The sequence below is a fragment of the Pteronotus mesoamericanus genome, unplaced genomic scaffold (genome assembly GCF_021234165.1).
Source record: "Pteronotus mesoamericanus isolate MK-2021 breed Mesoamerican mustached bat unplaced genomic scaffold, CSHL_Meso_final contig_178, whole genome shotgun sequence".
Lineage (NCBI taxonomy): Eukaryota > Metazoa > Chordata > Mammalia > Chiroptera > Mormoopidae > Pteronotus > Pteronotus mesoamericanus.
Window position 1 is genome coordinate 85,258 of NW_026555074.1, and position 72,089 is coordinate 157,346.

Consider the following 72,089-nt stretch of genomic DNA (forward strand, 5'->3'; position numbering starts at 1 on the left):
AAGAACCAAAGAAAGCCTCTTCCTCCCCTATACTAGGACTTGTTGAACAAATCCATGTTTACCTCACCCACACATGTACAGTTTTATGAGAAACAAGATAGATTAAGAACTGGAGTTATACTGTATTTCCTTGCTGAATAATACTTTTTAAATTTCCTGTCTCTCTCCCTAGACAGTGAGCTACATGGAAGCAAGGACCATAACTGAACAACCTCTAGTCTTAGGGCAGGCATAGGGCCTCCCATAAAGTAGGTGTTTAAAAAATGTTAGGATCTCTAGGGGTTGGTGGAGCCCAGGGATAGATGTTTTATACCAAACTCCATAGATTATAACAGGCAGTCAGAGATAAGAAGTAATATCTAGCTAAACAAACAAATATGCAAAGGGGAAGAAGGAAAGTTCACAATAGGGGAGGGCAGATTCAGGACAGGAGTGATATCAATGTTCTATTACCTTTTGTGCCTTAGAGAGAGTTCTGTGTCTACATTATCCTCTAGATTGCATGGTAGGGAATCCATAATTTGCACTACTGTGTTTGAAAAGTGCTACTGTTGAATCCCTATGGGTGACTGGGGCTTTACCTATTTACATGGCTGCTCCACAAATCTTTGGAGCCCCAGACACCTTCAGGAGTCTGACAGAAAATTCAATTGACAATACGAATTACCTGGAGGTGCTTATTTGTTTAGATGAGACAACTGTATTTGGCAATGCTTTGGAGGAGAGGAATGATGACTTCTTGTATTACTGGATCACCTGGGAACCCAGTCTAAATTGTCCCTTGACAAATGCCAGTTCCTCCAGAGCTCAAAATATGTTGCACAGCCCTGACTGGTGTGGCTCAGTGGGTCGGGCATCGTCCCACAAGCCAAAAGGTTGAGGGTTCGGTTCCCAGTCAGGGAACATGCCTGGGTTTCAGTCCAGGTCCTCAGTTGGGAGCGTGTGAGAGGCAATCAATTGATGTTTCTCTCCCACATCAATGTTGCTCTCCCTCTCTATCTCCCTCCCCCTCTCTCTAAAAATAAAAATAAATAAAATCTTTAAAAAATATATTGGACATATAAAATCACAACAGGTGCTGGGCACAGAATCTGGAAAGATCAATGAATGGCCAGGGCCCAACTTGTTTAAATATTTGGGGGATTCAGAAGACACTACACAGTTGGTTGAAGGGCTGTTCAAAAATTATAAAACACTTCACTGAGTTGGCTTAGGGTGACCAGATCAGAGTTGTGGCACACATGAGCTGAAGAGGGAGGGGAAGGCAGGCACAAAATGCCAGGGTCTGGGGAGATCAGAAGAACTTGTGTTGGGGGCACAACTATATTGCATATCAAAATAAACCTGCTCTGGGATTCGTGGGGGCAAAAACAATCGCACAAAGGAATTTTCACCTGGCCATACTTCTCTCACGTGCCTTGCCTCTTCCTTGAAATTTTTCAGATTGGCAGGCTGCCTGCCTCAGGATTCTGTTCTAACGTGTGCTGTCCACCACTACCATTGCCTTTGATAATTGATGTCTGTTTTGAAGACTTGGGATCTGCACTATGTCATGAAAACACAGAAGCAAAAGATAACCACTGCTTTTTGCCAAGTGGAGTCTATCAGATTGTGAGACCTAGAATCCAATTCAAAAATTCAAATTTGTACCATAAAGTGGACATTTACAGACAAAATCCTCAGGTACCTGGTGCCCTGGAAGGCAGGGGCCATAGGCCTAGACTGATTGTCTGAGGAAAGGGTGGATCACCCCTTTATGGCGGAGGGGTGAACTGTATTGGCTGAGTAGGGAGAGTGGAGAGCAAGGAATAACAGAAGTGCAGGCTCAGTCTCTGGAATTTGGAAGACAGCTGAAAAATGCTTTCCCTGAGCTTGCTTGGAATCAAGTAAACTAATTCAAGAAAGTAAGCCCTGCCTCTTTTTCACAGGCCCCCAAAATGCTTGTTTCAGCCTCCACCTGCCCTATGGACAGATGCAAGCTGAAATCTCAGTTCTCCTCCAAGCTCAGAACTGACATTATCCTGGTGTGTGCCTTGCATTCTACCTTTCTCAAAGAAAAAGGGGCCATGGTAGCCCAGGTGCTGGCAACCATATTTGACATCAATGAAATAGCTGAGAAAGGTAGTAGTGCTGCCAAAAGCAGGATTGGTGAGAGCAAGGAAGGAAGGGCATGATTGCTTTAAAGCATGTTAATGCTGTGGGCCTTCAGGGGCAACCCTAATTATGGTCCAGAAGAGGCCATAAATTTCCTTGACTGGTCACATTCAGGCCTCCCCGCTATTAGGAACACCACAGTTTTGTAGTCAAGGTCAAGAAAGAATTTTTTTCCTGATTTCCGTTTCCAATATTTCATTGTTGGTGTACAAAAATGCCTTCAATTTCTGAATATTGACTTTGTATCCCACTGTTTTGCCAAATTCACTTATTAGTTCTAGCAGTTTTTTGGTGGAGTCTACAGGGTTTTCTATGTACACTATCATGTCATCGGCAAACAGTGACAGTTTTACTTCCTTCTTTCCCATTTGGATGCCTTTTATCTCTTTTTCTTGTGTCATTGCTTTGGCTAGCACTTCCAATACTATGTTGAATAGGAGAGAATCAAGATGGCGGAGGAATGAGTGGAAGTCACACTGGCCACCTCCCGGGACCAATCTGGAATTACAACTGAATTGTGGAGAAATCACCTGGAACAAACGACTGAACAATAGCAAGAGAGGAACCTTGAAACCTCGGAGACAGAAGAATCAGCTTTAGTGCAATCTAACTGGTAAGGAGTGTGGTAGAGATGCTAGAAGGCAGGCAGGGCGCCCACAGGCGGCAGCACCAGAAAGATATTGAAACGGCCAGTTGGATCCCACTGAGAAGAGTGGGATCTAAACCAAAACCAGGGATCTCCGGCCTACAGCCCCAGAGCCCAAAAAGTACACAGAAAACAGCCAGCTGAGAAAACTGGCAGGGTTGCTCTCTGCCAGAGACAGGTGGCTGGAGATGCAAAGAGCTGTTAAAAGACTCAACACGTAAATTTTTATTTGCAGCCACTTACCCTGGTCTCCAGCAAAGGCAAGGGCAGAGTGGGCTGGAGACACCTGAGGAGAGAGTGGGGAAGGCAGCTTTGGGGAGAGAACTGAGAGAGTAGCCGGCGGGATCCCGGTGCTGACTCCTCGCCCATATGGCAACAGCCATCATGCTCAGGCAGAGACCACTCCCCTGGAAGCAGCAGTGTGAAAGGAACCCATAACCCCGCCTCCCAGAAGGGACTCATCCATGCGCTGAGCTGTCTAAGCCAGCATGCTGAGTGCAGAGTGACTAGATTAACAGCTGAAGGAGACAGTCACAGAGAGCAGATTCCTGGAAGTCTTGAACAGACTGACTACGGTCAGACACGGTGAACATCTGACATCATCAGAGGCAGGTCGACAAAGTAAAAACAACTGTCTCCTACCATGGAAGTTCACACCACAACGTCAGGAAATCAAGACAGATCAATTTAAGAAGCAGAAGCAAAACAGACAAGTCTCACAAATAATGGGAAGACAAAGAAATACCCCCCCATTCAAAGGGAAAGGACGAATTCCCACAAAGAGAACTAAATGAAATAGAGGCAAATAAACTATCAAATATTGAGTTCAAAACAATAGTTCTAAGCAAGCTCAATGACCTCAGTGAGTTCAAAGAGAATTACCAAATCTACAGAGAAATTACAAGTAACTTACTGCAAACTCTATCACCATGAAAAAGGACATAGAAACTAAATGAGAGACAAGAGGAAGTGAAGAATACAATTTCTGAACTGAAGAACACAGTAGAAGGAATCAAAAGCAGACTAGATGAAGCTGAGGATCGAATCAGTGAACTGGAGGACAATATAGGAAAAAGCTCCCAGAAAGAGCAAGAAAATGAAAAAAGACTCAACAAGAATGAAGAGGCATTAGGGAAATGCAGGACAACCAGAAATGTAATAATATCCATATAATAGGGATACCAGAAAGAGAAGAAGAGGAGCAAGGGATAGAGAACTTATTTAAAAAAGTAATGATGGAAAACTTCCTTAATTGAGAGAAAAAGTCACACAAGTCCAGGAAGCACAGAGTCCCATTCAACAGAAACCCAATGAGGCCCACTCCAAGACACATCATCATTAAAATGGCAAATATCAAAGACAAACAGAGAATCCTAAAGCAAGCAAGGGAGAAAGAGGTAGTAACATATAAGGGAGCCCCAATATGGCTAGCACCTGAATTCCCAACAGAAACCCTGCAAGCCAGTAGGGACTGGCAAGAAATACTCCAAGGAATGAAAAGCAAAGGCCTGCAACCAAGACTGCTCTACCCAGCAAGGCTCTCAATTAAAATGGAAGGTGAAATAAGGAATTTCCCAGACAAAAGAAGGCTAAAAGAATAAACCTCCACCAAACCAGCACTGCAAAATATGCTAAACGGACTGCTTTAAGATTAAGAAAAAGAGTCTATGAATACCCACTTCCTTTCACAGTTGTCGATTCTTGATATTACCAATATTTTTAATACTTATTAATCTGATTGTGACAATGATGTGTTATTTTAATTGTTCCTTTATTATTTGTTGAAATTAAACCTGTTTTTGTAGATTTCTTGCCTATTTATATTATTTTTAAAAAGCTTTAAATGACTTTTTGGTATTCATTATCCATTTATTGATTAAAGGTTTGTAGAATTTTTTTCCCTAAAAAAAAAAACAAAAACAAAAACTATTAGCCCTTTTTTTAGATGTATTGCAAATACTTTCCTATTCTATTACTTGTCCTTTAACTTTTTCATATTGTATAATGTGTGAAATAGAGCTCTATATTTGTTTTATTTCAAGTAATAGGGGTCCATGCACCTTATTTGTTGAATAAGCCTTATTTTACCCATTGATTTGAATTATCAATTTAATCATATATTCCATTTTTAGACAGATACGTACTTTTGTTTCTCGAATGCTCATTATATTTTATTGATCTACTTGATTATTTCTGTGCTGGTGTCATGCTCTTTTAATTGCTAAGAGTTTATAATTGTTTTAAATTATTTAATATTTATAATTGACATTTAAGAAAATAAATAAAATCAATCTGCACTTAGAAAGAAAGAGAGAATGAAAGAAGATGATAGAAAGACAAAGAAAGAAAGAGAAAGAAAGAAGAAAAGAGAAAGGAAAGAAAGAGAAAGAAAGGGAACGGAGGGGAGGGGGAGGGGCCTGGAAGGGGGAGGGAAGGAGGAGGGGAGGAAGAAAGAACTCCTACCTTTTGTAACGACATGGATTGAACTGGAGAATATTATGCTAAGTGAAAGAAGCCAGTTGGTGAAAGACAAATACCATACAATCTCAGCTGTAAGTAGAATCTATTCAACAAAATAAACTAACGAAGAAAATAAACCACAGGCAAGGAATCATGGAGCAGACTGAAAGTGACCAGAGGGGAGGAGGAAAGAGGACAATGGTGGAAAGAAGGGGAAGGGACTAGACAAAGAACATGTATGAATGACCCATGGACATGGACAACAGAGTGGGAATTGACTGTGGGAGCGGGGGGTGGGGGTGGGATGGGTGGAGGGGGGTAAAGGGGGAAAATTGAGACAACTGTAATAGAATAAACATGACTTAAAAATTTTTTTAAAAAACAGTGAAAAATAAATAAATAAATTCCACCCCCAAAAAGAAAGAAATACTATGTTGAATAGAATGGTGAAAGCAAACATCCTTGTCTTATTCCTGATCTTAGTGGGAAAGCTTTTAATTTTTGCCCATTCAGTGTGATGCTGGCTGAAGGTTTCTCATATGTGGCCTTTATTATGTTGAGGTATGCTCCCTCTACTCCCACTTACCTCATCAAAATAAAAAGCTTCTGCATAGCTAAAGAAAACAGCAGCAAAATGAAAAGGGAATCAACTGTATAAGAAATATATTTGCCAATGATACCTCGGACAATGGTTTCATCTCCAAAATATATAAAGAACTCACACATCTCCACTCCCAGAAGACAAACAGTCCAAATAAAAAAAAAGGCAAAGGACCTAAACAGACACTTCTCCAAGGAGGATATACAAAGGGCCCAGAGACATATGAAAGGATGCTCATCATCACTAGCCATCAGAGAAATGCAAATTAAAACCACAATGAGATACCAGTTCACACCGGTCAGAATGGCCATCATAAACAGATCCACAAACAACAGGTGCTAGAGAAGTTGTGGAGAAAAGGGAGCTCTAGTACACTGTCGGTGGGAATGCAGACTTGTGCAGCCCCTGTGGAAAACAGTTTGGAATTTCATCAAAAAATTAAAAATGGAACTGCCTTTTGACCCAGCAATTCCACTGCTGGGATTATACCCTAAGAACACCAAAACACCAATTCAAAAGAACCTATGTGCCGAAATGTTCAGAGCAGCGTTATTTACAATAGCCAAGTGTCCTAAGTGTCCATCAGCAACCTAAGTGTCCATCAGTAAATGAGTGGATCAAGAAACTGTGGTACATTTACACAATGGAATACTACGCAGCAGGAAGAAAGAAAGAGCTACTACCCTTGGCAACAACATGGGTGGAAGTGGAGAGTATAATGCTAAGTGAAATAAGCCAGGCGGTAAAAGACAAATACCATATGATCTCACCTATAAGTGGAACCTAATCAACAAAACAAATAAGCAAGTAAAATATAACCAGAGACATTGAAATAAAGAACAAACTGACAGTAGCCAGAGGAGAGGGCGGAGAGGGATAATAGGGGAAAATAGGGGAAGGTTGTCAAGGAACATGTATAAAGGACACATGGACAAAGCCAAAGGGGTGGAATCGAGGGTGGGAGGCGGGAGGTCAGGGGGAGTGGAGGGTGAAAATGGAAATAACAGTATTTGAACAACAATTAAAAAAAGATCAGAAAAGGAGAGGAGAGTGGTTAAAGGCAATGACAGAACACTGTGTAGGATTTGCAAAAGGAGGTATCTGGGGCATTTTGGTGTTATGCCAAAATTTGTGGTAGGAGGACTTGACCCTCTGTTCACATCTGGATTGGAGAAGGCACTGTCCGTCCACTTCTGTACTCACCTGGAGGTTGCTGGAAGGAATGGGTAAGTGGGTTTTCCTTTGTAATAACTCCAGAGTTTTCTCCCCAGCCAGTATATAATAGTTGAGGCTTTAGACTTGTTTAAACATGGATTCAAATCTTGGCTTTACTGCTTATTAGCTGTGTGAGCCTAGGCAATTTAATTCATTTCTCTGAATCTCAGTATTCTCATCTGTAAAATGAGAATAATAATACTTACACAATAATACTTTAACAATTGTGCAGTTCCAATGAAATAATATATATCAATGCCCTGATACGTAAGATAATTTTAGAGAGTGAAAAAACCATAAACATTGAAGCAAGACAGACTTAGGGTTGGGCAAACCAGTGTTATCTATAACATGAAATACTCCAAATGATCATCAATATTTACCCCACAAGCAGTGGCAGACCCAGGTATTGTGGGACCTGAAGCTTATACCATCTAAGTTAAGTAATTTTTTAAGTGAAAAACTAGGGACAATTCTTAACATTTACTTAGAATCAGAGAATAAATCACAAGAAATTACATGTTTTAAAAGCTTACAAATACCATGTACATCACAAAATTGAAAAAAAAAACAATGTTTTCCATTAAATTAACACACTTCTATGCTTCCCTTTTTTTATTTTGGGGCTGCATATCTTTGATCACCTCCACCTGATACCACTTTTTGAGGTGTAATTTCTAGAGCAATAATAGAAAAGCAATTTAGTTTTTTCTGAGTTTAGGAAAGTATTTTTCACCTTCGCTACCACTCATCACTGGTTAATGCCATATAAATTTTCTGGACTGTCAAATTTGGAAAAACCTCTATCATTCCTTTTATATATCACCTGCAATATTTTAGGATATGCCATCTTTTTTATATAATGACTAATCTTAACTAAGCTTTGGGTTTACTACTTTAGAAGTGTTCCTACAAGTCATTCCCACACTGGTATAGCCAGCAATAACTTAACTATATGCAGAAGTGATATCAAACCACATAACTATACCCACTAACCCCAATTCAATTCCTGTTTGGTTGGATCTCCCAAAAGAATAGCTCTGGTAAAGACAGAACTCTCCCTAGCAAGCAAAGAAAAGCAGAAAATACGGAAAGAGCATAATTGTTTCCTGGGTTAGAAGATAGACAACATATTTTTAATACATCTTGTGTCTTCACATGTAGATTCAAGGTTAATATATGTATTCCCTTCCCATATACATGCATGGGTGTCCACCTTGTGGCACATGGGCCACATGTGTCCCAGGATGGCTATGAATGTGGCTCAACACAAAATTGCAAATTTACTTAAAACCTTTATTTTTTGTTCATCAGTTTTCATTAGTGTTTGTGTATTTAATGTGTGACCCAAGACAACTCTTATTCTTCCAGTGTGGCCCAGAGTTGCCAAAAGGTTGGACACTCCTGATAATGTTGTGAAATCTGTTGACAGAACTTAGAAAACGACACCCCAGGAGAGTGAGGCCTGAGAAGAAAACTGGTGGAGCCAACCTACAGCAGGAAAGGCTTTACCACCACTGAACTCTAGACTTGTTCTGTGGCAAAAGACTTTCTAAATGGCAGCAAAGACAGAAATCCTAATGTAAAAGATGGACAGATTTAACTGCACTGTATTAAACTTTAAAACATCTGTGTAGTTAAAGCAAAAAAAATCAAACACCAAACAAAAAATAGGGAAAATAAGCACTTGTTATTCATATTACAAAGGATTGGTAAACCCAATACAAAAATCAATTACAATTATGAAAGCATGAGGAATCCAATAGGAGAACCATCAAAGTACATGAACAGGTCATTAACAGAGGAAGAAATACAAAAGGAAAAATTGAAAGAATTAGCAAGGATTTAGGATAACTAAGCCCTGTTGAAAATGTAAATCAATTCACGTTCACATGGGACAACTGGACAATATAAAAGTAACACTAACATTTATAATGAGCTTGCTATTTGCCAAGTACTCTGTGAAGTGCTCTACACTGCTTGACTTATTCGATCCTCGTTCAACTTAATTAATAGTCAATATGCACCATTTGTAATAATGAAAGACTCAAGACTCCTCTGACACACAACAATAGGGTTTGGTTATATGCAATAGTGAGGGAGAGCAGGCTTTGCCACCTCAAAATATGCCTCTTTTGGATATTATTTTAAGCTGGTTATTTTTAAAAAACAAGACTCAGGTAAAAACTCTGAACCTTCCCCTTTACATACCTAAAGGAATGTACACAGAAAAACCTGCTTAAAGGAAGGGAGTTGTCACGTTAGCATCATAATATAACCTAAGTGTGGCAGACAGGGAGAAGCCCAGCAAAATGTGTCTGTTAGATTTCCCTTTGTGTCCCACTGTTTCTGGGAGACCTAGCAAGAATTTACCAAATGTTTGTTCTTTCTGGCCTATCTGTCAATTGTCTACTTTCACGCTGAAGTCCCAGACCCCTGCCTTCCTCTCCTTAGTCCAGAATGGCATGTAAGCCTCAACTGCCCAGTATGTCCTCTGGTCTCATATTCTTATGAAACACCTGTGTATATATAAATATATCCATAATAAATTTGGTCAGTTAATCTGGCTCATGTTAACTTGATTATTAGACCACCCAGGATAACCTAGAACGTTATATGGAAAATGACTTTTCCTCCCCCCACAATAGGATTGAGATGATTTATATCTAACATGGAAAACTGTCCAAAATGTAATAAGTTCTTTTAAGGGCCAAAATGATAACAACGGTTGTTTCTAGGTGGTGAAATTTTATATGAGCTTGGTTTTCTGCATTATACCCTTCTACTACACCTTCTGATTTTTTGCTATTACTAGCCTTGCTGCCCAGGAGTGATAGGCATACAACTTATGCTGTCACACAGAGTCCCAAGCTTAGAAGAGCCTGTGTTTAATATTTTGCTGTCACTATGTTGAAATTTTGAATAATTCATGAGCAAGGGGCCTCACATTTTCATTTTGCACTGGGCCCTGCAAATTATGTAGCTGGTCCTGTCAGCAGTACAGCTTGCCTGAAGTATGTTGATCTACAACCATCACCACTGTGAGAACTTACTACTCTCATCTTCCTTCCTTCAAGTAGAAGGGGAAAACCTCTCAGCAAAGTGGCTTTTGACTCATTTTTTCCACTGTCAGCAGGCCTAGCAACTCTCTCTCTAGAAGAGGAGGGGAAACCCCTGAGACCACACTACTTTTCTCCCCCAGTAGATTTTAGTTTTACACTCTTTCACGGCCCTTGACAGGATGGATTGTGGGTGTCCATATTAGAGTGTCTGCCCATACCTTCGAAAATGCCAATCCCAGCAGAAGAAAAGTCTGCTCTGAGTTTTACAATCAATCCCAGCCACCCACCTTAAGATCAAATGCACATGTGTACGTTTACATATGTAAATTATCTTTAGGTCTTTCAATAATGAGCCCATACCCATACCCCTGAGATCTCCTTATACTTTATTCCCAGGAAGAATTGTCAGGAAGAATTTCATGTAATTGTCCTCTTGAAGATTTCACTGCAAGTCCTTCCTTCAGATCTTTTGTAAAGATTTATTTTTTAAAAACTACCCCCTCCCCTATCCCTAAAAAAATCATGCTTTGGAAATGTCTGAATAATGTCCTTAACCTTCTTTATCTCTATCTTTGCTTCCCATTTCTAAGGTAATATATACTGAAAGGAAGGAGGGTCACAGTACTATGGTGACTCAATTCCCTTGAAAATAGTGGCTGTAACATCTTGTCAAAAGCTTTTCGAAATCAATTTATATTATATTCACCAAATGTTTTATCTGCATGCACCTCAGTCCTTCAAATAAATCCAATTAACTAGATAAGCATCATAGAAATCATCACATTTCATCTACAGAATTCTTTCGGTTCAAACATCCTCTACTAGTTTTACTGACATGACAGTCAAACTTCCCAGGTATTGATCTACAATAGGACCTCCATGGTCCCATAATTGTCATACAAAAACTTCTACTTATGAATATGTTTAAACACACACAAAAGTATAGACAATAGTGCAATCAAGGTCCAGGTATCCATTCCTCAGCTTTGGCAATTACATTCTGCCAATCTCAATCATCACTTTTTAATTTTGTTTCTTGAATTAGAAGAAATTTTGAGCATTAGATTCTAACTTTCTAGAGCCAAATTCATATTCTCACTTGAAATATACCGGTCACCTAAGTAGCAGTTATCTAGTTAAAATCTAAAAGCATCCCCATTCCCAGAGCTTCTATCTCTAACCAACCTATTCCCCTGCTCCCTCCCCTGGCTCCTGAGCTGCAACCGGCATTTGTCCCAGCTAAGTGGACTAATCTTTTTAACTACGTAAATGTAGGACAGGAGGACTTTGAGAATAGATTTGGTTAGCATAATGCAGAAGAGGCAAAAATGCCTTCTGATTAGTATATTCCAGAGCAATTTCATTTCAATTCTTATCTTCTGAAGAAGTGAACAAATAACAGCAGTAGAACAAAACTTATTTTTTAGACCTTTTTTTCAAAGATCTGTTTAAAAGCATGCTCATGTCTATGGATGACAGGCAAAGAAAGCAAGAAGAACAAAGCTCGCAGGGGATATGATAGAGGATTAAATTATGGATCATGGGAAAGGAAACAATAGTTCTAGGCTCCCTCCGGGAGACTTTAATTCTTTTCATCTTACCAACAACTTCAGGGATCATCTAATTCACATTTTCTAAATGAGGAAACTCAAAATAAATAAATGAATGAGAAAACTCAAACCTCAGAATTCCTGAAGTTCAAGGCACCCAGTTTGTGAATCTTGGAGGAGGAATTAAATCTATCTCACTGCTAAACTGTGCTCTTTCTCCCCAAGTTGTAGGGTCAGGAGCACTGGGCACTGGCATAGGAAATTGGTTGGGGTCCCCAGGACAAACCCTTTTGAGGCCTGAACCTGCAAACAAATGTCACTTTGTAATAAGACTTCCTCTTTTTCTCACCAGATGGTCCCTTAAATTAGTTGAAGCCTATGGGCCTTACATATAAAACAGGCAGATGCATCTTGATTATAATACAGCAGTTTGGTTCTAGTTGCAACTGTCATGCTTAAAATGAAGAACGTGACTGATATAAGTCACTGACATAGGCGGTTGTTTGCGCTTGGTCAGCCTAGTCCCTGGCTGCCTGGCAGCTCTCCATAACAGAACTACACCCAGACAGACCACCAAAAACAAGTGTCCTACAGCCATTTCTCTGGGACAGCCCTGGGCTACAGGACCTTTGCCCAATCCATAGTGCCGATATTACCCCTGAGATCCACTGGAGGCAGTTCTTGCTCTTCCTCCCTTGCCAGACTAGGCAAGATGGATTTCCTCAAGAAGCCCCCAGCTTGCCAGAATAATATCCATCAAGCTCCTTCTTTACCACCAGCATTTACCCTACCCTGCCTGGATCTAGAAGCTGATCTCTCCAGAGTAAAGATCCTCCCTTTTCTTCTTCACTGAGTTGGGGAGACAAGAAGTAGCTTTAAAACTTGCTTCTAGTGGCTTTGCGTGTGGAGTAGCCTACTTTCCGTCTTACTGCTTCCCTGATAAATACACTTTCACTTTAAACTCTTTAAAAAAATCAAAAAGCCTTGCTTCCCTTTTATTCACATTTAGTATACCTGTTTTGTCTGTAAGTAAAGGCTCCCCTCAACTTACATCTAACTTTGGAACTAAGAAATCAGTCTTTATTCAGTCGCACATGCTTCCTCCACAAAGCATGGCAATTAGAGTGGAGTGGAGGCAGTAGTGAGGTTACAGGATCCAGAAAGGATTGGTAGGAGGGCATTCTGAAGGGGAGCCAGGAGCACTCTCTCTCAGGGAAGGGGGATGATACATCATCTGAGGGTTAAGCAGGCAGCAGTAAGGAAGATAAATTCACAAGTCAGGAGAAAGGGAAAAGGGACTAAGTACCAAGCACTATGTTAGATGCTTTACATACACCAAGTAAGGACAGACTGGAAGTGGGGAGAAATTTATGAATGTAATTATACTGGTCCAGGCATGAAGTAATGAGAGGTTTAATAGAAGGGAGCCAGTTTTGTTTTGTTTGTTTTTTAATTCTCACCTGAAACCTGAAGATATGTTTATGGATGAGAGAGAGAGAGAGAGAGAGAGAGAGAGAGACATCAATCATTTGCCCCCTGTACGCACCCCAACTGGGGATCAAACCTGCAACCTAGGTATGTGCCATGACCAGGAATCGAACCCAAGACCTTTGGTATACGGTACAATACTCCAACTGACTGAGCCACCCAGCCAGGGTGGAAGGGTGGCAGTTTGGATGGAAAAGAAAGGACAGAATCAGGATGCACTGTGAAGGGAGTCTCAGACTGACTTAGCAACTGATTGGGTGTATAGGTCAGGGAGAAAAAGCAAACCAAAAGAGCTTTGGGTTTTCTTAAGTGACTGAGTAGATAAGGGGACATTAACAGAAAAATGATTGTCAGGAGATGAATGTAGGCAAGATTAATCAATTTAGTTTTGGATTTATTTAAGTTTTTAAGATTTTTATTATGCAGATTTCCAAACATAAACAAAAGTAGAGAGAATAGGATATTGAACACCCACATATGCATTACCTAGCTCAAAAGTTATCAACCCATTGATAACTGAGTTATTGTAAATTTTGTTTCAATACCTTTACCCAGTCTCCTTTTCCCAAATCGATTATTTTGAAGTAAATCCCAGACATCATATGATATTGTCCATAAAGACTCCACTATGTATTTCTGAAAGATAGTATTAACATAGCCACATATAATTATCTCACCTAAAAAATTAACATTAAGCCTTTAATGTCATCAAATACTAAATGTCATCAGTAAGTAGGCAAATTTTCTCAATTTGCTCCTTGTTTGTTTGTTTACAGTTGATTGGTTAAAATCTGGATCCAGATAAACTAACCTAATGAATGTAAGATTCTCTCTGAGGCAGCTATATGGAGATATCAAACAGGTTATTGAAATTTAGGTCCCAAACTCAAAGAAGAGGTAGTGGCCAGAAAGAGAGATTTGGAAATTATCTTCCTAGAGGGAATGGCTGAAGCTGTTTGAATAGACGAAGCTACTGAGTAGATATCAAAGTTAAGAACAGAACAAAAAAAAATGACCCAAGAATAGAACTTTGGGGAAAAAAGTATATTCAGAAGAGAAAGAGACACCAAGAATGGGGACAGAGAAGGCGTAGTTTGAAGGGGGAAAAAGGAAGTTGAAAAAGAAAACAAGACAGAGTTATCACTGGAACCAAGAAATGAAGGCATTGCACAGAAGGAGGACCACACAATTTTGCTCATTTTATGTTTTCCATCAAAAGAGCGTTAGGATAGGACCCAGTCCCTGGCCAATTGTGTGACTTTCTAGCCACGTTACACACAGCAAGAACAAGTTACCTCCTGAAGACCAAGATTCTCTAGATGTAAAAAATGGATGTAACCAGTCCTTCCTGTGAAAAGGCTACTATGAGGACCAAATGAGAATGGATGCACATGAGGAAAGCCTTTGTCAACTGCAAAACACTGGGCTAATATGAGAGGCTGTTCATTCAGTAAATATTTATTGCTTTTCATTAATAACGTGAAACTATACCTTAACTGTAGAATGTAGGATTTAAGGTTTTTAATATTGGAAAATGATAAATTTGAAAGGCCCTAATTCAAGAGTGTCATTAGATCTAATAGCTAGCTCTTATCAGCATCTGCTGTATGCTAGGCACTGTTCTAAATCTTCCACATACTCATTTGATCCTCAAAAAGTCTTAGGACATAGGTACTCTTATTTACCTACTTTTACAGAGGAGGAAGCGAAGGCTGCAAGAAGGAAACTAACTTGCCCCTGGACACATAGCTAGTAAGCCACTGGAGCCAGAGCTCAAACCAAGTCTGTCCTATGCCAGAGCCTGACCTCTTAACCTCTCCATCACAACAACAAACTCCCTCTTAAAATATGCATTAGGAGATCCAAGATGGCAGAGGAGTAAGTGGAAGCTACACTAACGTCCTCCCAGGACCAATCTGGAATTACAGCTAAATTGTAGAGAAAGAATCTGAATAACCAACTAAACAATAGCTGGAAAAAAGCCTTATAACCGAGGACAGACAGAAGAAAACACTTCACCACAACAAGACTGGTAGGGAGTGCAGAGGAGGTGCAGGAGGGCTGGCTGGGCTCCCACTGGTGGCAGCTGAAGTGCTGGAAGGATATTTCAGTGACTGGGGGCCCCCTGAGAAGTGCGAGGTCTAAATCCCAAGCTGGGATCCCCAGCTTACAGCACCAGAGCTGGGAAAGGAGCTCAGATAACATCAAGCTGGGAAAAGCAGTAAGGTTTCTGTCCACCAGGGAGAGATGCCTGTAGACACAGAGCTTCTTAAAGGGCCAATGCACAAAATTTCGTTTGCAGCCACTAAACCTGGGCTCTGGTAGAGGGAGGGCAGAGTGGACTAGAGACACTTGAGGACAGTCTGGGGCTGGTGGCTCTGGGGAAAGAACTGAAGTGTCAGCCACCAGGATCCCTGTGCTCAGTCATTTCCCATAATGCAGAAGCCATCGTTCTCAGGCAGAACATGCCCCTCCAAGTGGCATCAGCCTGAGCTCAAGGAAAAGCCCTGCTCTCAGGAATTACTCTGCCCCACCCTGTGGAGCTTAAGCCAGGATGATGATTACAGCTTGAGGCTGTATCACTCACTGACTGTTTAACACCTAAGGCATAAATATACAAAGCAGCAGCCAAAGTAGAAAAACAAAGAAACAGACCCCAAATGAAAGAACAAGAGAATTCTCCGGAAGAAGAACTAGATGAAATAGAGGCAAGCAATTTATCAGATAGAGAGTTTTGACTAATGACAATAAGGATACTCAACAGCATGAAAAAAAAGACATAAAAACCATGGAATAGGACCACTCAGAAATAAAGAATGCAATATCTGAAATAAATAATATACCGGAAGGAATTAACAGTAGGTTAGATGAAGCAGAGAATCGAATCAGCAATTTGGAAGACAAGTTAGAAACACCCAAGCAGAGCAGCAAAATGGAAAAAGAATTTTAAAAACTGAGGACTGCTTAAGAAATATTTTGGACAACATGAAGCATAATAACATCCGCATCATGGGAATACCAGAAGGAGTGAGTGAGCAAGGGATGGAGAATTTATTTGAAGAAATAATGACCAAAAACTTCTTTAATCTGGTGAAGGATAAAGGCACACAAGTCCTGGAAGCTCAGAGAGTCCCAAACAAGTTGGACCCTAAGTGGCCTACACTGAGACACATCATAATTAAAATGTCAAGGCTTAAAGACATAAAGGAGGGAATCCTAGAAGCCACAAGAGAAAAGCAGGGAGTTACACACAAGGGAGCACCAATTAGACTGTCATCTGACTTCTCAACAGAAACAGTTCAGGCCAGAAGGGAGTGGTGTGAAATATTCAAGGTGATGAAAAGCGAGGACGTAAACCAAGGCTACTTTACCCAACAAGGCTATCCTTTAAAACTGAAGGAGAAATAAGGAGCTTCTCAGACAAGAAAAAGCAAAAGGAATTTGTTAATATGAAATCAGTACTGCAACAAATGTTCAAGGGCTTGCTTTAAGAAGGAAAATGTGAGAGGAAAAAAGAAAAGAGGACAGTGACTAACAATAAAATGGCACTAAATACTTATCAATAATCACCTTAAATGCAAATGGCATAAATGCTCCAACCAAAACACACAGGGTAGCTAAACGGATATGAAAACAAGACCCATATATATTCAACCTCCAAGAGACACATCTCAGATCGAAATATATAGACTAAAAGGAAAGGGATGGAAAACAATATTTCATGCAAATGGAAAGGGGAAAAAAGCTGAGATAGCAGTACTTATATCTGACAAAATAGACTTTAAAACCAATACGCTGGCTGGTGTGGCTCAGTGGATTGAGCACCGCCCTACAAACCAAAGGGTCACCAGTTCAATTTCTGGTCAGGGCACAAGCCTGGGTGGCAGGCACATGAGAGGCAACCACACATTGATGTCTCTGTCCCTCTCTTCCCCTCTCCCTTCCCCTCCTTCTAAAAATTAATAAATAAATCTTTAAAAAAAAAAAACAAAAAGCAAGGCTATAGTAAGTGACAAAGAAGGACACTACATAATGATAAAGGGAACAATCCAACAATAGGATATAACCATAATAAACGTTTACACACCCAACATAGGAGCACCTAAATATGTGAAGCAAATCTTGAAGGAATAAATGGAGAGATCAACAGAAATACCGTCATATTTTGGGATTTTAACAACCCTGTGGCTTCAATGGATAGATCTTCCAGAAAGAAAATCAACACAGAGACAGTGGTCTTAAATGACACACTGGATCAATGGATTTAATTGATATCTTCAGAGCATTTCACCCCAAAGCAGCAAAATATACATACTTTTCAAGTGCACATGGAATGTTTTCTATGATTGGCCAAATGTTAGGATACAAAACAAGTCTCAATAAATCTCAGAAGATTGAAATCATGTCAAGCATCCTCACTGACCACAATGCTATGAAACTACAAATCAATCACAAGAACACTGAAGAACACTCAAAGGCATGGAAACTAAATAACATGTTATTAAACAATGAATGGATCAACAACAAGACCAAGGAAGAAATCAAAAGATAACTCGAAGCAAATCAAAATCAAAACACAACAACCCAAAATCTGTGGGACACTGGGAAAGCAATCTTAAGAGGGAAATTCATAGCATTACAGGACTACCTCAAAAAAATAAAAAAACAAGAAAAAGCTCAAATAAACTAACTTCACACTTAAAGGAACTTGAAAAAGAACAACAAACAAAGCCCAGCATGAGTAGAAGGAAGGAAATAATAAAGATCAGAACAGATATAAACAAAATAGAGTCTAAACAAGAACACAAAAGATCAATGAATCCAAGAGCTAATTCTTTGAAAAGATAAGCAAGATTGTCAAACCTTTAACCAGACTTATCAGGAAAAAAAAAATGAATCCAAATAAACAAAACCAGAAATGAAAGGAGAGAAATAACAACTGACACCAAAGAAATGCAAAGGATTGTAAGAAAATATTATGAACTATATGCCAAGAAATTTAAAAACCTGTGTGATATGGACAAATTTCTAGAAACATATAATCTTCTAAAACTGAATCAAGAAGAAGCAAAAAGCCTGAATAGACCAATCACAACTAGTAAAATTGAAGCATTAATCAAAAAATTCCTGGCACACAAAAGCCCTGGACTGAATGGCTTCTCAGAAAAATTTTACAAAACATTTAGGGACAAGCTAACCCCGATCCTTCTCAAATTAGTCCAAAATATTAAGAATAGGGAAAATTCCCCAATTCTTTTTATGAGGCCAGCATTATCCTAATTCCAAAACCTAATTCCAAAGACACAAGAACTTTTGGGAAAATTGGATAGATAGGTGCAAAAAAATGAAAGTAGACCACCTTCCTACACCACACACAAGTATAAATTCAAAATGGATCAAAGACTTAAATGTTAGACCTGAAACCATAAAAATCATAGAAGAAACCATAGGCAGCAAAATCTCAGATATTGCTCATAGCAATATTTTATCAGATATATCTCCTCGAGCAAGGAAAACAAAAGAAAAAATAAACAAACAGGACTACATCAAACTAAAAAGTTTTTGCACAGCAAAGGTAATCCTCAACAAAATAAAAAGACAACCCACAAAATGGAAGAATATATTCATTAATACCTCTGATAAGAGGTTAATATCCAAAATTTATAAAGAATTTATAAAACTCAACACCAAAAAAAAATCCAATTAAAAAATGGACAAGGGACCTGAACAGACACTTCTCCAAAGAGGACATACAGAGGACCCATAGACATATGAAAAGATGCTCAATGTCACTAATCATCAGAGAAATGCAAATTAAAACCACAATGAGATACCACTTCACATTGGTCAGAATGGCCATCATAAACAGATCAACAAACAGCGGTGCAGGCAAGGTTGTGGAGAAAAGGGAACCATAGTCCACTGTTGGTAGGAATGCAGACTGGTGCAGCCACTGTGGAAAGCAGTGTGGAATTTTATCAAAAAACTAAAATTGAAGCTGCCTTTTGATCCAATGATTCCACTGCTGGGATCATACCCTATGAATCCTGAAATACCAATTCAAAAGAACCTATGCACCCCAATGTTCATAGCAGCACAACTTACAATGGCCAAGTGCTGGAAACAGCTTAAGTGCCTATCAGTAAATGAGTGGATCAAAAAACTGGTACATTTATAAAAGGGACTACTATGCAGCAGTAAGGAGGAACTACTCTTCACGACAGCATGGATGGAACTGGAGAGTATTATGCTAAGTGCAATAAACCTGGCGGTGAAAGACAAATACCATGTGAACTCACCTGTAAGTGAAACCTAATTAACAAAACACACAAACAAGCAAAACAGAACCAGAGACAGGGAAATAAAGAACAAACTGACAGTGACCAGAGGAGAATGGGGAGGGGAATAATGGGGGAAAGAAGGGGAAGGGGCAAGTCAAGGAACATGTATAAAAGGGCACATGGGCAGGGAAAACCAGGTGGGGATTGACTAGGGGGAGCGGGCGGGGCAGCGGAGAGCGACAGGGAAAAATGTGAGACAACTGTAATTGAACAACAATAAAAAAAATCGAGACAGATTTGGGATGAGCGGCAAAAGAGAGAAACTATAGACTAAGAAGAGACTCAATAGACACAAAAACCAACATGATGTGTAGACTATTTGGATTTTGATTCAGATTATTTAAAAATCAGCCCTGGCTGGTGTGGTTCAGAGAACTGAGTGCTAGCCTGTGAATCAAAGGGTCCCTGGTTCCCAGTCAGGGCACATGCCTGGGTTGTGGACCAGGGACCCAGAAAGAGGCGCGCGAGAGGCAACCGCACATTGGTGTTGCTCTCCCTCTCTTTCTCCCTCCCTTCCCCTCTCTAAAAATAAATAAATAAAATCTTTTTTAAAAAATTATATTTATGATATTATCGATAATTTGAACACTGACTATTTGATTATACTAAGAGAATTACTTATTTTTTAGTTGTCTAGTGGTATTGTGGGGAGATTTTAAGAAGCCCTTATCTCTTATAGAGATATTTGAAATGTTTGTGGATGAAATGACATGACGTCCTGAAGATGCTTCACAGTAATCTGGAAGGTAAGGAAGTGGATGGGGTAGAGAAGTAACAAGACTGGCTGTGAATTGATGTTAAAGCTTCCTGAAAAGTACATGTGGTTTTGTTATACTTTTCTATTTTTGTATATGTTTGAAATTCCCCATAATAAAGTTTTTCTTAAAAAAAAAAACAATACCTAGCACAGTGTCTGATCTACTGTAAACACTTAATACAAATTTGGTGGCAGGTAAACAAGTTTGTTAATTTTTTAAAAAACAAAGGTTTCAGATGGCCATCAAATGGAAAAAAAAACATTTTTGAAATGAGATTGTAAGCATAAATATGTCTGAACACACAAATGAGGTTCATTTAGTGACCACACTATACTCAAATGGAAACAATAATCAATGTGCTCAGACAAGGGAATATGTTTACTGAAGATGAACAGTTGTGAAACTCTGGGCAGATTTGGCACACATACTACAGGGACTTAATGTTAGCAAACACTGAAGGCATTTTCAACCCTCCAAAAAGATGTTATGCAGAAAACAACCCACCTTCGATTTTCTTCAACATTCATTATTCCACTGCACTCTTGTAGAAAGCCATGTTCATTTGCTAAAGTCCTTTGCAGTGACTTCGAAAATTTGAGTGCTCATATGCAAGTCAGTCGCCAATTAGTAGAAATAAATGACTTTTCATGGTGAATAATACATGTACTTGGCAGGAGGGCTTTACCAAAAATGCAGTGTTGTCATTTGTGAATGCTTTACCTACTGGGTACATTAAGGCAAGCAAACTCAAAAGCAACACTCCCCCACAAAGTGCAGGTTAGTGTGTTTAGTGAAGTGTTTAGTGCCAGGTTACTGAAATTAGATGCTTATTTTATGCTTAATATTCCACTACATGGAGCACCATAATTAACACAATCAACTTCTTATTGATAGATATTCCCCATTTTGGCTATTATAAACAATGCATTTGCCCTTATACATTTTAGCCTTACATTCTGATGCTTTAATTTCTGGGAGAGATACCACAATAAGCGCATTTACTGGACCAAAGAGTATAAATAGTCCTAATTTTAACAGATATTAACTGTATGTAGTTTTAAATTAGAGCTACAATGTGGAATTGTGTTTTAAAAATGCAATCACCTAACTGCAAGTCAAACATCTCATTAACTTCACCTCAAATACTAAGTATATTTAAGCTCGGCTTTAAGTTAAAAAAAAAAAAAAAGAGTTTTTAGACAAAATCTCATTAACAGTGCTTTTGGTGTTGAAAATCCTGTGGTTTATTTTTGTTTCAGAGCACGTTGTAGCAAAACTTCCAGTTTGGTATATCCTTGTACTAGATAAAAGATGCATTTTAAATTGCCTCTTTTCCACTGTCCCTGAATACTGAGCACCATTTCTATCTGTCCTTCCTTGGTTTCTTTTTGCAAGGAGGCAGTAGCTCTCTATACTCTTTAAAAGGTTGGGGGGTTTTTTGGATCATATTGTTGTTTATTTTCAATGTATTCCATTGCATTTGGTGATTTTTTCTGAAATTAGCTAAAATTTTCTTTGTAAAATAGTATAACACATAAAGTAATTACCAATGTGCCATGTAAAAAGACGTGCTATTTTTTTCTGTCTTATACACAGTGCACAGACTGTTAATGAGGCTATTCAACTTTCTTTCCCTTGAATTATCTTTTCCACCTAATCTGTGGGTTTCTTTTTTTAATTGTTTTAAATTTTTCAATTATAGCTTACATTCAATATTATTCTATATTAGTTTCACATGTACAGCAAAGTGGTTAGGAAATCATGTACTTTACAGAGTGGTTCCCCTGCTGCTTCAAGTGCCCTCCTGGCCCCACACATAGTGGTCATGACATTATTGACTCTATGCCCTGTGCTGTGACCTACATCTCTGTGACTGTTCTGTAGCTACTAAACTCTACTGTTTAATCCCTTCACCTTTATCACCCAGTCCCCAACCCCTCCCATGACAACTGTCAGTGGGTTCTCTGTGTCTGTGAGTCAGTTTCTATTTTGTTTGTTTTGTTCATCAGATTCCACATACAAGTGAAATCATACGGTATTTGTCTGTCTTTCTCTGACTGACTCATTTCACATAGCATAATACCCTCTAGGTCCATCCATGCTGTCACAAAAGATTTCATTCTTTAAAAGGTATTTTTATTGGTATCTTTTCCTCTTATCCATTTTGTCCCTCTACTTTTAAAGATCACTTTAGCTACTTTTTTTCAAATTCAAAAGTAACAAATGCTTGTTATAACCAGTGGAACATGTAACAACACAATACAAGGATGTATAAAAACAAAACTAATTATCTGAACCTCGACTTCCTCATGTAGCCAATAGTACCAGCCTGCTGAGGAGCCTTCCCCAACTCTCCTTGCTCATACAAACAGATCAAAAATATATGTACATATATAAAATTTTGTTTGTTTTCACCAAAGTATAATCATACTATACACATTATTCTGCAACTTGTTTCACTTTACCTATACATGCGCATACGTACATACATATGCATATATTTATATACATTATGTGAAAATAGACATTTAACAAAATAGAGTGAAGATACTCGGCAGACTTAAGTTCCCTTCCAGTACTAAAATTTTTTGTATTCCTTGAAAGAACGTAACATCATTATAAATATTTATAATAAACTGTTTAATGTCTTTCTTCTCTGCTACACTTGAGAGCTCCATGAAGGGGGGGAGGGGCGGGGGGCACTAATTTTGTTCACCACTAACTCCAGAATTTACGGTAGTGCTGCCAGGATATTAAATGTCTAAAATCTATTTGTCCATTGTTTCAGTGCTTTTTGAAACCTTCTATCTAAACGAGTAAGTTGCCAATACTCAAATATACATGTCTTTAGGAACTCAGACCTGATAAAGTCACCACTCAATATTATTTGGATAGAACATAGTGACGTTTTAAATATTTGTAAGAACTTGTGCTTCTTAGCAAAACACCCTCCTGCCACAAAGATGAATTTTAAAAAGCAGATAACATGTTCAGGGGAGAGCTCTGCACTTGTAATTACGAGACCGGGGTTCTAATCCTTCCACTGCCGTTAATTTAGCTGTGGCCTTTATAGAAATTGCCTTATCCTGATACTGGTTCCTCATCTGTAGCTCTAGCATTCATTAATTCCACAAATATGTATTGTGTACTACGTGCTAACACTACGCTAAGTACTAGTGATACAGGGATGAAAATAATATCCAGCATTTAATGAATGCTTACTTTATGCTTGGTCTTTTGCTGATGGAGGAATATGCACTCTCATTTAATCTCCTATGAGATGGCACTACCGTGATATTGTCTGTACTTTATGTAGAAGGGGACTGAGGCACAGCAAGGTGAAGTAACTTTTCCAGCATACCAAAGGACGCGGTGGAGACAGGATTGGATTCCAGACACTGGGGCTTCAGATGCCATTCCAAGAACCATAGCGAATCCTTGCCCTCATAATTTGATGACTATTTCTGTGGCTTGAATTTTGGTCCCAGCCCACGAGCACTGGATTGAGTACCCTCTCGTTAATTGGAGGGTGCAATGATGACGGAGTATGTCGTCTGCAACTAGCTGTGCTCCTGCTAGTTATCGCAGCTTCCACGCCGGGAACGCCAAGAGGTAGGAGGTGTCAGCGGGTCACGCAAGCGGGCTTCTCTGGGCGTCCCATTGGGTGGAGAGAAGCGTGCGGGTCACGCCAGCAGGACGCGCTTCTCTGACCTAGACTGAGGGCGGGGAAAAGGGGCGTGCTGCTTGCGGCGGACCCTTCCGACGTCTGCGCGAACCGGCGGCTCCGCCGGGCCTAGGGCTCGTTCGCCCCGCCCCGCTGCCCGCGCCTTCGCGGCGTCCACTTCCTGGCCCTCCCCACTTTTAGCGAAACCAACGAGAAGACACCGCCCGCATCTAGAGCAGCCCGACCAGGAGCGTAACCGAGGGGCGCGCGAACGTGAGAGGAAAGCCGTGCGCAGCTGCGCTCTCCCACCCCTGAGTCGTTCTAGACGCGGGTGAGTGCGAGGGCATCGGTCTGCGTCTGGAGCGGCCCCAGCAGGGCCTGACCCCGCCCATGTTTTGGGGAAGGCCTGGGCCCTGGCCCACTCCCAGCATGCTCTATGCGGGGTACCCGGGCAGGTGCAGTGGGAGGGGGTGGGAGGGGTGGAGAGACTGAGAGCTGCCTTCCTGGAGGTCCTCCTTGACCCTTCAGTGGGATCTTGGAAGTGACCATGGCTCCCTCTCACTTGTGTTGTCCATTTCGTCCTCCTCCCTTTTCCATACTCCACACCTAAAAAGAAGCATCTCAAAAACCACTCGAATAGTTTTTGCTTCATTCGTGCCCGTGTGCAGTTTTAAGTTTCCCTCTCTCCTGCACCAAATATCCTATCATGTGAAACTCCAGGGTGATTTTTTTTTTTTTGGCCTCCCCTAGTGGAAAAAAAAGATCTATTCCTTAGAAAAATTGGTACAAGTAATACATGAGTAGTATCTCAACCAGAAAGTTTTCTGACATACATATGCCATTATCAAGCTGGGAGATACATGTGCATTATATATTGGCCAGAAATAGTGTAAATTGCATAATATGAAATGCCAAAATCCTATCTAAATTTTAGAGTGCGTCTGACAACTCTGATATTAAGCAGAGCTTGTTTCCTGTCAATTCTCTTTTCCTCCTTAGAGCTGTGTTTATTGACCAAGTTCTGTGAGTGACACAAGAAAACCATCCTGCCTCTTTCCTCACCCTCCCCACCCCTACTGAGGAATTACATCTGCCAAGGTATTGCACATCTGTCCTAGTAGAAGTCAAAGTCCATTTCCTCTAAAAGAAAATCAAGGGATGGTTTCCTTGTAACAGTATTGTGATGTGTGCAAAATGTCAGTGGTGGCTAACAAGTCCCACATTTTTGTCATTTGTAGGAATACAGGGTTATTCTGTAACTCAGTAGTTCTTGATAATATGGATAGAAGCACTGTTGAGATCTTTATTCTGTAATAGAAAAAGCATTAAACTGATGTCAGGAGATCTAATTTCTAGTTCAATTCTACCACTTACTGTGTCACTTTGGGTCAGTTACTGAAACTCTCTGGACCCTCTGTTTCCCTATCTGTAAAATGAAAGAAATGACATTAGGTAGCTTCTAAGACCACTTTCAACTTTAAGAGTCAAAGAGGAAATCTCAGTAGCCAAGTAGACCATTCCCTGTAGAGATAGAGGGGAGACTGGGAAAACCTCAACAGTTGTATTTAATGTTGGTTTTTCTTTTAATTTGTAATTGACATAAAAGTGTAGACTTTTCCCCTTTTACTTCCCCAAAGAATAAAAAAATACCTTGAGAGGAAATAAAAATGTTCATTAACAGTCCCCAGATATGCCTGTATTAACTCAGTTCTTACACAAATAATTTAACTATTTTCATTATGGACTTTTATTACATCAATTAGTTGGAATATTTACTGGAAACCATTTAGTCTTAGGAACAAAAGGGTAAATATTAACATATATGGTGTCAATCTCAAGAAACGTGCTTTGGATGTACTCAAAACACCTAAGGATAGCAGCCATCGGTTAAACAAAGCACTAGGTTGAGAACAAAAATGTCAGCAGATTCCATTGATGATTTGCCAATTAGTGACGGTTTTATATGTTCAATTTAAAGTTTTGATAATGAAAGTCTTTCTATCTGGGAGGTATATAAATAATGTAACAAAAGCTTGTGAAATAAAATTCCTTTAAAGGGGGTTATGGACAGATAATGTATGTAATATTGGTTTGTCAGGTTAATGCTTTGATTTAGTACTTGGTTAGTTACATCCCTATAAATAAAGTACAAAATTAGCTTCCCAGAAAAATTCTGCATAGAGGTGTTGCTACAGAGTTCCAGTTTATACTGAACAGTATAAATTGGAAGCAACAAGTCTTAAAATCCTTGGTACTATAAACAGATAACTTTATTTCAAACTTGGGAACCTTTTTTAATGTTAAGAGCAAAATGTGAGTGCATAAGGAATACCAAATCAAATCACTAGACTCATATTTTTTCTAGTAATTACCCTAAGGATTTCTTTCTTCTTTATAGGAAAAAATGCTTTCTGAAAGCAGTTTATTTTTGAAGGGTGTGATGCTGGGAAGCGTTTTCTGTGCCTTGATCACTATGCTAGGGCACGTTAGGATTGGTTATGGAAATAGAATGTACCACCATGAGCATCATCACCTACAAGCTCCTAATAAAGAAGATATCTTGAAAATTTCAGAGAATGAACGCATGGAGCTCAGTAAGAGCTTTCGGGTATACTGTATCATCCTTGTAAAACCCAAAGATGTGAGTCTTTGGGCTGCAGTGAAGGAGACTTGGACCAAACACTGTGACAAAGCGGAGTTCTTCAGTTCTGAAAATGTTAAAGTGTTTGATTCAATTAACATGGAAACAAATGACATGTGGTTAATGATGAGAAAAGCTTACAAATACGCCTTTGATAAATACAGAGACCAGTACAACTGGTTCTTCCTTGCACGCCCCTCAACGTTTGCTATTATTGAAAACTTAAAGTATTTTTTGTTAAAAAAGGATCCATCACAACCTTTCTATCTAGGCCACACTGTAAAATCTGGAGACCTTGAATATGTGAATGTGGAAGGAGGAATTGTCTTAAGTATAGAATCAATGAAAAGACTTAACAGCCTTCTCAGCATCCCTGAAAAGTGTCCTGAACAGGGAGGGATGATTTGGAAGATATCTGAAGATAAACAGCTAGCAGTCTGCCTGAAATATGCTGGAGTGTTTGCAGAAAATGCAGAAGATTCTGAAGGAAAAGATGTATTTAATACCAAATCTGTTGGGCTTTTTATTAAAGAGGCAATGACTAATCAACCCAACTTGGTAGTAGAAGGATGTTGTTCAGATATGGCTGTTACTTTTAATGGACTGACTCCTAATCAAATGCATGTGATGATGTATGGGGTGTACCGTCTTAGGGCATTTGGACATATTTTCAATGATGCATTGGTTTTCTTACCTCCAAATGGTTCTGACAATGACTGAGAAGTGAAACCAGAGCATGTACGTGATCACTTATAGGACATGTGTTGTCATTATTTGTAGTAACAACTACATATCTAACACAGCAGTATGTTTCTTTTTTTCCTTTTCCATTTGGTGACACTGGTTTAATCATGCATTAAAATTTAGTAGTACACTTTTAAATAGGATGGGTTTTTTCCTTAAAACACATGTGAAAATTTCAAACGTGTTGGAAGAAATGTCTTAAGAATAATAATTTTGCAAATAAAGCATATATTTATAAATATATTTATGTGGTAAATTCTAAATTATGAACCTTAAAATCTGTGACACATATTTTTGCTGATTGGTTAAAAAAATTAATGTCGTTTTGGCTTTCTAAGATATGCAAATGAATCTGTAGTTGTGAAAGTCTGATTAAACTTTAGCTGTGTTTCCATTACTTCTAATGTTGGTGTATGTTCTAAGCCTCTGCAAGTGCCAATGAATTTGCTTTCTCAAAATACACAACCAAGCAATAAAGGAAATGATCCCAACCAATGTAAAAATGGAAATTGAAATCTATCCTTGAGAGAAAAAAAAAAGCACAATTACTTAAAGAGCTTAATAATTTTCCTGGGAGCTAATATAGTGGCATTCCTCAGCATATACAATTTCAGTGTAACTCCTATACTTCTCTATGCAGATACTGAAATTGGAGTGATGACTATGAAGAATATAATGTCATTTAACTGTGTTGTTTCCCAGTTAATCAAGCTCTCAGCTGTGGCTCGGATAAAACTGTATCAGTTGATATTTATATAGTCCTGCTGGGAAAATGAGTTCTCTGGAATCTCTTTTGAAAAACTTCTGATCACGTCTCAGCCTTTTGGCTAAGATCAAGGGAAGGTATCTGTTCTTACCAGTTTAACGTCTGATACATTCGCTATCTGAGGACAATATATTACATGGATTTTTGGAGCAGGGAGATAGAACAGGAGCTTGTGCCCTCCATGCCAAGCATTGACCTGGTATTGTGGTGCCTCTGGGAATGGCGCACCACCTCAGGGACAAAAAAAAAAAAAGGCAGTCAGGCAGTTTCACTTATCTGAGTTAGTTGAGTCCTTCCTGTTTTTGTTTACATATTAAAGTTCTGAAATTTTCCCCATGTATATGGTTGCACCATATCCAACTGTTTTTGGTGTGAAAGGCTTAACCTCGCTATTCTTCTTGGGTTACCATATCATTTGCCTAGTTTCAGTGGCTACCCAAAAGCTTTATACAGTGGCGAATATGATAGCTTCTGTGCTTGTAAATGTGTGAAATACTTGGAGCTGACTTGCCCTATAATTGGGCCTGCATGTCCTGTATTGTCAGATCCATAAGCACCTATAGGGTGTGAAACCATGACATTTTAGAGATCATTTCTTGTAACTGAGCTCACGATGTTAATGGTCTCCCACAGCTTTTGCAAACCAGAAAGAGAATTTCCTCAAGAGGATCTTTGGCGTCAAATTGTTGATTTCTGTTGATCAGAGTAGTGTGTAAAACCATTTGTTTTAATTTCTCTAATTTTCCTTATTGGGGCTTTTGGTTAAAATGAAGGGTTATTCATTTGGAAAAATAAAACCCCTTTATCAAGCACCCTAATATGTGGTCTCAGATGCAATTATTACAGATCAAATCATGGTCAGTGTGAGTCCAATGATAAACAGTATCATAGACTGTAACACCCAGTCAGTGCTCCCAACACCACTATATTACATTTCTACTATATTTATCACCTTCAGTTACGTAAGTGTATCAAGGTATAGTTGTAACAAATATATCAGTGAATGCATTCCATTGTTTGATTTCCTAATGGGTGCTAAGGTAACGATTGCTTTTTAAACCAAATTGATGCTCTTGATTATATTTTTATACATAAGTATTTCTTTATAAAATGTTAGTTGTCTTAAATAACATGCTATCTCTTTGAATTTATTTATACCCAGTCTTGTAGATAAAATCTGATTCTGTAACATAAAAAATAGTATTACTGAGGTTATGGTTATATACTTGACCACGTTGCATTCTACGGCCAAAAACTGTAACTCTAACCCCACTCTGTTACTTGTGTGGAGAATTGGGAAGAATGAAGGTCTAATGGAAATTGATCATGATAATGAATGTATTTTACATATGGCTTGTGGATACCATACTGGACAACACAGATGTAACACATTACAGAAGTGTGAGACCCACTGACTGAAATATGAATGATAAAAATCTTGAAGTTCCTTCTAAAAGTTGTATTTATCTTTCCAGTTGTCTTGAATACAGTGGAAACTGCAACCTCACTTTTAGCAGGCCCCGGGCCATCTCCTTACACAAGTTCAATGACTAAATCTTCCTTCTCAAAATTAAAACATTGTATTTGGAGCAATTTGCAGATTCGACCCCTTGACTTTTCTTATTTTTAATGTAGCTGAAATATTGCTTATGTGTCAAATCTGATTTACAATGCCCAGGTTTGTCTGTAATGCATTTTTTTTGGTAAAACAAAATATGCAATACTTTTATTTTTAGAATGTTTAAATTAGAGAATAGGCACCAGATGATCAAAGTTAGGGTACTCTGATAAAGCAGGTCATATGAGGTTTGATATGTGACATTCACCTGGCCTGGAATTGTCACAGGCTGTTTGAGTTAGAGAAGTGGTTCAAACAGATTGCTAGGCCTCTCCCCATTTCTACTGAGGTCTTCAGTGTCCTGGTTCTAAAAATTTCACAGGTGATACTTATGCTTCTGGTCCAGAGACTACACTTTCAGAACCACTGGAGTACAGATGAGGCAGGGATACAATTCCTTAAGTGAAATGTGTTACATTTTAAGAGATTGTGAAGAACGGAGGCAGGGTAAACCCTTACCATGACTATTGTATATGGAATGTACACCTGACCCTAATTCATGGCCTTTGAGTGGATCACCAAGGATACTTTCCATTAAGTTCAAAGTACAATACAAACAGGGCCTGCTAGGTATGTGTACAGAGGAAACTTTAGTGAATGTCATCTATTTACTGAGACAGGTTTGGACATGTGGCTTTAAACCTCTCTGATGAACACAAGTGAATCTATTTGTGATTATATAATTTTCTTTGAAATTTATGACAGGCCAGCTTACAACAAAGTTAAAAATCCTTTATCCAAGTCACCATCAAAAGCAAGATTCATATTCATTCATTAATGTTTTTCCCACTTTTTTCAACAATCCTGGTGTCCTATAATGAGCTACCAAGCATGAGGCACGTTTCATCCCAACATTGATTGGTTGCCAAGGAGACTCCACTGCCACTCTGCACAAGCTCCTGTTTCCCCTCTCCTTTTGTGCTAAAAGAAGAAGTTGTGGGTCAAGGGCAAGATGCTAGGGATACAGAGCCTATAGATCCAGCCTATTAATAGAGATGTGAAAGAAACAATATGTTCTCTCTCTACTCCATCCATCAGCAGCAAAAGTACTTGAGTTCAAATGATAAAATATGGTTTTACACTTGAAGGAATACCAGCATCCAGAAACAGAATATCCCTCCTTGCAAAAATCCAAGGGAAAGGCAAAGGGGAATTGGCATCTACCTGACAGGTCCAAATGTCTTCTACCCCTGGCTTCATCACAGTCGGGAGATTTCCCAAAAAAGAGAAACCGCTATTCTGAACAAAATTGTTCTTTATAGGAACCCCAATCAGAGGTAAGGATAGTTCCTTCCCAGAGTTACAAACTTCTGGACTCCTAGGAACTACTTGTTGTTTGTCTTCCAGTACTGTGCCATTGATTCTTGCATAAAATTCTGGAACTCTGGTTCTTCGTGGCTTTCCTCTCTGGTCAGCAACATCAGTGTCACTGCTTCCTCATCCTCATCAAGGTTTTCTGAGTCAGGTTCAAGTCAGAAGGGTCCTGCACAGGAGATAAGCTGTCTGTAGCAGTTCCTGTGTCCAGAGCTACAGAGCCCATACCTTCCTCCAAGGTATTCCAATTGTCCTTTCTGCTGCTGGCTCTGTGCATTAGCCAGTGATTTCTTTAGACATTCATATACAGGATGATACTCCCTTTCAGATTCTTCTGTAGCACTGGTGACTTACACAGAGTCCATCTAAGCCTGTACTCAGAACAGCAGACACATCTACCAATCTGAGTGAGCTGTGAAACTCATCTAACACAAAGCTCATTGAACAAGTCAGGTTACTGACATATGTAGTCTCTTGATTCAAGCCACCTTGGAAAGCCTCAAAATCTTAGATCCATTCCACTACAGGGCCTAGTCAATGATGTCCATTTTGTTCATAACCACAGTGAAAGGAAGCTTGGTTTTGTACAAGATACTGCAGGCGTAGAGCATGTTGGACATGAGGGCCACTGGGTTGGTACTTCCTCATGTGTCCTTTGCATATATGACAGTTGTTGGAATTGAGGACGCCAGGGTTTTGGTGATGATTGTTCCAGAAGCTGACCAAGTGAATACTTCAGTCTGCCCAGGTGTGTCAATCAAGATATATTTAGACATGTTTGGGCCTTCTCAATAAATTTCATCACCTGATTGAATCTGGTAGCAAAGAGATTGAGTGAGGTCACTATGCCATCATTGGGCCCAAGTCCATATTGCTTCATGAGCTTTTTTATACTTCACAGTGTCACAGCTACCAGTATTGGCAGGGAAGGGAACCTCTGGCACAGTTGTGTCCAGATACGGTGGGCAGCCTCGGCTATGCAGCTGTCCTGTGAGCCTCTCCAATAAAACATAGTTCCATGAAAGCAGGAAACTTGACAGCCTCATTTTCACTGTATCCCCAGAGCCTGTGTTTGAGTCAAACTGATGACGATTACCAAGCAGCAAGATCTCAAATGATCCTGTAATGCATTTAAACAAACACACCTATTGGGCTTGCTTAAAACAGGGCACACCCGTATTAGAAAAGTTACTGAAAGCAGTGTCTGGTGATGATGTACCACTAATTTGCCTTTCATTTGTTAAATATATGGTGTTCCTCTTAAGGCCAGCTAGATTGGACTAATGATTCAATGCTTGTCTGAGTGGTTACATGAAGAGCATGTTTGTAAAAGTTTTGCTTTCTTTGGCATACAAAGGAATTCAGAGATGTTTGCTGAACTCCCTCAAAGTTTAACTTAAAATAATCACCCATTCCCATATCATCAAAGATAAAATACTATAAAGTCTTTAAGGGCAGTGGGAACAATGACTTGTTTGGAAAGTATGAAATGAAATGGTGTTCAACTGTGATCTCTATCATAATAGAAGTCCATCTTTATTAGTATTAACCTGTACCCTATAATATCCCCCATATGTACTGAGTACAAGCTCAACACCAGGCCTGGTGGAAAGCAGAAAGAGCCCAAACTCATCATTCATAAAGGGAGTCAAATAATCACTTTGTGTAAGCTTTACGTGAGCAGTAAAACAAGCCATGAATTATTAGAATGTGGTGGTCCTTTTGCCTTAAAAGTCCTGTATTTGATAAATACTAATTTTTTACCCCACATAATTTCTGTTTCTTTGGTAGTTTTCACTGATGCCATGCAAGAATGGCCACACTGGTTATGCCATTGTTTTGGCAATGTGGCGAAAGCCCTGATAGGAAGAGCAGGGCCTAAAAATAAGACTGATTTGTGATGATTGGATGGAGGGATGGATGGATGGATGGGCGCAAAGGGGAAAGGATGCCCTTAATGAGTGACAGGCTTGCATTTGAAAAAAAAAAAAAAGCTTTGGTCTACTGATGAGAGACCCACATGGGTACTCAATGTATTGAATGGGGACATTCTAATTTTCAAAACACCAGCCCCATACCATCTGAGGGGGAAAGGGAAAAACTGGTCCTAGTTTGATGGAAGACAGTACTGGTACTGAGAATCTTTTCCATATTTACCGTAAACTCTAAGGCACTTGCCACTAAAAGGAAGCTTCAGGGAATACTGGTCATCCTCCATTCCAGTGCGATCCAATAGAAAGAAATACAAGGTCTGGCACAAATAAGCCCCTTTTTTATTACAAAATCATAAGCATGTAATTCTGTAACATAACATCACACTCAAGCATACCATATGACATTTTAGGTGAAATGGTGAAATTAAAACTATAGCCCTGGCTGGTGTGGCTTGGTGGATTGAGCGCTGGCCTGAGAACAAAAGGGTCACTGTTTCAATTCCTAGTCAGGGCACATGCCTGGGTTGCAGACCAGGTCCTCATGAGGGGGCGCATGAGAGGCAACCTCACATTGTTTCTCCCTCTAAAATAAAATCTCTAAAAATAAAATCTTTTTTTAAAAAATTATAAATTATCACACCCATATTATTACCCTACCAACAACACTCAAGCAGGCCTTACTTCTGCTGCACCCTGTATAATGTGAGTTGTGTGTAGTTTTGTTTTTCACTAGCCACATTAACAAAGTAAAAAGACAGGTGAAATTACTTCTAGCATTATCTTTTATTTAACCCAATACATCCAAAATACTGTTGTTTCAACATGTAATCAACAGATCATAGTTTACATTCTTTTTTATTAGGTCTTTGAAACCCAGTATGTATTTTGCAGTTATGGCAAAGGTCTAAAAAATTCCGTAAATGCGAGGACCCTACCACACCCTCAGAGGATATATGAATGAGAGAACTCTTGGTTTCTTCCAAAAGTCCCATTTATTTTTCTAGTTGTCTTGAATGCTATTGAAATTGCAACCTGACTTTTAGTAGGCCCCAGGCCATCTCCTTGCATGAGTTCAATCACTGGATCTTCGTTATCAAAATTAAATCATCGGATCTGGAGCAAATTATAGATTAGACCCCCTAGCTTTTTTCTTAGATTACAACTTAACCAAACTGCTCCTGTCATTAATTTTAATACTCACTAATCCCTCACTGCATCTGTCTTTTGGATATATTGATAATCACAAAGCAGCTGTTAATCCTGCCTGTGCACATTACACTCCACACTGTCATCTCTCCAGTTCTTAACTAACCCTTCCCCTGTATCCTTCTCTAAAATGATCCAGCCATGGCTTCTGAATGCATAGCCTTTAAAAAGTCAAAAATCACCTGGCTTGAGGGTGACTAATAACAGAAAAGGTTCAGAACTCAGGACTGAGTCCAATTACAAAACTTACACCCTGCTGCTGAAGAGAGAAACAAAAACAGTCTCTCGGAAAGACAGACACTGCAAGCAACAACCCACACTTAATGCACTCGCATCCCACCCATATTTCCCACTGTGGGACAGAGGCTGGGCAACTTTATTTCTCTCCACTAACCCATAAACAAAGATGGTGATGGTACTGTGGGCCGAGGTTAACGTTTTATGAGAAATGAGGAGAGACTGTCTGCAAAACAGGCTTTGCAGTCAGGCAGAACTAGGTTCAAATCCCAATTCTGCCATTTATTAACAGGCATCTTCAGAAAAGTTATATAACCCCTCTGGTGCCTTAGTATCATTGTAAAATGAAAAGTAAAATCTACCTCAAGGAATGATAATAAAAATTAGGCAAGATATGGAAGTGGAACTTCTGCATATTGTAGGTACTCAAGGAATGTTATTTTCCTTTCCCTCTTATAAAAGTTCTAACACTTTAAATGGTTAAATAGGTATGAATCCTTTTTATTAAATACCTTGATGGTAAAATATTAAAATATTGATGTGAATAACAGCTGGTATTGAATATTCAAATTCACAAGGGAATGCCTTAATTAATAGTTTAAGATAACATCTGAACATTTAATCTGTGCCATGTAATAAAATAGCTCTTCCTCAAACATCTTTTTAATATTTTTAAGGAAAAATTCAGAAGTTGCTTTTAAGAACATTAAGTTAGAACATGTTCCTCTTTCACAACAAATTAGACATCATTGGATCCAAAATTGCCCAGATTGGTATGGTTCCTTGTCCCCTCACACTTTAATCAAGATGTTTCTCTTTATATTGGCAACAACCACTGGTTAAGGGAGACTCCTGCCTCCCTAGTAAGTGTACCTGGGCATTTAGTACTTGAGAGAACATTGGGACTGACAACACCCAGAAGCTAATGAGGCCAAATGCCTTCTCCCAGACCTCTGCATTTGGAAGAAAGTGAAGTTAGCTTGTGGACACCTTTTCAATCATTTGACAAAACAAACATTTTAGCTTTTAAAACACAAGTACAGGATAAGTGTCCAAGTTTTTACGACACTTTAGCCCCTACTATTTTTAAAACAGAACAAAACATTGCACTGAAAAAAATGTTCTGGGCATGTGCTTTTTGAAAGCTATTTAAAGACAGATATTAATTCGATGGGTTAGAGATTGCTGTTATCCCACTGAATGAAGCTGTTTCTACCTCTCTATTCAAATATATTTCAGGTTGAACTTTCTTAAATATAAAATGATTACACAAGCAAACTTTAGAACAATCTTAGTCATGCAAAAGCATACTTTTTCCTAACCTTGGATGAGTCAACTCTAAAAAATCTGTCCAGAGCCTGCAGGGAAAAAAGGACTCTCCCCCCAGCCTTCCTAGCTTGCCCAATCTAGTCCAGGTGTGTAAGTGAAAAGTGAATTTTGTCTTTAAAATTGAATTTTGAATGAGGCAGCATTAGAATTGATGAAGACAGTATCCAAAATAAGAAGTACATATGAAATATTTCAGAAAAAATTTGTTAAAATGTCAACATGCAGAAATAAAAACTTCAAGCCCCGTTGATAGGGAAAGAAAACTATAAGTGTATGCTGCCACTTTTAACAGTCTCAAATTTAAGCTCTTTCAAGGACTATTAATAAATAGTGTTACTCTACCGTGCATTTTTATCACAAAATCATCTTACTGGTTTTCAAGTTTCCAGGCCTCGGGGCTCCATCATACAGCAGCATACAAGGACAACACCAGCGTTTAGGGACAAAGACAGAAAGTGTCCCATTTTGAAACAGAAGTTGGTAAGAATAAAAATAGATTGTCCAACCTCAAAAGTCTCCCCAAGGGAATTTAATTTGTTTTTCAGGCATATGTTTGGAGAAGTGGCACTTTCTCCAAGCAAGTGCTTAGTTAAAACAAATGATTTATTGCTTAAAATCCAGTCTTTTGTACTTAGGCTTGTGAAAATCAGAAGATATTACTTATTGAACCATAGATAAAAATTAATAACTATCACTGATAATCAAGTCTTATGATAAAAAATTAAAATAAAATTAGAAGGAAAGAAAAGTAAATCTTTGTATTTTTTTAAATTTATGGGTATAGTAGAGTTATGAGAACACTTACAATGAACTTGAAAGGAGTGGGTAAATAACTATACATTAAAAGTCTACTACAAGTATATTCACATATTTACTGAAATTAAACTATTTTAAAATTGGGGAATGGAACAAGAAAAGCAATAAAATTATGATGTGGAAATCGTGGTTTGTTTTACTTTTAAAATGTGATTTAAAGTGTATAAGACAAGCACTTAACATTGCATGATAGTGAGGCATGTCATTCTCTGTAGCAACTAGAGTTTTCAGCAGAAACCTTTTCACTAATTGATCTTTTATTTCTCAAAGTGTTTAAGAATAAAATGTGGTCTTCTTTAATTTTTCACTAAATTAAATTAATGTAATAATACTAATTATGTTTTTATCACTTTTTCTTCCCTCTGATCTATTCTAATGAACATGATATTAGGAGAAATTCCAGTAAGTCATTTCCTGTATCTCTTTCCATACATAAATTATATTGTCCAAGATGACCAACCTCTTCAACCAATCAACCAGCCTGCCTAGCAGTCTCAATAAATTGAAAAACTGGTTCTTAATCTTGTTCATTCACTCTTGTTCTGATGGCATTATAGCCCTTTACATGTACTTAATTAGTTTAAATACAACAACAAACAAATCAGTGTAACAGTTCATTATATCTACTCTTTTACCTGGTTTGAAAAGTATGATAAAGCATACAAAGTATGAAAACATATAATACAAAGTATGCAATTTACATGTGTCAGTCTCCATGTTGACAAGCATGATTTTATTATGAACTATTGCTGAGAGACTCAGATATTAAGAATACAATTATATTTAGTCTAATTTTAACTGCCTTAATATAGTTAATAACACACTAAACATAAGTGTTCTGAAGGGCTTCAAAATATACTGTAATGGCCCAATTCTTACAAGTTATTGAATAACTTGAGTATGTTTCTGATTGCTTGAGACCTCAGGAGTGATGATTATACTGACATAGGATGCATATATTTTCATTTTTTCCTTTCATTATAAATCAGTTTTAGTGAATACTCCCTGAGAAAGTGGAACATTTTGAGTTTCCCAAAGAGCCTTGAGAGATACAGTCTCAACATTAAGGAACATAGATAAACAAAGTTAAAACACTTACATTTTGTTTGGGCATACATTCATTTATAGTCCCTTTAGTATTCTCATGAACAACAAAAAGGTAAAATATTTATTATAAATAAATATCCCTGCAAATTTAGTTATTTACATTCTTACATATACTTTTCTGAAGTACTGTGCTTAGAAATACTGCCCTGGCTGGTGGACTCAGTGGATTGAGTGCCAGCTTGTGAATCAAAGCGTTGCCAGTTTGATTCCCAATCAGGGCACATGCCTGGGTTGCAGGCAAGGTCCCCAATAGGGGGCGCAAGAGGCAATCACACATCGATGTTTCTCTCCCTTCCCCTCTCTCTAAAAATAAATAAAATCTTCTCTTAAAAAAAAATACTGTATCCTCAGTAGCTGATTTGTATACAGAGAGGGAACTTGGCTGGCTATCATTATTATTTGACAAATGCCACATGACCTTCTGTTTGGGGTCTGTCAAATACCTCAAACTGAAATGTTCATGACTACCCCTGGGATAAATCCAGCTGCCTGTTTTGGATCCAGAATATTAAGGGAAAATGTAGCTGCCAACAGAATACCACCAAACCACTGGAACAGATAGTCTGCTAGAAAAGGGTTAAGTCCTTTACATAACCACACAAAGGGACAGCCATCTGAGTTGGAATGCGGAGTCCTTGAAACGCCAAGGCATCTAGATGTTTTTTAACCTCCTCACATTGAATACAATTGAAGGAATATTTTTATATTTGGTTCAAGTGTAAATTGCAAATTTCGATGACTAAAATTAGAAAAGTATTAGTAACTTCCTACTGCCTTTATAAATTAGCATTGGTGTTGGGCTACCACCATTACCCAGACATTTTAAAATGTAAATTTACTCACTAAACTTGGAAGTTCCTTAAGGGCAAGGGCCAGTTGTGTATTATTCAACTTTGTGCTACATCACCTAGAACGTAGGACATTTTCAATAAATGTCCATTAAGCTGAACTGACCTTGCCTAAGTAAAAGTGTGTCAGATATACAGAAATGGCCAGACTGCATGTTGACTTGACATAAAATTAATTTGAAAACTGAAAATGAACTGAAGACACATTGCCTGAGTGAAAACAGGCTCTCCCTATGTTCCTGCTCTCAGGAATGTGGGTAAACTAGGTTTCCTTTCAGAATAGTGCCTAAAGGGGCTGATATATCTGTTAGTTTAGCCTATTTGAATTGGGTTTCCTGCATGACCTAATGTTTAGAAACTGATAAGGCTCCCATGTTTAGAGTGACATCCCTGATTAACACCCATGACCTGAGGCCTCAGACCCAGGGGAAGCAGGAAACAATACATATTTATTCCACAGCACCAAGGCAACACAGTGTACCTCAGCACAGTAGAAAAACAAGCACAGATGCTGATGTTGAATATTTAAAAAGTGTTCCCTACACCCACCGTAACAGTGGTTAGAAACAAGGATAAATTATTTCAGAAATCAAGGCAATAAAAGATTTTAATTTTTCTAATATATGTGTGTGCTTTGTTTTTCATTACTAACAATCCACAGGCAATCTTGGTCAATTAACATTATTTTAGCACCAAAATTATAGTTTCAAAGTTTAGTTTTGACATTAATGACTCAGATCTTCTCTTTTTAAGAACACAAGGAGCTACAGACCTCAAATAGGATCCCTCCTTCCCCAAATGTGGAGATAGCTGAATGTGAAACTGGTAAGTCAGCATAAAATGAGACTATCTATTGAAGAAACCTACCCGGAGAGATGGTTTATAAATGTATTACTAATGACATTATTTATACTTACATCTACCAGGCATAATAAAATATAATTATGGTAGGCTACAGAATATAACTTTCATAACAAAGGAACACATTCAACATAGAACTTAAAAAATATATAGGAAGTAAAATATTGGGGTGCCTCTACAGGCTAGGAAACAAAGAGTATGGCAGACATAATAATTCTAATTACCGAGGAAGCAGGAAAACCTCTCCAGGCCTTGCCCGGATGATATATTCCCCCAAATTATCAACCTTCGCTCTTAGCCACGTTCACCTGGAAATTTCCAGTTTAGCCCCGGCTGATGTGGCCCAGTGGATTGAGCACCAGCCTGTGGACCAAAGGGTCGCTGGTTCAGTTCCCAGTCAGGGCACGTGCCTGGGCTGTGGGCCAGGTCCCCAGCAGAGGGGGTGCGCAAAAGCCAACTACACACTGACGTTTCTCTTCCACTCTTTCTCCCTCCCTTCCCCTCTCTCTAAAAATAAATAAATAGAATCTTTTTAAAAATCCAGTTTAATCATTGTTTCCCTTCAGCAGACATCACTATAAATTAATACATCTGCATTCTACTAGGAAAATCTTCGAGTCTTACAAATTTCATTAATGGGAAAACGTTTCTTAATCTGAGGGTCAGACCCTGGATCTATTACCTTCGCCTATGTTATATTTTGGGAGGCCCAGCTACAACAGCCAGCCAAATGGTCTCTCTCTTTTTATTGTCCCACACCTCTCTCACCAACTTCTAATTGTAACACACGTCACCACAATCTTGTAAATGTCTGTATCCATCTGAAAAATAAAACCACATGTCACATATTCATAAACAACCAAATAAAGATGTCCGAGACACTAGAATAACAGCAAGATTATTAGGAAACAAAGGTCTATTATCACTATTTAAGTTCATAACTGCTCACAAAACTCCCAAAACTGCTTACTGATCTTACTTAGGTAGGTCCATGGTCTTTCTATGCCACTTATGACAGGAGATACAGTCTTTGAGCAATAGAGCGGGGACACAAATTTGGAAGTTCAGAGAATCTATATAGTTTCAAGAGAGGGCACTAAGTGAATGGAACCTGAATCTGATTAAGCTTATCTGTTTATAGACTAGTCAGGGGGCATAAAAACGAGTTAAATTACTTTACAGTGATATAATTGACAAAATCCAGAATGTCGGCAGAAATTCTGTAAGACAAAACAACTAAATTTCTTAAAGAGGAAAAGAGGGAGGAGGACTTACTGATTAAAAGAGATTTAAATAAGTAACAACCAAATGCAATAAGTGGATCTTGTTTGGTACTTATTTCAAGCAAACCAACAGTTAAAAAAGACACAATGAAGTCCATTTGTCACATATTTGGACACAGTCCAGATATTTGATCATATAAAAAAAGTTTATTTTTTTAGGTGTGATAAGGATACTGTGGTTTTTTCTAATAAAAAGAAAACAACTTATCTTTTAAAGATACATATTAAAGTAATTTTGGATAAAATTATATATCTGAAATGTGATTCAAAATAAGCAAGGAGCAGGGTGGGAAGGAATAAGCGAGATATAGATGAACTAAGATTTGCCATGAACTGAAGCTCGGTGACAGATACAGAAAAGGTCCAGTATACTATTCTCCCCAGACTTTTGTATATATTTGCAATTTTCCATAATGAAAAGTTGAAAAACAACAACAAACAAACAATACACACAAAAGAGAAGGGGCATTTCAGGTGCCCTGGGGTAATGGGATAAAATTTCCATGAAGTTTTCAGAATCTATGGGGGCAGGGGGGGTGTCAGCCATTTACTGGCAAGTTCATTTACCAAGTCCTGCCCTTTATCTCACATCATTAGCCTAAGAAAGAACATGAATGTTGTCTGAGTATTGTTACTTACCAGATACCTTTTAATGTCCAAGTTTGTTACCCAATTTTAACTTGAGTTTAAGAAAAACTAAAATAATTTTTGAAGCTAACAGAATTTTAGCATCTATTGAATTTATTCAGCATAACCAAACAGGTACTGTCTTCATGCTGTCATACACAGACACAAACACAGATACAGCACAGTATCCATATTTAGCCAAAGTGCATCCCTTCTGAGGCTCATTTATATGTCTTCATATGCCACAGCCCATCATTTAAATAATGGATATTTTCAATGCCAATTCCTTTGTTGACTTTCTCACTAAAGAAGGAAAAAAGCACATAAACATATTGTTATGCATTTTTATAGGCTTAGTCATGGTAAATATAATTCAAAGTGCATTGCTATTTTGTAGCTATTGAGCTACATGTAGGGAATTTATTTATATTACATTCACATTACTGTCTACATTAAACTACATTACTCTGGAGCAGTTCATGTCTTAAAGTGATTCTAGTGATCTAACTAGAGGGTCTCCAGAAACAGAGTAATGTGTCACCATATCAGGAAAACATCAAAGTGTTACAATTAACCATCAAACAAAATTAATAGGAATAATGTGGTCTTCAAATGAGTTGCAAAATTTTTAAATATACTGACTACATTTTGATAATGTATCTTTAATATTTCCTTAATATTCTATATCACCAGGTCAAAATATAAGATAAATGCTCTGCAGTGCCAAACTATGTCACTGTTCTACAAATTAGTGGCAAATGCCCTGGCTGGTGTGGCTCGGTAGATTGAACGCTGTCCTGCAAAACAAAAGGTCAGCGGCTCCACTGCTGGCCAGGGCATATGCCTGGGTGTGGGAGGTGTGAGACAGGCAACGGATTGATGTTCCTCTCACACATCGATCACAGATCAATGTTTCTCTCCCTCTCTTTCTCCGTTTCCCTCTCTTTAAAAATAAATAAAATCTTTTAAAAATAATAAAAAATAAAAATTAGCAGCAAAACATCTTTCCCTCCGCTCGATTTAAATCATACTAAATTAAAAATTCCTAAAATGCCACATACATACAAAACAGCTGTATTGGCACACAGGTTCTTTTCAGAGTGCTTAAGAAAAAAATGCAATCAACATGTTCCAGTGTCTTCCTAAGCGCTAGGAAAAATCAGAAATGAGGCTTCTGTGCTTACATATTTGTAAGATGTGGTATGAACGACAGCAAATTTCACCTGTAATACTGATGCTTCCCGCATAGGTCACTGATATCTCAAAAGCTAAGGGGCCCTACCATGAGACTTACATATCTTCTGCAGACATCTTCATGACTCCGACACACAGAGCGTGCTGCTTCCCTTCTGCCATGATGGCCTGAAAACACACAGCTAAGAACTATTTATCAAAATGCCTTGGAGAGGGAGTGTCAAATAATGATCACATTACCAGTTAAGCCACTTTGAACCCATCTTATATCCTCACCTACACCATCGACTCCTCGAGGGCAGGAACCTAGCAGAACACAAGGGCATACTGTGAGCACTCTATACATGCTAACTGAATGAATCTAATAATCACTCTTGCTTTTTAAGTCAAATATTAATATTATAACCCAATGCCAACAAAACCAGAATGAGTCATACAAAAAAGGAAATAAAATTTCTTGCACATAAATATTAAAAACTGTGAAGTATCAATTGTCCTAGTATTTTAATAACTGAATGGTGGTCTCATGTAAAGGATACAATAAAACAATAATTATATCTCTAATCGATCCTTAAGAGCTCAATGTTAGTGTCAACCTTTCTAGAACATCCAGAACACTCTTGGTTATCACTTGAAGCACCCAGAATGTTAAAAACTGCAGTGCATATTTTTAAAAGGTTCAAGGATACACAGTCCCTCTCTACTAGCTTTGCAACTTTCTAAAAGCCTATAATTATTTCAAAATAAAAATTACTTTAAAAGTAAAGGCTAGATATTAGGAAAATTTTCCATTTAAAGGAACTTCAAGCTATAAACTTTCAATACTTAGAAAAATCATAAACATTAAAAAATAACCTATTCTTGCAGAATACTCCACTGATTCTCAATTCATTCATTCATTCATTCAATGTTCCACAAATATTTGAGCACCTCATATGTGACCAGTATTTACGTCAATACAAACTGTTCCTAAGATAGAAACACATAGCTCATACTACCCCTTAGATGTGGCTGCCACAAGAGAGGACAGCCTTCTTTTAAGCACAGGACACATTCCTAAACTCATTCCAATGGCCTCCCACTCCACAGTGATTTCCCCATTCCTATCAAGTATGTTTTTTTTTTTTTCCTCAACTTTAGGCAAATGGCGACTTTATCTATGACAAAGACGATGTTCTCCTGTCCAGACAGGTTGGTAAAAACCTACTTAATCTAGAATATAGCTGAAAAAGCACCATGGGAATGGAAATAATGCAGAACTGTTCAGCTACATCACGAGTTGACTAGATTCTCAAGGACTATGTGGGACTTCCACATTTTTCATTGAGAAATCATGTTCTGAGGCCCAAACAATCAACTTAAAATGAACTTTAAAATAAAAATTGAGAATTGCCAATATTTCCCACTACTCATTTCTAACTCTCTACCTGGTACCCAAGTTCTTTTCCATTTTGAGGGTTTTTACTCCAATGTATATGGGTAAGTCAAACATAAATGTAGCAAGCTTATGTCCAAGGAAGTGATCCAATCACACCATATATCCTCTCCATTAATAACCAAGAGTTTTATACTGTGTCCTGAATCTCATAACATTAGGCCCTAACTGGGCTGAAATGCAGCTGGGACTCTTTTATTATTGGTTTTCATTTAACTTCTAAGATAGGTCACAATTTAGTCTCAAGAAATGATGTTACTTCCCACATCTTCAAACATAACCAAAAAGGCATGAGATAATAGCAACAGTAGCCTCCAAAAAAGTACATCTAATGTTCCCTTGGGTGATAGATCTTTCACTAATGATATGAATACATTTTTTTCCCAATAGTTACAGCCTGAGAAGGATACAACAATCGTATCTACTGCAGCAGGGTAAAGTTTAGCTCCAGGAGAAGTTAAGCCTGGACACATGATATTTGCTCCACTGAGTACAAATTTGATGGCTCCTTTATCAACCTGCTGGTGTGGCAGGATAAAAGGATCTAGAAGAAAAGAAATACATTACATAAATTAATAAGACGAATGACTCGCCAGAAAAAAAGGACACAAACAAATACTTCCCAAAATTACAGTACTCTGACAGATGCAAAATAAAACTGAAATTCCATCCATTACTTATCAAACTAGTAAATATTTTGAAGAAGTTATTTCCAGTGCTAGCAAGAGCGAAGGAAAACTGCCATTCCCATAAACCGCTAGAAGGCTTATAATTGGATGCAACCTTTCTTTAGGACTATATGGCAACATGTATCAACGGCCTTGAAAAGTTTCAAATTGACTTAGCAATTCTACTTCTAAGACTTCATCCTAAGAAAAAAATGAAAAACGTAACAATATATTTAGGTAGAGGGGATATTCATTGCAGCACTAATGTTTATAATAGGAATAAAGTGGAATCAACTTAAATGTCCAACAATAAAGGGATAAATGACTTAAGGTGTACTACAATATCTATATACTAGAGCCGTGTTTTTGAAGAATACATAATTACCCTGGAAAATGCTCATAATATAATGTTGAGAGGAAAAAGCAGAATAAAAAACTGCCAAAAATATCAGTGGTTTCTAGGGCTCCGTGGAGAGAGGGAGGACGGAGAGATGAATAAGTAGATCATAGAGGATGTTTAGGGAAGTGAAACTATTCTGTATGATAGTTTAACAGTGAATATTATGCATTTGGCAAAACCCACAGAAGGTACAACACAAAAAAATGAACCCTGATGTAAACTACGGACTTTGGTTATTAATAATGTATCAATATTGGTTCATCGATTGTAACAAATGTATCACATCAATGCAAGATACTAATAACAAGGGAAGGGTGGGGAGGAAATACATGGAAACTCTTTACTTTTTTCTCAGTTTTTCTGTAAACCTAAAACTGCTCTAAAAAATGTCTATTAATTTTAAAAAACTATAGAGAGTCCCATTTAAAAAGGAAAAATATATACATTTACACATACAAACACAGAGCACAGAAAATAACTGGATGGAAGTACACTGATATATTAACAATGGTTATCTCTAGGTCATGGGAATATAGGTGATTTTATTTCTATGCTATCCAAATCTCTAAAACACACATTCCTTTTGTAATCCTAAAAAATATTTTTGTGTGTCTGTGTATCTGCAAATAATTCCTAAGGTAAGAATTAAAGGATCCCAGGAGGATTTAAAACAATGTCTGGTGGAAAAACTTTTTAGGCCCCTCAGGGCCCTCTCAGAATAATGACAACAATAATTGGTAAAATGTATTCACTTTAATGTTTTACCATTATCCCTCCCACTCGTCAGATAACAAATAAGTCTTTTTCCCTACCAAGACTACAAATTAATTAAACAACTTACTGTTCAAAAGGAACCTGAATGGGTACACTTACTATTCATAAGCTATAATTTGTTTTCCAGATCTCCATTCTCATTAATAGCTTCCCTTTAATAATAATGATGACAATAGTAGTACTAGTGGACATTGTTGCAATACTTACTACATCATTATAATGGCTATCATACTTTGAGCACTTACTGTGTTCCAGGCATTGTGTTGGGTGCATTACATGCACTATGTCATTTAATCCTCACTACTCTGGGAGACTTGATATACAACTATGCCCACTTTAAAAGATAAAGACATAAGGCTTAAGTGGGTTGAATGATCTAACAAAATGACATGAACTGGGAATTGAACCCAGGTCTGCCTAACTCCAAGTTCATGCTTTCAACCACCACATTATCCTGTTTCTTGCACAAGAATAACTTTAAGATGTTCTAAAAGGTCGGTTCCCAGAAAAATACTACTAAATAGGAACACCTTTTGCTTCCAACCTATTAAGATAATACTTAACATATGGAAAAACTGGGAAGAATAGTTCAATGAACACCTTGGACACTATGCACTTAGTTTCAACCATTGTTCATTAACACTTTTGCTACATTTGCTTTCTCTATTTCTATTTAAACACACATATTTTTTTCTCTACTATTTTAAACTTCAGACATAATGCTTCACCATAATGAGAACACACCACCTAAGAATAACATCATTCGCCTACATAACTGCAACACTTTTATCATGCCTAAATATTTAACAACATTTCTATAATATCATACTATAATGAAACCATATGCAAATTTCCTTCAATAGTCCCAAGAAAGTCTTTTATATCTTTTTTTTGGGGGGCGTGGGAGGGCTTGAATTTTGTTTTTTCAACCAGGATCCAATATAGATTCATGCGATACAATCGATTATTTTGTCTCTGTTCTTTTAGTTGAGTAGGAATTAATGTCATTAAAATGTCTTAATGTCAGCAAAATATTTTTCTTTTACACTTTTTCCCATGGCACTAGGACTCAGTTTCTATCCATCGTATCTTTTTAAGTTCATGAAATCAATACTTAGTCAAATAATTATAAATATTCCTGTATAAATATTAAAATGCTTCACATCTTTCAAGACTTGCCTAACAGCTTTACTGCTCCAGATCTCCACTTCACCAAGTAATTAAAAATTTATTTCCTCTTACCAAAAATAAAAACTCATTAAGTCACCAATACCACCTGCAGAACCCTCCAGTCACTCCTTACCCTTCTGCCTCTTGGCTAGAAGGCCAGATAAACATACTGGTTTGAAAAGCAGATACTCTACTTCACAGGGCACAGGGATTTTATCTTCCTTTGGATTTCCTTTTGTAATGTACTCAATCTAACAACATGCAAAAGTGGGTACATAATAAGCATTATCTTGTTTCCTAACACCTGAACTTGACAATCAACTAACAATAACTGACTCTAACACCCTTATATAAAATTATCTCTATGAGGCAAATCTAGATATAAGTTTAAAAGAAATGCTCTCAATACTTGTCACAGTTTGTGAACATACGCTTGTGCGATTATCTAATTGTTGTTCATCCAACTCAACTGTTAGTTTCATAGGGACAGGGACCGTGTCTGTCTTTGTTTCCCATCATATTCTCAAGTACCTAGCTCAGTGCCTAGCACATAGTAAGTTCAATATTTGTTGAAGGAATGAATGAATGAATGATCTTTCTTGGGCTTTCAGGAATACATAATGAGAGAATGTGCATTTTTCAGATTTACCACAAGATGGGAATTCATTTTTTTATATTCCATGTTACCTAAGTACTAATAGATAAGTTAACGACCAGATGTCACTTTCAGCTCCTTTTGTGTCTTTCCATTTCCTCAAATACATTATTTTCTAACAAGACTTACATTTGTGAAGTAATCTTAGGGTTGGATAAAAAGGCCCTTCTCTTTGTCTAAAAAATAGTAACTCTCCATTTACTGTAAGGATCTCTATATGTTCATGGCTGCAAGACAAATGTCACAAAGTACCAAGTTAGATATTTTCTTTTGAAAATGAATATGTCAAATAGCCTTTAAATAATGTATAATATGAAACATGCATATACAGGGATACAGTAAGCTTTTTAAAAAACTTCAGTAAAGATCGAGTCCAGGCCAAAAAAAAATTGTTTAAACTGTTTTACCTATCATACTAGTCCAGTAGAGGGAAAAAAAGGAAAAAATCTGAGCTGCTACAATCAATTTTACTTCATATGTTATCATTTTCATTTCATCGTTAGATAATTCAATAAAGCAAACCTCTAAAGTACAACTGAAATGAATTAAATCCAATTCTAAATAGAAACATTTGAGATAAAGAAATCAGTATATAAAGCTATTTGAAAAAACAGAGAAACATTTGAAAATAGAAAATATTGCTTAGTGTTAGTCATTCTATTTATCTATTTCCATAATCTATCAATAGTTAATGTGAATGAAAATAATTCCATTTATTATGAGTGCAGTCTCATCATATGATACTCAGCTATTTACTGTGAGCTTTACAAAGAGGAAAATAAAGACTTACCATCGCACTATTTTGACAGGATCTTTCTTAGGCATGATTTGATTAAGCCATGGTTCAATACCTGGAAATTGTTCTATCAGTTGGTTCTTAATACCCTTTATAACTGAGGTTTTCAACTGGATGCAATTGGACACATTTTCTTTTTCATCAAATCTGTCAAATGATTTTTTACAAGAGAAAAAAGGCATTTCTAAGTATATATATCAGAACAGTGAAAGGTAATGTTTTAATTAGCCATCTATTCACAAGCAAATATTCAGATGTCTAAAATAATAATGAAATAAATTTTCAAAAAAATATCATTTACCTTTTACTCTTGCACGACCAATGTCTTACTACAATATTAAAGTATTATACATACACAATTAGCTGGGAGGGAGGATATGAGGCATATTTCACATTATAATCTGTAATCAGCTACACACATGCCTTTTCTGGAAAACCTTATTCGTCCCTACCCAGGAAGAAAGATTTCTTCCTATAACAAAACCTGTGTGGAAAACAAAAGCAAGTCAAAACAAAAGAGTTCTCAAGCTCTGAGATACAGAAGACCAACCCAAATGTAACAGAGAAAATTGGTCTCTGGTAGGCTATGTAATGTACTGAGATTTTTGTGAAATGATGATGATTTCTAAAATCCCTATTCATTTTTGCTCAAAATGTCATAGACAAAACCCACCTTCCTTTGCCCATGTTTCCCCTTTGTTTTTTGCGTCTACCAAATCTGGAAGGGAAACCCACTAGTAGGGTCCCAAGGAATTTTTGTCTTCTTTACACTGAATAGCCTATGGGGGCAATAACGCTGTTTTCAAGACAAGGTTAATCTCGCAGCTAGGCAATGGGCATGACAGCCCGCTTGCTTCCTGTCACCCAGACTCCTTCACTCCCATGACCCAGGAAGTCAAGCCTTCCCTTATTCAGTTCATAACTAATAAACATATGGCAGTGCACGGAGGGCTCTCCTCCTAGCTAAAGAGGATATACGCCTGAAATCACAGTGCAAGGATGTGATTGGTAGAATCCTAGGAACCCAGAAATGGAGATAGCATTGGGAGGGGGGCAAAAGAGAAAGAGGGGTAAGGGTAAGGATAAAGAAAATAAAGCTGGTAGAACCCAAACCCGACTGAGGATTAGGGATGGAAAGCTGAGAGAAGTGTTGTAAGTTGCGAGTGAGAGTACAGTACTGCAGAAAACCTTAGGGAGTAAGGATGGCAGGGGCGGGGGAGAGAGAAAGAAGATCTTTGCTCTCACCCTCTTCCCCACCCCCACCCCCAACACCTTTGTGAGCAGCGGATGGAGGCCACAGCATGTCCTTACTTCTTGAACATGATCCAAGGTGAAGGGGGCGACGATAGGGAAGGGCCCGGAATGGGGAAAAAATTGAATTAGCAAGGGTCCGGCAGCTCCCCTTACACGAGGAAGGCCGACACTGACAGGCGGAGCTGTAGTCGTTCTGCGGAAAGGAAGACAGCCAGCCGCACTTTACGGTTCTCAGTGAAATTTGACTACTTCCGCTCCTCTGAACACGTCGGCGCTTTTGCCGGCCCTTTTTGGGCAACTGATTGCTCTCCAGAGCGGGTAGCTGAAAGGGCGGGACTTGAGAAGGAAGAAGAAATAGAGCAATCATTCTAGATGCAGGAAGAGAAGGATGGAGGGGGCGGGGGAATCAAAGTAGCGTTTATGGCAGTTGCGTCATTACGGGTTCCTCAAAGGATCAACATTCTTTCGTGTTTCGTTGAAACCTGCTGTTAACCTAAACCATTTTCAGTGGGAAAGGTTTTTGTTCCCGGAGACCACCGAATGGATTGGTGCTTACCGACCAGCATAAACTCGGGCATAAACTCTAGTCTCATGTAAGTGTACCAGTGGGCTTCCCAAGTGTAGCAAATGAAAAGACAGGACACCCTGTTCAATTTGGATTTCACACGTACTTACCGAAAAATGTGTTATCTGAATATAATTGAGCAATCCTTTATTTCAATCTGGCAACCATATTCACTGCCCATAATGAGCGCCCCCATAGAATTATTCACTAGGTTGCCATCCCCTGCGTCACCCAAATACCTATAGAATGACTTATAACTCAAGAAACTCAGTTTCCTTGAGGGATAGAATGGCCTGTAGGCCAGCAACAGAAGGCTAATCTGATGGAAGAAAGAACAGCTAAAGACAACAAGTCTTACCTCAGGACTTTTTTTTTTAAAGACAGCGAACCAAGGCTTTTGATCAGCAAAGAATGCATAGAAGAATGCAAAACGTAAACAGGCACTACCCCCAGGCATTGGGGCAGCTGTCCCAGACCCGTAAAACAAATACAACAGTCCCTCCCGGAAGCAAATACTCTAGTCTCTGTTGCACAGACAGGCCTTGGAGCAATGTTAACGAACACTATTGTGCATTTGAATGGCGCTGCTAACTCCCCTCGCCTCGATTCTATGGTATCAACAATCTTCTCATTGTAACTTACCTTCCCGTAACGATCTGCCCAGAAACACTTTTCTATTTTTAAATCGAATCCAGTGACCGATTGTTTGTAAATTAATAAATTAGCATTCTGGTTTACACATGAGGCTCTTGTGAACCTCCTTATCGTCACTTCACATTCCCAGCATCAATCACCTCCTAGCCTTTCGAATACTGAGTGTATCAGCTTGCAGACCTGAAGCCCAGCCCCTAAGCTCTGGTTAGTGCTACAGTGTCAGACTCGTTGCCAAAGAACTTTTCTCCCATCAATACCCTTTTCTCCAGGGTATTATTGTGGCAACTCTCACAATAAATACACTATAACAGCAATAAACAGTTACTATTAAGCAGTTTGGCATGTGTGGAAAATAGATAATTTGTATTTGATCTATGCATAACATAATGTAACAACTACAGGGTCAGGCAGAAGTAAGGCCTCCTTGAGTGCAGTTGGTGGGGTAATACTATGGGTGTAATAATTCATAGTTTTAATTTGAACATTTCATGTAAAATGGCATATGGTGTGCTTCAGTGTGATGTTGTGGTTATGTTACTGAATTACAAGCTTATGGTTTTGTAATAAAAGATTTTATAATAAAAAGGGGCTTATTTGTGCTGGACCCAGTATATGTTCCACTAATAAAGAAAATTTAACTTGGTGGACCCCCAAATTAATAACACCTAAATGGACATCCTAATCTCTCGAACTTTTGGTTTGAGAAACCTACTTATTTTAGACTTATTAAAAAGTTTTATGCTGAATATTTGCCGTGTCAGAAATGACAGCTAGCCCTGACTGGCGTCGCTGGTTTGATTCTGGTCAGGGCACATGCCTGGCTTGCAGTTCAGATACCCTGTTGGGGGCACATGAGAGGCAACCCCACATTGATGTTTCCCTCTCTTTCTCCTCCCTTCCCCTCTCTCTAAAAATAAATAAATAAAATCTTTTTAAAGAAATGACAGCTAACTTTTAATTCTACAAAAACTAAACACTAGGGGACAATGGAAAGTGGTGGGGGGTAGGCAGAGACAAATGTATTTGAAAAAATAAATTAATTAATTAAAAAAACTAAACACTATCTAAATTATGACAAATTCCCACATGCACAGAAATAGACATACAGTACATGTATGTACATATTTTTAATTTATTTTTCAACTGCAGTTGACATTCAATAACAAATTAATTTCAGGTGGTACATATATATATTTTAACCCACTTTCATATACTCTGATAATCACATGAACTGAATCTGAGTTATAACAAATACCCAGTTAGGTCATTAGTATTTTTTTAAAGATTTTTATTTCTTTATTTTTAGAGAGACAGGAATGGAGGTAGAAAGGCAGGAAGAGAAACATCAATGTGTGGTTGCCTCTTGCACACCCCCTACTGGGGACCCAACCCGCAACCCAGGAACGTGCCCTGACTGGGAATTGAACCAACGACCCTCTGGTTCACAGGCCAGCACCCAATCCACTGATGCACACCAGCCAGGTCATTAGTATTAATGAGGTATTGAGTTCTATATGTCCACATCGATACCTTCATTCATAACCCACCTACACAGATACATAAGCAGGGCCCACTTGTCACTGCAATGTATTTCTAGTTTTGTGTTGTAAATGGTATCACCATAAAGCAGATTGTTTTTTCCAAGGTTATAATTGGGGTGGTTGCTCCTGCCAAAGCACTCATCAAATAAATCAGCACTACAACAAACAATATGTCACAAAAAGAGAAATACCTGTATTTTGCCATGCATAATGCATAGCCATGTTTTTGGCCCAAACTTTCAGGGAAAAAAAGCCTAACCAACAATGCAAAGATGCAAGGAAAATATGACCTGCAACACTGAAAGGAAATCAACAGAGACAAGAGAGAAGGGGGGGGGCAGGGAAAGGGAAGGGAAGGGGAAAGTCAAGGAACATATAGCAAGGACTCATGGACAAAACCAAAGGGGAAGAGCTGAGGGAGGGAAGGAGGGAGGGGGCAAGGGAAAGAGGTGGGGGGGAGGCAGAGACAAATGTATTTAAAAAGTAAACAAATTTTTTAAAAAGTGTGTGATTAAGAGTACTTTCAATTGTGTAAAAATATGTATGTATGTGTGTGTGTGTATAAATGGGAAGGGAAGTTAATGATTTAAAAAATATACTCATTTCTGGTGATCATGGACTGTTTTGAATGGATAATTCACCCACACCGCCACCACCCCAAAAAATAAAACTAGAGACAATGTGAACCGGGGAGGATAAAGAAATCTCTGCTTGCATTGCTCTCTCTTAGAAGCAGTTATATCATAGTATTTAAGAGGGTGGGTGAAGGCTTATTTACTAGTTATATTCCATTGAAGAAGTTACTTTTTCATTCTGTGCCTTGTTTTCCTCATTGATAGAAAGAGAATGATAACAGTACTAACCTCAGAATTTTGTTGTGAAGAACCAGTGAATTAGTACGTGTAAAGCATATAGACTCAGTGTGTGGTACAAAGTAAACACTCAATAAACAGTATCATGACTGTTTAGAAAAATATTTTGTTTTAATTTTTTAATTCAATTATTTATTTATTTATATTTAGAAACAAAACCTATTATTGTATTCCAGGGTATTATTTTGCATACAGATATCGTTACTGCTTTCTAGAGTTACACTTTAAATGCATAAACATACATAAAAGAATTAAAAACATTTATATAAATACGGAATTAATACTACCCATGTGTAATCTACATCCTTATTTTCCCCTCAAAAAACTTGGGCAAAAGGTGTGCATTATATACAGCAAAATATGGTCCCTCAAAATAAACCATTTAAAAATTAAAAGAATGAAGTTTGTTTAGCCATGCGATAAGTAGTTGTAATGGAGCTTTATGTTTTAGACATACATGCTCTGTACTATACTTTGTACATAAGTGTTCTGTGCAATTTATTTTATGACAGTCTTCAGTGTACATGCAGCACAGAACACAGAAAACCCAAGTCTATCATACATTTTACTAAAATAAGTAACATAGCTATAACAAGCAGTAAATATTTAATGATTGTATTTGCCTTCTTAGAATTTTGAAATAATATTTATAGGATCATCTTCATAAGAGGCTATAAAATGCTGCCTAAGGGGTTTGTAGTAAGGCCTCTTTTTCTTCTTCATAAGTTTCCTTGAGCAATAAGCATGGCACTAAAACCCTTCAGGGTGTCCAGTGAAAAAAAAGTTTCTTTAAGAGCTAGGCCACAGCTTTAAACATTTAAAAATGGAACTGCCTTATGACCTAGAAATTCCACTTCTGGGTACATATCCAAACAAACCCAAAACACTAATTTGAAATAATATGATTTATATGCACCCCTAGGTGCCTTGCAGCATTATTTACAATCACCAAGATATAGAAACAGCCCAAGTGTCCATCAATAGATGAGTGGATAAAAAAAAGGGGTTGTACATATATAGAATGTAATATTACTTGGCCATAAAAAAGAATGAAATCTCACCATTTGCCACAGTATGGAAGGACCTGGAGGGTATTATGCTCAGTGAAATAAGTCAGCCAGAAAAAGACAAATAGCATATGATTTCACTTGTGTGTGGAATCTAAGGAACAAAATAAATGAACAAACAAAATGGAAACAGACTCATGGACACAGAGAACGGACATAGTTGCCAGAGTGGAGGGAGGTTCGGGGACTGGGTGAAAAAGGTGAATAGATTAAGAATACAAATTGGTAATTACAAAATAATCACGAGAACATAAAGTATAGCATAGGAAATATACTCAATAATTTTTAATAATTATGTACTGGAAATATCAGGGGGAACATTTTGTAAAGCATGTGATTGTTGAACCACTATGCTGTGCCCCTGAAACCAATGCAAAATAATATTGAACATCAACTGTAATTGAAAAATAAAAGAGCCCTGGCTGGGTGGCTAAGATAGTTGAAGTGTCATCCCATGCACAAAACGGTTATGGATTCAGTCCCCAGTTGTGGCGCGTATGGGAGGCAACCGATCAATGTTTCTCTATCACAGTCTTTAGTTATTGATAACTCTACCCTTCATGTGCTCAGACCCAAAATTGAGAGAACTTCCTTGACTTGTCTATTTCCCTCACACTCCACACCCAAGACATTGGCAAATCCTATTGATTCGTTAAAATATATAAAAAATTCGGCCACTGCTGATGACCTTCAGAGCTACTATCCTGGTTCAAGCCATCATTGTCTCCTGCCTAGATTATTTCAATAGTCTCCAAGCTGGTCTTTTACTTCTACCTTCCACCACAATCCATTCTCAACACATGCCAGATTTTCCTATTAAAAGTGAAAGTCAAATTAAAGTCTCTTCTCTGCTCAAACCTTTCCAATGGCTTCCCATCTCACCCAGAGTAAAACCATCATCTGCACAAATAGCTTACATGGACTTTGTCTAGATTCCCGGTACTCCTTGGACTTCACTTCCTCCTCCTCCTCCTTGCCTTTTCTGACTCTTTGGTCACACTGACCTCCTTGCTCTTTTTATAACACATCGGGCATGCACATACCTTCGGGTCTTTCCACTGGTTGTTCCATCTACCTGGAAAGCTTTACCCCAAATCTCCACATGACTACTTCCCTCACCTCCTTCAGGTCTTTGCTCAAATGTTGCCTTTCAATAAGGTATTGCCCTCCTCTCCCCATTTAAAAATGCCATCTCCCCACCATTGCTATACTCAGTTACATTTTTCCATAGCATATGCTAAAATATATTTGTTTAAAAAGACAAATAACGATATGTATTGGAGAGGATGTGGAGAAACTGGAACCCTCATACATTGCTGATGGGAAAATAAAATGGTACAACCTCTTTGGAAAACAGTTTGGCAGTTCTACACAGTAGTAAACATAGAGTTACCGTATGATCCAGCAATTCCATTCCTCGGTATATACCCAAGAGAAATAAAAATATGTGCCCATGAATGTTTATAACAGCATTATTCATAATAGCTAAAAAGTACGAATGACCAGCCCTGGCCAGGCGGCTTAGTTGGTTGGAGCCTTGTCCTGACATGCCTCAGTCGATGTTTCTCTCCATCTCCCTTTTTCTCTGTATAAAATCAATAAAGAAAAAAATTAAATTAAAACAACCAAAGTGCCCTTCAACTGGTGAGTTGATAAATAAATGCTGCTTATCTATACAGTGGAATATTATTCAGCCATAAAAAAAGGAATGAAGTGCTGATACATGTTAGAACATGGATGAGCCTTGAAATATTAGGCGAAGTGAAAGCAGCGAGACATAAAAGACCTATATTGTATGGATCCATTTATATGGAATGTCCAGAATAGGCAAATACATAGAGACAGAAAGTAGATTAGTGGTTGCCAGAGACAGCCAAGTAATACAAGGTTTCTTTTGTAGATGATAAAAATGTTCTAAAATTAGACTGTGACAATGGTTCCACAACTCTGTGATATGCTAAAACCATCGATTTGGATGCTTTCAAATGGTAAATTTCATGGTATGTAAATTACTACCTAAAAATAATTTATGTAAGTTATATCTGAAGAAAACTGTTACTAAGGGAATTTAACCAGAAAAAAATTCTGTGATATTTTTGGCTCTTTTTCTGTTGTTAATTTTTAATGTTTTTACCCTGTGGTCAGAGAATGTTACTTACATGATTTCTGCATTTGCAAGGAAAATATATTCTATGTTTGCACAGGGTAATTTCTCATATATAATCAACCTTATTAAGTGGTGTTATGAACTTTTCTATATCTTTACTTATTCATCTAATCTGTTGATTTTTGAGAGAAATATTTTACCTCAAATATGCCCGAAAGTCTGCCAGCAATCCTAATACTTATCTCTTGCCAAGTTGTTCTGAACTCCTTTTCCACTTTTCCCAAACTTCCACAACCCTCCCCTGCTCCATCATTTCCTACTTTATACATACAATGGAAGACGGGATTGCCCTCATCTGCCTTCTACCAAACATACAACTTAAAACTAACTACCCCATCCCATTCCATTTAACATTTCTCATTTGTATAGCTCTCCCTCTTTCTGAGACTGATCTCCCCACCTGACTTTTAAATTCCATAACTTTCACTTTCTTTTTTTCATTTTGAGACTACGTTTATCAAAGCTAGGGACAGTTAAACAAGGAAGGACTTAGGACAGAAGAAGCAACAGGAGAGCGTAGGTGAATCTGCTTTGGCTCACTCAGAAGTCAGAGAAAAGGGGCCTTGGAGACAGGTTCAGGGGGTTAGCCCAGGACCAGCTGGCAGTACTCATTGCTCCCCTCATTGCAAGCCTGGTGGGGTCCCTTAGAGTTTAGGAGATGCACGCCTGTGGGGAACGAAGAGAGGGAAGGGAGAGGAGAGGAAATGCTCCAAGGAGGGAGAGGATACCCTTTTCCACTTTCTCAAAAATGTGGCCTTATCAATTTTCCTCTCTCTCTCTCTCTCTCTCTCTCTCTCTCTCTCTCTCTCTCTCCACCTCTCCCTGTCTCTCTCTTGCCTCTCCTTTTTCCCTCCCCATCTCTATCTGTATCTCTCTCAAGAAGTGAACTCTAATTCTCCTCTCTTTGAAAGTGGGTTAGTTTTAATGCCTTGCAGCTTCCACCTGGCCCTTTGGAACACTCTCTTTTGGACTTTTGAGGCACCATGTAAGTCTGCCTACCCTGAGTCTATCTTTCCGTGAGAAGACCCAAGCTATCCATGTGCAGAGACTATCTGGAGAGAAAGATGCCCAATCTGTTTCCAATTATTCTAGTTTTTAGCCATTCAGGTCACCCCAACTAATGGCCCAGATGTCACGAAGGAGAAGTAAGCTATCCTTGGTGTTTCTTATCTGAATTTCTGACCAAAATTAACATGAGACATGATGATGCTGATAACAAAATAATAATAATAATATAGTTTTAAGTTATTAAAGTTTTAGGATTGTGTTACACAGAAATAAATACCTGAAAGTTTAAAATGGCCTTCACGTTGCTAAATGTAGGAAACATGTTTTCATTTATTTGACCTGTCAGCAGCTCTTGTCACAAGTACTCAATCCCTCCTTTTGAAACATTCTCTTCCCTTGGTTTAGCTGAAGCATCACTCTCCTGGTTCTCCTCAGGCCTCTCTGGGTACTTCTTACCCTCCTTTAAGTCAACCACTAAATGTCAATACTCAACTCAGTTATAGCCTCTTCTCTCACTTTATAATCTCTCTGTAAGTGATTCCATCCATATCTGGGGCTTCAATTACCATCTCGATATAGCTCACAAATTTCTATCTCCATTTTTTCTCTGAGCTCCAAACATGTTTATCTGAATGCCGGCTATACATCTCCTCTTAGATGTCTCAAAAGCACCTCAAATTCAACATATTCAAAACCAAACTCTTCTTTTCCTCCTCCCCATACAAACCAAAACAGTCCATTGGTCCTCTTGCGGCATTCCCTCTCTCAGTGAACGGCACCATCACCCCTCCACTTACAAAAGCCAGAAACCAGGGAGTCATCCTTGCTATGTCCTCTCACCATCATGCCCAAGCCGTCCTGAAGCCCTATCAGTTTTGCCCACTAGATCTCTGTTAAAGCATTCTTCCCTCTCTGTCTATGTCTACCACTCTCACCACCTCTATGATATCTTCTTTTCTCACCAGGCATGTAGTTACAGCCATCTAATTTGCACTCCCTGTTTTGACTTTTGCCACTCACCCAATACCTTCTACAAACAGTCTTTTCCCTTTTAATCTTTGCAATAACTCCTACTTGTGTTTAGGATAGGGACACAAATCATTAATATAGCCTCCCAGACCCTGCATAACCTGGCCAGTACCTACATCAGCTTCATCTTAGAAAATTCTCCACTTGCTAAGCGACAGCTGCACCAGCTTCCTTTCATCTCTCACGTACACTGGGCTTCTTCTTGCCGCAGGACCTTTATACGTGCTTTTGTACATGTTTTTCCCCCTGCTTGGAATGCCTTTTTCCCTCTTCACCCAGTTAATTCCAATGCATTCTTCAGATTGCTGGGGAGGTTTCATTTGCTCAGGGAACGTTCCTTGACCTCTCATACCTTTTGCGTATCACTCTTACGGAGCACTCATTACAGTTGTAATTTTTCATGTATTTGAATAAATATTTGAGTGTTTGTCTCCCTGACAAGACTATAAGCTTCAGGATGCAGGCACCAAGGCTGTTTTGCTTCCTACTGTATTCACAGTACCCAACACAATGCCTGGCACATATTAGGTACTAAATATATATTTTTGGAGTAAAGTAGGGCAGAAGGCAGGAAAGGGAGGAGAGAAAGGAGGAAGGAGAAAAGGAAGAGGAGGAGAAGGGAATCTCCCTCCTCCATAATTAGTTATTTATACATTTTTATTCTCTTTGTATTTCTAACAGACTTTGCCTTCTATATCTCTAGTTCATGTTATCATGTGCATAAAGGCCCATGATTGCCACATGTTCTTAGTGGACTGCACCTTTTATCAATATTAAATATCCCTTTGTCTCTTTTAATATTCTTAGCTCTGAATTCTATCTTTGTCTGATTCAAATAATGGGGTGGGTTTTTTTTTTTTAGCATTTGGATAACTCAAAGTTTTATCATTTCTTTGCTCACCAGTATTTCTTATATTTCACATGATCCTCTTTTTAAGCTTCATGTTTTACTTCGCTATAATACCTACCTGAGTAATTCATGGAGGTTACAAATATGTCTGCAGTGTGTTCTGAATTATGTATGAAAATTAGAATCTGAAAATCAGAGTTTTGTTCTGTGTATTATTTCACTCTCCCCTTTGCCTACTCGGGGTCAATTATTCTATTTGTTCTTTTGTTTTTTCTCTTTTATATTGCAGATTTTCTCCAATTATTCCTGGTTGTCCTTTCTTGTCTATGCATGTGAGTGAATAAGGCACAAGGTGCATGAACAAAGATAGCTCGCCTGGGTTTATTCTGCAGTGATGTGTCCCCAGATGGCCCGTCTCCTGAGCGGGAGGGCTTTGTGTAGATGGGTTGCATGTGTTGACCTGCCAGGCTTCATTTTAAAGTGGGTGGGTATGCAGGAGACAGAAAGGCCATTTCCTCCTGCTCCCTGCAAATTGCCAAAACTGTTTTACTGTGGCAGTGAAGGACTCCAGTGTATTTCTCTCTGGGCCAAAGTTGCTTATCTTCTTTTGTTTTTCCATATATCATAGAGGAAGTCCAAATTACACCAAGGTCTGCTCTTCTTTTTTTCCTAGGATCCTGCACTCAGACTAGGAAATGTTTGGAAGCAATAGCTCACTTTCTTTTTGATGAAACTTTTGTCTTTAACCTTAGGGTGGGTTGGGGGAAGAATGGAAAGGGCTAATCACAGTGGCATCCAGCTGGTTCTTCTTTTCTGAACATGATTCTCCAATTGACCAGAAAGGGCTCCTGCCACCCCTGTTCTTTATATTTACTTTGCAATTTGACTTTCATTCTGGGATTTGACTTTCTGTGGTAATTTTCTCTTGCAGGTTTTGGACCGGATGACTCCTCTTCTCTTATCAATATGGTCATATCTGATTTCTATCCTCAAGGAATTTTTAAATATTTTTAAAATTTATTTTCAGAGAGAAGGGAAGGGAGGGAGAAAAAGAAGGAGAGAAACATCGATGTGCAAGAGAAACATCAGTTAGTTGCCTCTCACACACCCCCAACCAGGGACCTGGCCGTCAACCCAGGCATGTGCCCTGACCAGGACTGGGACAAGTGACCTTTCGGTTCACAGGCCAGTGCTCAATCCACTGAGCCACACCAGCTGGGGCTCCTCAAGGAGTTCATCTCAATTTCTGAACTAGTGATGGCACATTTTCCTGTAATTAATTAATACCATCCTGGGTCCTCTCACTATTCTGGTGCTTGAAGGGATTTGGGGAGGGGAGGATGGGAACAAAGTAACAAGCATCTAGGCTGCTGTCTTGATCTAATCTGACCAAAGTCATTTCCTTACGTCAATTTGCCTGAGGCAAGGAGAGTGGCTAGGGCTTGCTCTGAGAGGCAAGGGGAAAGGGACTGTTCTAGTACGGCTTCTGATTACTCAGAACTTCCAGTACAGGGCCGTTAGGATTTAGAAATCTAGTATCTGCATATCAGTGCTTCTGAGAGAGCCAAGGCAGCAACTAGCAGGTACCACCCTTGAGCAGAAAAGCTGTGAAAGAAAAAGTGCCCTCTTGGGGTAAATTAATTAGAAAAAGGCACCCCTTTGGCTAGTCCAAGCATAAAAACACTCACCTTTCTTTGCTGACAGTGGCATCCCTGCATTAGGGTACAAGGCTTGATGACAAGTAGAATATAGGCTAGATTTAATCCCCCCCAACACACTACCCCTTCAGGCATACAGCCTTGTGCAGGGCATATCCTGCAGAACCATATATAGTAAACAATAGCCTCTGCTAGTGCCAATTACAATGCCAGAGATAAGCCTCCATTCTCTGGAGCTCTTCCCAATTCCACACACTGGCCTAAGAGGCAAGGTTCAAGCTCAGAGAAATTTTGCTCAAGTGAGCCTCCTGTGACAGCAGCATTTGCTCCCCGCTACCCACCACCCCAAGAGCTAGGTCTCTGATCTCCCTGAACTCTTGCAGAGCCGACATTATAGACCAGCCTAGAGAGCTTGCCTACAACAACTGGCAAACTCTTGTTTTAAATACTAGGCCCTCCTCACTTCTAAAAGAGCCACTGTCAGCACCAAAAAAAGAGGTCTTTAAAGCAATTACCACCAACAGCCTGCTCAGAGACCATTAACCACCGCCAGGTCTCTCCAAGTGTTGTGCACAGGAACTAGGGACAAAGACTCTACCGACCTCCCCCTCCTGCCCCCACAATCTACCCCCACTCACCCAACCTGAGTAATTAGCATAACTACCAGAAGTAATTCTCTTGCCAACCCTACAGCAGATGATAGATACACATATAGATGTACATGTAGAAATATGTGTGCCCTTCTCTAATACCACCACCCAGAAATTCTCTATATTAATAGTCTGCTGCATTGTCTTCTTGACTTGTTACTATGCTTACATGAATATATAAGGCAAATATATCGATTCACAGTATGAAAACCAAAATGGGGATTATTCAATACACATTGAGTTACAACTTATTTCACACTTAATGCATCATAGACAACTTTCAGATGTACAATTCCATAACTTTCTTTTTAATGGCTGCATAGTGCTCCATTGCACAGTAGCATAATTTATTTAGCGCTCTCATCCAAGACTGACCAGGCCCTACCTTGCTTACTTTTCAAGATTAGACAAGAGTTGGCTTGTTCAGTGCAGTACGTTTGTAGGCTATTTAGCCCTCTTACCTTTTCCCTATTCTCTCTTCACATTATCAATAGAATTATAACAGCTTTTGGGTAAACTAATTGTTTACATTAGTGTGATAATTTTTGTTTTGTTTTTGTGTGTGTGCTCACTACCTCAAGCCAACTTTCCTCCCATCAACATTATTATGATTATGTATAAATAATGTACTGGTGAGCCAGGCAGTATATTATGATCACATTTCCTTTCTTAAACAACTTTTTTTATTTTCCTGGATTTAATAATTATCTCTTTTACATTTGCTTTGTTTTCTATGGTGCTCCACAGAGCTGTGCAGCACACAGCCTAAGCAGTTGTACATGGCAGCCTTGTTTGCGCTTATGGATAATTCTTTCCAAACTACTCAACAAACTTTCAGTATAACTTTCCACAAATTAAGTTAACAGATAATCTAGTCGTTTCTTTTTTTTTTTTTTAGAGCCCCCTATATTCATACTCCAATCTCTTGTGTCAGATCTTGGTTCCTGGATGCCATGTCTTTTTTAAAAAAGATTTTATTTATTTTATTTTTAGAGAGAGGGGAAGGGAGTGAGAAAGAGAGGGATAGAAACATGGATATGTGAGAGAAACATCAATTAGCTGCCTCTTACACGCCCCCAACCAGGGGCCTGGCCTCAAAACCCAGGCATGTGCTCTGACCAGAAATTGAAGTGGCTTAACAGAGCCAGACCGGTCAGGGCCTGGATGCCGTGGTTTCCTCTTTGGTTTACACTCTAGGTTTAGTGAAGCATGTCCGCCAAGCATTTTTGAAAGAGTATGCATGGAAGGAAATCTTTTGAGCAAAAATATATTTATTCAGCTCTAATACTCAGTTGGTAGTTTGGTTGAATATAGAATTCTATGCTGGAAATAATATTCACTAAGAATATTGAAGGCATGGCTCCATTTCAGCTTTGCCTATTTCTGTTGAGAAATCCAATGTCATTCTTTTACTTAACCCTTTGTATAGGACCTTTTACTTTTTCCTGCTTTCAGAAGCTTTTAAGGTCTGCTATTTAACTATGGGATTCTGAAATTTCAGAGTGGTGTGCCTCCACATGGGCCTTCTTTTCCACTCACTCTTGTTTGATGTTTTAAAAGTGTAACATTGTCTCTTATTTCTCTAAATATACTAATTGGAATAGAAGTACACAAGTTATTTTTATGTTTTTGACTGTTCCTTGCATTGTCTTTGTTTTATCCAAGCCTCTCCTTTTTTGTTTTTTGTTTTATCCTCTGGCTTTCATGTTGGAACTTACCCTGAACTCTCTGAAATCCTTTATTTTTTAAGTATATTTTATTGATTATGCTATTACAGAGGTCCCAATTTTTCCCCCTTTGCTCTCTTCCACTCAGTACCCCCCTTCCCTCCAGCAATCCCTCCCCCTCTTAGCTCATGTCCATGGGTTGTACAAATAAGGTCTTTGGCTTCTCCATTTCTTATACTATTCTTAACCTCCCCCTCCCTATTTTGTACCTACTATCTATGCTTATTCTCTGTAACTTTTCCCCCATTCTCCTTTCTGGTCTCCATTTCTGTGATTCTGTTCTTGTTTTAGTTGTTTGCTTAGTTTGTTTCTGTTTTTGTTTTTTAGATTCAGTTGTTGATAGTTGTGAGTTTGTTGTCATTGTACTGTTTATAGTTTTGATCTTCTTTTTCTTAAATGAGTCCCTTTAGTATTTCATGTAATAGTGGCTTGGTGATGACGAATTCCTTTAGCTTTACCTTGTCTGGGAAGCACTTTATCTGACCTTCAAATCTAAATGATAGCTTTGCTGGACAGAGTAATCTTGGTTGTAGATACTTGCTTTTCGTCACTGAATACTTCTTGCCAGTCCCTTCTTGCCTTCAAAGTTTCTTTTGAGAAGTCAGCTGACAGTCTTATGAGAACTCCTTTGTAGATAACTCTCTGCTTTTCTTTTGTTGTTTTTAAGATTCTCTCTTTATTCTTTATCTTCAACCTTTGGTATTTTAATTATGGTGTATCTTAGTGTGGTCTTCTTTGGGCCCAACTTGTTTGGGACTCTCTGTGCTTCCTGGACTTGCATGCATATTTTATTCAGTGGATTGGGGAAGTTTTCCTTCATTATTTTTTCAAATAAGTTTTCAATTTCTTGCTCTTCCTCTTCTCTTTCTGGCACCCTTATGATTCAGATGTTGATATGTTTAAAGATGTCCCAGAAGCTCCTTAGCCTATCTTCATTTTTTAAAAAATTCTTGTTTCTTTTTTCTGTTCTGTTTAACTGTTTATTTCTTTCTTACGCTCTAAATTGTTTATTTGAACCCCGGCTTCCCTTCCCTTTATCCAGGGGTTGGTTCCCTGTGGATGTTTATTTCACTTAGTGTAGCCTTCATTTAGTCCCTTACAATTTTGCCATACTCAGTGGGTTCTGTGAGCATCTTTGTCACCAGCGTTTTGAACTCTGCATCCAATAGGCTGGATATCTCCATTTCATTTCGTTCTTTTTCTGGGGTTTTGTTTGGTTGTTTCATTTGGGCTCTATTTCTTTGTCTCCTCAATTTGGAACCTCCAAGTGTTTGTTTCTGTGTATTAGGTAGAGGTGCTTTGACTCCCTGTCTTAGAATACCTGCTAAGTTTTATGAGGCAGAGCCTTAGGTATTTGCCAGGGCAGGGCAACCCGCTTCACCGCTTTGTTACTGTGTATGTGGAGAAGGGGTCAGAGAGGGGACAGGGCCACTGCTGTCTGCTGGAGGCTTGCTCAACACTCAATTCACCCACTTCCTGTATGCGACTGGCGCCCCTCTGGCTGTTGCCATGGTGTTGGTGCCCAGAGTGGGTGAGTTTGCGCACATTCTAGGGCCATGCGGGCTCTTCTGAGAGACCGGCAGTTTCTTCCACCACCACAACCCCCACTGGTTTTTGCAGCCAGAAATTATGAGGCTCTGTTTTCCAGTGCTGGAACCCTGGGCTGCGTGGTCTGGCATGGGGCTGGGTTCGCTGGCTCCTTTGGTATCCTTCATGATTTTTATCCGCCGCATGTGGATGTGAGACTGCCCGTTCCGCTGGCCACTGCCTTGCTGCGGCCATGCTGCCGCCGCCTCATCACCATCACACTGTCCTCTCCACCCCAGCTCCCCAGCTCCTTCCCTCCTACCCGTCTGGATGGATATGGCTTCTTTAAATCCTTGGTTGTCAGAATTCCATACAGTTTGATTTTCAGGCAGTTCTGGGAGTTTTTGGTTTTGAGGTTAATTGTGAACTTTCTTGCGGTTGTGCAAGGAGAAGTGTGTCCATCTATCCCTCCATCTGGGCCGGAAGCCCCTCTGAAATCTTTGATCATTTGTTCATATTGAATGATGACGCACTAAAAAGCTGATAGGAAGTTCTGCGTGCCTGGTGTGTCGGGGCAGGACTTTGTAGTATGGTGATTGGATGGCAGGATGCTTTTTGATTGGAGTATCATTAGTTTTTCCCAGGAGCTTCAGTTCTCCAGAGAAGGATAGTTTAAATTTCCTTCTTGGGATATAAGCCTGGCTGCCTGTATTCTGGGAAGTGGATGTGGGAAGAATCCCTGACTTTCCTTTAGTTTCCCTCTTTTCAATCTAGCACACTCTACTATCCCTACTTGTCTTCAAGTCTACAGCCTCTCGTGTTCATTTTCATTCACTTGTTTTTAATCTGTTTTTAAAACTTCTTATTAATACAGAATACAGAAACGTACAAATGATAGGTGTATAGTTCAATGAATTTTTACTAGCAGAACCAGCTCTATCATAAGCTTTCAGATGTCTCTGGTTCAGTTTCTACAAATGAGAAAACTTTTTACTGGGGCAACATACATGAAACACTTAAAACAGTACATGGAATATCGTGAGAGCTTCTATTAGTGATAGCTATCATCATTCAGGCACCTGATCACCTGCTTTTTGCCTTCATAAGTGTGCTGTCATGTAACATATATCTCCTAGTTCCTTGAAAAACCTACATTCCACTTTTTCCTTTCTTTATTTTTTTAAGGGTAGTTTCTGTATTTCACTTCTGAACTCACTACAATGTTTTTAATTTTAATGTAGCCTTGTCTGTCAACGGATGGCCCACAGGCACTGGATAGAAGTCAGCAACTATGAAATAAGCCAGACCGAAAAGGACAAAAACAATATGACTTTACTCATACCTGGAATATAATATTAAAAAGTAACAAACAAACAAATGTAATAAAATAAAAGCAAACTCATAGATACATACAGAATGGTGATTACCGGAAGGGCATGGGGGTGGGGGAGTATGAAATGTGTAAAGGGGATCAAATACTGTCCCTCGGTACTCAGTCGGCTTCAGAACTCATCAAACCCTGTATTCATCGCATTTTGATGAGGAAAAAAAATGTATCAGCACTCAGTTCTTGCTCACCACTTGGCACCCCTCTTGTGATGAAACAAAGGTCGGCATGTCAGTCTCACAGTAGCTCATGAACAGTTCAGTAGTCATTGGTTTTGGCACTTGTCATGAGTTCCAGAAGGAATTAACTATGAGTACCGAGGTACCATTGTATATGTTAACAGATGGAAACCAGACTTTTGGTGGTGAGCATGCGATAGAGTATACCAGCCATTTTCAACCAGTTTGCCTCAAAAAATTTTAACACATGCAATACCTGACTATTTAGCCATGGGCACTGGCCTCTTTTCCTTCAGATTGTCAAGTAAAAAAAGGACAATAACCAACACAACAATAGACATCAGGTGTAAATGAGTCAAAACTGTACCTATTTTTTGTCAGATTGGCAAAAAATATATTTTTTGGTGTGGCCCAAAATTTTAGTAATTATTTACATGTACATGAGAAGAAAAAGGTTGAAAATCACGGGAGTATACAGATATTGAATTATAATGTATACACCTGAGATTTATGTTATGAAACAATGTTACCTTAAAATATTTATTAATTAATTAATAAAACTATCATCCATTCCTCATAAAAACTGTAAGCACAATGGAATAGAAGAAAACTTTCTAAAGAGTATCAAAAAGCCATGAGCAAGCATCATAATCAAGTCATTTCCCATAAATTCAGAGATAAGGCACGGATGTCCTCCATAGTGTTCTGAAGGTTCTGAAATGTAATAAACCAAGAAAATGAAATAAGCTGTATAAATCTAAAAGGAAGAAAGACAAAAAGAGAAAAAAAGGATAGTTATTTGCAGATGATATGATTATATGCATTGAGAATCCAATAAATGTAATTTTAAAATTATTAAAACTGAGAAGTGTATGTAGTGGACATCTGCTGTTTTGATTTGCAAAGCATTCCTTTCTTCCTGCTTCTGGTAATAGAACTCTTCTTCCTCTGGAGGTCTGCTCCTCCTTCACGGTCCTTTCAATATAGTCTTGGTGGGATGAGCAATGAGACTACACTGCCCCATTCCCTTTTGTACACACACACTCATGCACACACACAGACATACACAGCTGGACACCGAACCCCAGGATGGGCTAATCATAATATCAAGCCCTGGTGAACAAAATGGCAGCTTGAAGGGGGAGACATGTGACCTAGACCTTTCTTAGAATATTCCAAATCAGAGGTAAAGAAGTAGCTTTCTCTTTTCTTTGGATCCTGAACTACAGGGATGTGACCCCAGAGCAGTTGGTAACCCGGTCTCTACCATGTGGAAGAATCTTAGAGAATGAGGCAATGTAGAAAAAGGAGAAGTCGAGAAGAGAGATAAAGAGAGTGAAAGCCTAGTACTACTTGAGTCTCTGGATCCTGGCCTGACTGAGATCTGCTTGGTCCTTCCCAGTTATATAAACAAATAATCTCCATCTTCTTCAAAAGCTTATTCAAATTAGGTTTCTGTCACCTGCAAACAGGATTCCTAACTGATACAAGCTGGATGTAAGATAAATATACTGAATTCCATAGTTTTCTTTTTTTTAAGATTATAGAGTAGCTCTCTTTTGTTTTATTTTCCAATATTTATTATAAAAATTTTCAAATGGAAAAGTTTAAAGACAATTACAGTGAACACCAATATACCCACCAGTTAGATTTTATGATTAACATTCTATTATTATATTCCAGTAGCTTCCTTCTAGCAATAACAGAAATAGAAGCAAGAAAAAACATATCGTATTCATAATAGTGGAACAAGATATGTGTAAAACACTAACCAGCACAGACAACTAAAGCTCCCATAAAATTCTGCGCTCAATAGACAAAGGATAAGTAAAAGAGCAGCCTAGCAAGACACAAAATTTTAGATTTACTCTAGCCACTTGCAGTGGAAAAAGTGTGGCCCCCATCCCCACCCACGCCAGGAATAGCCAAGGGGGAAGCCTAGACTTACACCCTTGACAGGCTCCCATCTTCACGGCCATCCTCCACTTTTCTTCCCTTTTCTCCCTCAGTGGAGATAGGAGTGCGGGGGAGGGGCCTTGAAACGCCACCCCTCCCCACTGGTGTGGTGTCACAGAGGAGGGAGGGAGTCCCCAGTGGGGTCAGGTAGGAACTGTGCCAGTCTTTGTACACAACAACCTTGGCTTACCAGCCGATGTCCCATACGTGGTTTTATTAAAGCTAGAATAACTCAGGCTTTGGGAAATGTACCTATTTCAGATCATTTTGAGTTTTATCTTTTGCTTTTGGCGCCAGTCGAGCCCCTGTTAAGCTAGTGGAGTTGCCCCGAAGGGATTGGTCAGATATGCTGTCAATCATCCTTGAAAGCATTAAATATACAGAAAATCTTGGGTAGAACTTCACGTGAAGAAAGGGCCCAAGCGTTGCTATGGTGATTGTTGTTTACTGAAGCTCTTCTGAGCCCTCAGGTTTCAGATCAGACTGGATATAGAAGAACAGGACAACAATAAGCCCTATTAGTCCTCCTGGGACGGTGAGTTAGGCCCTCGTTAGAGATGGTAACATGCAGGGAGGGTATCCTTTAAGAACTTAAAGATCTGTTTTTGACCAAGACTCCAAGCGATGTCACATCTTTGGGCAATTTTAAATTATTCCTATGTTGTACTTCTTTTCATTATTCCCAAACGTTTAGAAAGAGTTACAGCCTTTACTCACCTGCAATTATGTAGAATTTAGAGAAAAGCACGCTAGAGCCACAGTGATCCGTAGACAAAGCCCGCCCAAGCAAAGTGGTGACCGCAGGAGGACCCTCAGCAGCCGCAGCACTGCAGCCTGATGAAAAGGCCCCAATAGAAGATAATTAGAGACCTGGTTCAGATCACAAGTGAGATTGTACTTTGGAGAACCCTCTAAATTAGGTGGAGGACACTTTGAAGGGAGGCTATTTCTAGGCACTCAGGCCAGCTGGGGCTTAAGCCATCATAGCATTTAAAAGACCATGTCAAGAATAAAAAAATAAAAAATTAAAAAAAGAGCATGCCATACTTGCAGTTTAAGACGTTGGTATGAATAAATGTGCCCCCCCCAAATTAGCTTTAAATGAAAGAAAAAAATAATAGAGCCATAACCACAAGGAATAACAGGGAAGGATGTGATTAACAGGCCAAAATTGTGAGGGTTTTCTTGAAGATATGAAACAAATAGGATAAAATTGGTTGAGAAAGCAGAGTCAATGAATCCATGATGCCCTGCGCACATGGGAAAGGGCTGCTGTAGAAGTGAATTCTCTGTTTTCTAACATAGCCTCCCAAAGACAGACAATGTCACAGTCACCTGGATCAGGGGATGAGAAGGATGATGAGGCCATCTCAGAAGACAATGGTGAGTCAACGCACTAATAAAACTTACAGTTAAGTTCAAATAATGTTTAAGAACATGTCGAGGAAGCTTGAGTAAATTATTAAGAAATTATTCCTAAGAATATAAAGCATAACAAAACAATTAATAGAAAATTAATAGCAAGGTAGAAATAAATTTCCAGAGAGAATATTGTTACCAGTTGATGATGGTCAGAAGGGCACTTCTGCTTTTCTTTCTGTGGTTGTTTCATAGTGAGAATGAATTTGTGTAACATTTTGGCCAAAAAAACTTTAAAGGTTGATAATATTTAATGTTGCCAATGGTGTGTGCAATCAGTGGTCTTTCTGAAAGTGGGAGTATATGCATGACATTTCTAAAGAGTAATATGACAATCTATTAAAATTTATATATATTTTCTATCAACCTATCAAAAATGAAATATATCTTTCTCTTGACCCAATACTACTTCTCCAAATATATCCTCAGAAATATTTTCACACATTCACAAAGATCTGTGTTATAGGATGTTCATTACTTCATGATTATTGTAGCAAAAAAAAATTGGAAATAACCAAATATCCAAAAATAGGGAAAATGGTTAAACAAAATGTGGTATATCTTTACCATAAAATAGTATGCAGCTCTTAAACAGAATAAGATAGGTCTCTGTGTACTGTCATAGAAAGATCTCCAAAGACCTCCAGAGCATATTAAGATTAAGAAGTAAATTGTGGAGCTGTATGTACAGTAATGGTACCATTAAAAATACCAATGCTTCCTATTAGTATATATACAAATATATATGTACATAAATGCTGAGGAAGAGTACACACCAAATTTAACAGTGAAGGGACACTTCTACGTTTTATTCTATATTCCTCTCTATTGTTTTTTGCAAGAATGTGTATGTGTGTCATTTGTACAACTGAACAAAACTGAAAGATAACCATCAATAGAATGTAAAGAGTGTGTAGAGCTTCCACTAATAGTTGAAAAAAAAAGGGGGATAAAAGAAAGTCAGTCATCGAGCAAAAGCAAGGAAAGGGGAATAAGAAGAAACTACAAGCAAGTGTGATGGTTAGAATTTAAAAAAAACCTGACAGAAGTATGCTACAGAGTATACTATGTTGCCTTTAAAAATGGTGAGGTAGGTCTGTATGCAAGTATACAGACTGGGAAAGCTGTCCATAATATATTATTTTTAAAAGTAAATATCCCTGGCTGGTGTGGCTCAGAGGATTGAGCGCCAACCTGCAAACCAAAACGTTGCTGGTTTGATTCCCAGTCAGGGCACGTGCCTAGGTTGCAGGCTAGGTCCCGAGTTGGGGTGTGCAAGAGGCAACCAGTCAACTTCTCTCTTGCACATTAATGTTCCTCTCCCTCTATTTCTCCCTCCTTTCTCCTCTCTCTAAAAATAAATAAATAAAATATTTTAAAATGTAAATAAAGTCACAGAACAATTCATATAATATAATCCATTTTTTAAAAAGTCAAAACTCTGTATGTTGCTAAACATAATGAAAAGGGCCTTTAATTAGTAAATTGTTAACTGAGATTATCTTTGGAGAGTGGGTTTTTTTTTTGGCGGGGGGCAGCAAGTAGAGGGGAGGTGCCACCTTATTCTGTAGTCAAAGCTTGTGGAGACCTAGACATCTCTAAATGTACAGCTGATCATATTATTCCCTTCCGTGCTTGAAGCCCTTAATCCTGGGTTGAGTCCAAAGACGCATTGCTTACAATTTTCGTCAGGGTCTGAATCCTACCTGCCTCTCTGTCTTATCTCCCATCATATCCCTCAAAGGCATACCACAAGGCAGTTACACCACAAGGCAGTCACACAGCCTGACACTACCTGCATTTGCTTAAATTGGTCATGATTTTTCTCATACCTTCATGTCTTTGTACACACCGTTCCCTTTTTCAAGTAACCCATAGGTCTCCCGATCGCACATCTTGATAATACTATACAGTAAGTTTAGACTTGTATTATTAATATGCAAATTACAACATTAGGCCCCAACTTGTTGACCAAGGAAAATCCATCCCACCAGGTTGGACGGTGTTTCCCCCAGCCCCCAAGTAATCTCAAGGAACACATAAGAAATTCTTAAATGTTCCAAAAATCAGTCTTAGTTGTCGTTTGCCATTCCTTCCAGCTATCCTTCTCCCAAACTGCTATGATCCAGGGTTTATAGGTCAACACTTGGTATTTTTGACTTCTAAAAACTGTTTATTATGTAATTTTAATACATACAAAAAGATATTTGTGACATG

The 72,089-nt window shown here is 38.6% G+C and overlaps 2 protein-coding genes, 1 non-coding gene and 1 pseudogene across 4 annotated transcripts; 2 read left to right on the forward strand and 2 right to left on the reverse strand.

The window, feature by feature from the left end:
• The first annotated feature begins 24,018 nt into the window (after nt 1-24,018).
• Nucleotides 24,019-27,567, forward strand: C1GALT1C1 (C1GALT1 specific chaperone 1). Of its 2 annotated transcripts, XM_054566672.1 has the most exons (3): nt 24,019-24,270; nt 24,939-25,037; nt 26,338-27,567. In XM_054566672.1, the coding sequence occupies exon 3, from the start codon at nt 26,344-26,346 to the stop codon at nt 27,298-27,300; it is 957 nt and encodes a 318-aa protein (XP_054422647.1). In that variant the 5' UTR covers nt 24,019-24,270; nt 24,939-25,037; nt 26,338-26,343; the 3' UTR covers nt 27,301-27,567. The 2 variants fall into 2 exon arrangements, with proteins under 2 accessions (XP_054422647.1, XP_054422648.1); XM_054566673.1 differs by lacking the exon at nt 24,939-25,037.
• Nucleotides 27,568-28,131: 564 nt separating this feature from the next.
• On the forward strand, nt 28,132-28,323 carry LOC129065430 (U2 spliceosomal RNA). Its single transcript, XR_008528587.1, has one exon. It is a non-coding gene; the product is annotated as a U2 spliceosomal RNA (small nuclear RNA).
• A 2,710-nt stretch (nt 28,324-31,033) lies between these two features.
• LOC129065414 (GPN-loop GTPase 1-like) lies at nt 31,034-31,917 on the reverse strand (annotated as a pseudogene).
• Nucleotides 31,918-41,348: 9,431 nt separating this feature from the next.
• MCTS1 (MCTS1 re-initiation and release factor) lies at nt 41,349-49,859 on the reverse strand. Its single transcript, XM_054566667.1, has 6 exons — nt 49,674-49,859; nt 48,357-48,509; nt 47,696-47,793; nt 44,310-44,443; nt 42,565-42,632; nt 41,349-41,573 (listed from the first exon to the last, which is right to left on the reverse strand). The coding sequence occupies exons 1-6, from the start codon at nt 49,682-49,684 to the stop codon at nt 41,492-41,494; spliced, it is 546 nt and encodes a 181-aa protein (XP_054422642.1). The 5' UTR covers nt 49,685-49,859; the 3' UTR covers nt 41,349-41,491.
• Between the last annotated feature and the right edge of the window lie 22,230 nt (nt 49,860-72,089).

Coding starts and splice junctions, on each gene's coding strand:
- C1GALT1C1 (XM_054566672.1), top strand. CDS start 26,344: ATGCTTTCTGAAAGCAGTTTATTTTTGAAGGGTGTGATGCTGGGAAGC.
- MCTS1 (XM_054566667.1), bottom strand. Junction 44,444..47,695: donor CCTAAGATTACTTCACAAAT/GTAAGTCTTGTT, acceptor CTTTTCTTCTAG/ATCCTTTTATCCTGCCACAC. Junction 42,633..44,309: donor CTGCAGTAGATACGATTGTT/GTATCCTTCTCA, acceptor GTGTGTTTTCAG/GCCATCATGGCAGAAGGGAA.